At 56.1% G+C, this 53767-nt stretch overlaps 1 protein-coding gene and 1 pseudogene across 3 annotated transcripts; one reads left to right on the top strand and one right to left on the bottom strand.

Annotated features, from left to right (window-relative positions):
* Positions 1–16750: 16750 nt before the first annotated feature.
* NOTCH3 (notch receptor 3) lies at positions 16751–53557 on the top strand. 2 transcript variants are annotated; one of them, XM_084885791.1, is made up of 33 exons: positions 16751–16962; positions 19530–19608; positions 25522–25664; positions 25750–26088; positions 26184–26306; positions 26405–26638; positions 27483–27638; positions 27726–27911; positions 28482–28595; positions 29069–29182; positions 29694–29927; positions 30041–30151; positions 30838–31030; positions 31136–31287; positions 31499–31612; positions 32507–32662; positions 34081–34240; positions 35009–35210; positions 35438–35591; positions 36023–36207; positions 37314–37446; positions 37533–37790; positions 37883–38001; positions 38445–39001; positions 40107–40439; positions 41971–42125; positions 42255–42477; positions 44192–44276; positions 45595–45757; positions 47288–47592; positions 47872–48019; positions 50556–50653; positions 51452–53557. In XM_084885791.1, the coding sequence occupies exons 1-33, from the start codon at positions 16860–16862 to the stop codon at positions 52499–52501; spliced, it is 6879 nt and encodes a 2292-aa protein (XP_084741917.1). In that variant the 5' UTR covers positions 16751–16859; the 3' UTR covers positions 52502–53557. The 2 variants fall into 2 exon arrangements, with proteins under 2 accessions (XP_084741917.1, XP_084741916.1); XM_084885790.1 differs by having other exon boundaries at positions 34015–34240.
* On the bottom strand, positions 24219–24953 carry LOC311623682 (U1 small nuclear ribonucleoprotein C-like; annotated as a pseudogene). The gene has a single exon. The product of its transcript is annotated as a U1 small nuclear ribonucleoprotein C-like (transcript).
* Positions 53558–53767: the final 210 nt, after the last annotated feature.

Genomic DNA, 53767 nt, shown 5'->3' with positions numbered 1-53767 from the left:
CTTCAGAAAGCTGACAGTGACCTAGGAAAGAAGGCCTATGTGCTAGGAAGGGGCCATGAGACCCTATCTCAAGGCCTGGCCTGGTGTCAGCATTGACAACTCTATCTGGGGCATAAGCATGCTCAAAAATTCCCACTCTCTAATACATAGAAGTTGGAAATAAAGGTGATTAGAAGAGTGTAGAGGAGGTGAGGGTGGTCTCACACCCCAGCTTCAGGGACCCTATGGAGTACACAGAGTTGTGTTTTTTTTGTTTTTTTAAATTTTTTTAATTGATTTTTTACAGAGAGGAAGAGAGAGGGATAGAGAGTTAGAAACATCGATGAGAGAGAATCATCAATCAGCTGTCTTCTGCATACCCCCCACCGGGGACGTGCCTGCAACCAAGGCACATGCCCTTGACTGGAATCGAACCCGGGACCCTTCAGTCCACAGGCCGACGCTCTATCCACTGAGCCAAACCGGTTTCGGCCAGAGTTGTGTTTTTAAAAGTAGGAGACCCCCAAGGAATCAGAGAAGATTCCTGGGGATCTCTCTTGGTTAGCTGGGCCTGTTGACCCTCTCTAGGAAGATTGGAAGCTCTGTGTGTCCCTTATTGAGTGATTTTAGGCTCTCCTTTATCCAGCAAAAGGTTTTGTCAGACCTCCAGAAAGCAATTCCTGTTGTAGAGTTGAAAGGCATCCACCCATTTTTTTCTCTTCTTTTGATGCTTATCTATAGCCTAGGGTCTCTCAACTCTTAACCCTTCGCTCAAAACCCGAGTCTTTCTAAGTGAAACAGCTCAAAGGAAGCCAGCCTCTTATCTTAAAACAGAGTTCCCAAATTCCAAGGAACTCACCCAAGTCCACCTGATGCAAAGTAAGGAGCTGCTGGGGCCCCACGGTTCCCTGCTCGTACCCAGCACTGGTCCAGGTCTGCAAGGTGGTCCTGGGTGAGCGTCTCTGGAACCCTGCCACACAGTGCGAGTCGTGGGACCATCATGTGGCTGGCGGGAGCCACACCGGGTGTCACACCAATGGCCTCAGATGGAACCTGGGTGCAGAAACCTCGGTACTTGGGTTCTGTCTGCCTAGAAGAGAGTTCAGAGAAAAGACTCAAACTATAAGAGAACATTTATATATAAAATAACAGTGGTGGGAGAAGCAATTTGTAGAAGAAATGGGCCTAGGAAACAAGTTACCCTATTTTCCGGCGTATAAGACGACTTTTGAAACAAAAAAAAGTCAACCGAAAATCGGGGGCAAAGACCAAAATTGCACAAAAATTACCTGCAGATCTTGACGGCAAAGTAAGTCTTTTCTTTGAAGTGGGGGGTAGTCTTATACAGCGAATATAGGCCTAAACCTATGTTTTAACTGTAAAATTAGAGGGTTGTCTTATACGCCGGAAAATACAGTACAGAGGCAAAGGAAGTGCAACAGCAGAAAATTGTATCCGACCCCTCTACTCTTTTGACATTGCTTCTGTAAGTGCTGGCTCTAACATGTGACTTGCAATTAAACAGCATATTTGTATAAGAATCCTAGGAATGAACTTCAGAAGATACAGACTCCAACCTTCAGTCATCCCAATTCCAGGAGATTTGCTGACCGTCAAACATAGAACCAGGATGAAAAAGAACCGGGATGACCAAGACCAGGGTGACACACACTAGAGTCTAGTGACTAGACCATCATTTGACCAGTTTTGAGGTTTTTCTTAGAATGGACTGTACTTGCCTGCACATAGAAATCTTTTCAACCCCCTTCCTTTGATTCCTTTGTTCTGCTTTGCCTCTCCCTTCTCATAAAAACCTCTGTCTGCACTGAGACGTTGAGATGGGCTTTGTGACAACAGTCCCCCATCCCCTCGGGTGAATGGCACTTGAATAAACCCCTTTCCTTTTCACCAGCATCTGCCTAATGAGTCTGGGTTTTGTGGTGGCAGACACTGAACTTGGGTTCCAGTTACAATGTTGGTGAGCCAGCCAGGAGGTAGTGGGAGCCCCCTCAGTAAGTCCCTGGACTTTGGAGGCGGTTCCTCGGGCTGCCTGTGGCTGATTGACCTGGTGAGAGAACGTGGGAGAACGTGGGAGTCCCTAACAGCTGCCGAGTGATTGTACTTGGGGACTGTCCACTCTTCCTCAGTTCTGGTCACATGCCACCCATGCCCAGCTGGTGAAAGAAGCAGGCCTTTGGGGAGCTGTTGGACTCCAAAACTGGGCAGTGTTTGGTGTGCATGACCAGAAGCCCTTTCCCTCCATTTGGCGTTTTTGTTGTTGTTGTTGTTGAACAATTTGGGATTCCACAGGAATTAATAGGGGCTGCATGGCAGCCGGCATGGCTCAGTGACTAAGAGAAATTCCAGTTCCCAGGTGTGGGATTTGGTTGGAGGGCTTTTTCGACTTTGGTATTTGGGTTTGGGGGTATTGTTCTGCTTTTCTTATTGCCTATATCTGTAGATTGTCTTAACAGATTCCATCGGCTACAGTGGATTGAGCTCACAACCTGGGCATGTGTCCTGGCTGGGAATTGAACCGTGACCTCCTGGTTCATAGGCTGTTGCTCAAACACTGAGCCATGCCAGCTGGGCTTAACGGATGTTTTTAATTTGGAATATTGCTGATCAGCGGAATTTGCATAGGAATCACATTGCTATCTCGTTGCTTGCTCCTTTCTGTTTATCTAATTGTTATTACTATTTTGCAATGGGAGCTGTTTTGCCAAAGGTCTGGTAAATAGGATAAGATCTCTTACGTGCAAGCTTTCCTGTTGCTACATCAAGCTTTCCTGTTGCTACATCGTAAGATTCCTACTCAGATAGAAATTGACGACTCAGCCTGGCCGGCGTGGCTCAGTGGTTGAGCATCGACCTATGAACCAGGAGGTCATGGTTTGATTCCTGGCCAGGGCATAGGCCCAGGTTGTGGACTCCATCCCCAGTGTGAGGCATGCAGGAGGCAGCCGATCAATGATTCTCTCTCATTGTTGATGTTTCTATCTCTCTCTCCCTCTCCCTGCCTCTCAAAAAACAATAAAAATATATTTTAAAGAATAAATAAAGTGACAATGCAAATGGGGGGGGGGAGGGGGCCACGGAGATCTCAATGCTCTCCCAGAGAATAAAAGAAAAAATGTGAAGCCAGTCAATGAAAGAGAAACACTATATGACCTCACTCATTTATGGATAATAAAGAACATTATAAATTGATGAACCAAAAGATAGATATAGAGACAGTAAAGCAACAAGCAGACTGTCAAATTACAGTGGGGAGGGGAGGGAGATCTGGGGGAGATCAACCGAAGGACTTGTATACATGCATATAAGTACAACGAATGGACATAAAACTCTGGGGAGGGAGGGTATGTATGGGAGGGAGGGAGGGGGGCAAAAAAAAATCAATAAAATATATTAAAAAAGAAAAAAAAAAAAAAAGAAAAAATGTGATCAAAACCAGTTTGGCTAAGTGGATAGAGCGTCGGCCTGCGGACTGGAAGGTCCCAGGTTCGATTCCAGTCAAGGGCATGTACATTGATTGCGGGCACACCCCAGGTGAGGGGTGTGCAGGAGGCAGCTGGTCGATATTTCTCTCTCATCGACATTTCTAGCTCTTTATCTTTCTCCCTTCCTCTCTGTGGAAAATCAATAAAATATTTTTTTTTTAAAGAAAAAGAAAAAAAATGTGATGAAATAAAATTTTAAACATTCTAAATACTTCTCCTGGAGGCCCAGGAGCTACAGTGGTGCTGGGAATAATTAATATCACCCCCAAACCCTGTGCAGGCTTTGGAAGCAGCAGGGGCCAGTGCCCCACCTCAATATAAAGGGGAAACATAGTTCTTTTAAATTCATCTCCGGAAGCCCTGGAGCTGCTGCAGCCCAGGAACAAGCCAGCAAGCTGCAGGCCTGGCTACCTCTCCCAACCCCTGCTTTTCTCCAGCCTCCGAACAGCGGTCCATGCTATGTTATCTCTGTTATGCCTCTTAAAAATGTAAGTATATTTTCCAGCGGGAGGGGGGGGGGAGGGGGAGAGCCTGCTTCTGAAAGTCACGAAATGTGTTCATAAATTTGTTAATCTTAAGAAGAATATTAATTGCTTGCTTTTAGTTGTCCCTAAAAATTAAGGTCTCTAAGATTTGAGAATTCTAATTAAGTCAAAAGGAAATGGCACGGTTCCGATAATATAGGATTGAAAGTAGACTGTTCTAAAATTGGTTATCTCTGAATAATTTAAGAAAGAATAAACAGAGGGATTAGGAAAGTCACCAAGGGTTCATGTGAGTGGCAGAAGGTCTGTGCACGTTGCACAGGGTCTGTGTAAGTTGAAGAAGAATGGTCTAGAAGGAAGAAGCAACAGGAGAAAGAATGAAGGAAGTGAAAAAGGCGAGAAAGATAAAAGAAAGGGACATACAGATGATAGGGGGAAAGACATTGGAGGAGAAATACGCAAGAAGGAAATGGAAGTGGAAAAAAAGAAAAAAGAAAGAAGCCCTAGCCGGTTTGGCTCAATGAATAGTGCGGACTGAAGGGTCCTGTGTTTGATTCTAGTCAAGGACATGCATGCCAGTTGCAGGCTCGATCCCCAGCCCTGGTGGGGTGAGTGAGGGAGGCAACCAATCGATGTCTCTCTGTTTCTTAAAATCAATGAAAAAATATCGCCAAATGAGGATTAAAAGAAAGAAAGAAAGAAAGAAAGAAAGAAAGAAAGAAAGAAAGAAAGAAAGAAAGGCCAGGATGACACACACTAGACCAGCCATCGCCAACCTTTCAGACCGCAGACCACCAATTGGCAACTGCTACACTCTACCATCATTGACCACTTTTCGAGGTCCTTATTGGAATGGACTGTACTTGCCTGCACTTAGAGATCTTTTCAACCCCCTTCCTCTGATTCCTTTGTTCTGCTTTGCCTCTCCCTCCTCATAAAAACCTCTGTCTGCACTGAGACGTTGAGATGGGCTTTGTGACAAGAGTACCCCATCTCCTCAGGTGAATGGCACTTGAATAAACCCCTTTCCCTTTACACCAGCATCTGCCTAATGAGTCTGGGTTTTGTGGTGGCAGACACTGAACTTGGGTTCCAGTTACAGAAGGGCCCTTGGACCTTAGAAGCGAGGAAGATAAAGGTGGCCCTGCGAGGGGAGGGAAAGCGAGAAGGGAAAGGGGGTGATACAGGCGTGGTCCTGGGAGTGAGAGCACGTTGGGGTCTCCATCCTAAGGGTGTTAAGGATGAAGATTTCCAGAGAGGTCCCAGGGGGAAGAACTCAGTAGAATATTCAGCAGCTCGCCGAAACCGGTTTGGCTCAGTGGATAGAGTCGGCCTGCACAACTGAAGGGTCCTGGGTTCGATTCCAGTCAGGGGCATGTACCCTGGTTGTGAGCACGTCCCTAGTGGGGGGTGGTCGATGTTTCTCTCTCATCTATGTTTCGAAATCTTCCTCTCTGTAAAAAAGCAATAAAATATATTAAAATAATAATAAAAAAGAATATTCAGCAGCTTTCCAGGTGTGTCCTTTCAGGGCCCGGGTCTCCAGGGCAGGGGTCATCCTTCGATGCAGCTGGTCCTGAGGTCAGAGGTGGTGTCACTTGTCTGGTTTTGCTGCTTTTCTGAGCCTGGAGCTGAAATACAACTGAGGCCTGTAGGGAGGAAAGGCCAGGGGATCCAAACCCAAAGCGCAGGAGCAGCAATACGCTAGGCGAGGGGGAGAAAGGTCACCCTGGGGAGGAGGTCTCACCGACAATCGTCCTTTGCTGGGCACCCAGGGCCTCCTGCCCTAGTGACCTTCTGTGTCGGGCCCATCGTCCTTGCTCTGCTCAGGTCTGTCTAGCTGCCTGTCACACTTTCATTCATACCGTGTTCGGCACTGTTCTCCAGGGGGAATAGCGTGAACAACAACAACAACGCCTCATTCTGGAGTCCACAGAGAAGGATCAGAGCGACTGAGCGTGAGACGGGGTTCAGAAAAGGCTTCCCTCGCCGTGGGGCGCGCTTTTCTCGGAGCGCGGGGAGCAGTAAATCCCGCCATGGGAGGCTGGCCTAAGCTCCGGCTACTGGAGTACCCAGGACCAGACGAGTCCCTGCTGGGGCAGAGCGAGGGGGGAGCCAGGCCCATGAGTTTGGACTTGATTCTCAAGGAGCGTGAGGTTGGGGGCTGCAGCAGGGGAGGAGGGACATGGCCTGCATTTTGAAAAGCTGGGCAGTCCGTTCCACGTAAGAGTGCGCGCAGGGCTCGCAGCCTCTGCCCGAGGCAGAGACCCGAACTGGGACACACACACACACACACACACACACACACACACACACACACACACACCCCGCCCCAGGGTGGGAGCAGTGCCCCCTAGGGGCCCAGAGATGAACGGAGGAACCTGGGGAGGGGGTGTCTGGGAGGGGAGGCTTGCAGCAGGAGCGGGACCGTGTCAAAGGGGCGGCGGGTCTGGCGACAGTTGCCGGAGTGACGGGGGAAGGGCTGATGGTTGAGCAGAGCGGGTAGCAGTTGCCGGGGAGACCGGAGGGGCCCCAGCGGAGGCTGACTGGAGGCCTCCGACAGTTGCCGGAGCAACAGTGTCCGCTGACGGTTGCCAGGGTAACGAGAAGGCGCCGCCCGCCGCCTCGGCGGCTGCAGGAGGGAAAGGACCGCGGGGATTGGGCAGAGTCCTGGACCGCCAGCCAATAGCGGCGTGCGGCTCGGCCGGACCCGCCCCCTCCAGCCTCAGCCAGTCCTGGCGCGTCCTCTGGCCGGGGGCTCGGTGGGAGCCGGGATGTGGGGGGCTTGCGGGGCCTGGGGCCCTCCCACGCTCGGCCTCTCAGTCTCCCAGCTCGGAGCTCTGCCTGCAGACCCCCTTCCGTCTTGCACTCATTCATCTGTTTCCTCCACCCGTTCTAAGCCGCTGGCCCCGCGACAGGGGCGGGCGGGGTGGGGACGGAGCCAGGCTCCCAGCCCGGGGTGGTCCGGCCCCAGCGGTTGAAGAACTGGGGAGGGGCATTACCTAGGAGGAGGAGGAGTAAAGGGAGGGCTTCCTGGAGGAGGTGGCTTTGCAAGGCTGACCCCGCAAGGATGTGCTCCCTGCACTGATGCTTTAGCGCTTCCGTGAGACCACGAGGGAAGTTTGGGGTGGGAAGACATGCAGTTGGTCCCCAGCGCGATGGGGGCACGCAGGAAAGGGTCCCGGGACAGATCTGTGTGTCTAAAACATGAATTGGGGGGCTGGACCCCTGGGGCAGGCACCTGGACACATCTAGTGGGTTAAAGACAAAGAGAGCCCAGCGCAACGGAAGGCACTGGCACCGGGAGAGAGGGTGCTCTTCCCAGAACAGAGTGGACAGCAAGACTGCAGTCAGAGCCCGGGCGCCCTGACACCTGAGGGGCAGGCAGAGGAGAGAGGCCGCAGAGGAAGGGGGAAGCAGGCGCTGGGTGTCACTGCAAGGGATGAGGGCGGAGGGAGGAGAGACGAAGGGAAGAGGGGAGGAAGGGCAGGCTCCTGGTTTCTGAAGGCATTGAAGACCCAGTGGCCTGAGCCCTGTAAATCTGAGGGAGGAAACCCTGAGTGGGGGCTGAGGACGGAGGGCAGGGATGCTCCGAGCGCAGAGAACCTGGAGGAACAGGGAGAGAGCGTGGGGACCCCATGGGGAGCCTGGAGGGAACCACTGGCACATTCAAAGAGGGTGCTTTGAGTAGGGGGTGCTTCAGGGACCATTATATACCCAGCAGGGCCTGGGAAAACCAATGGGGCGAGCGCCAAAGCCGCCTCCAGGTCTCCCTGACTGGGCGAGAGGAAGAAAGGAGGTTAACAGAACCCAGCGAGGGAGACGTGTGGACAGGGCCTTTGGTCAAAGGCCTCAGTCAACAGAGGCGACCTTACAAAGAGGGGTGCAGGAGAACTTGTGTCCCGTGCTTCCTTCTGGCTGCTTCTTCTGCCGGGACCTCCCGCTGGCCAAACCTGGGAGCCAGAGAACAAGGCTGGAGAGGTCAGCCCCTCGGGGCGGAGGGCAAAGGGGAAGAATGAAGCCCGCGGGGACAGAGACGGGAGCCTGGAGGCTGGGTGAGGGGTGTGAGACGCGTATTTGCTGTGAATTTTACTTTTTCACAGAAGAAGCCTCAACCTATGGCCAAGGGAAGAGGGAATGAAAAGTCCTGAGAGTGGAGGGGGTGTGGGGAGGCGCCCCTCTCTTCTGAAGCAAGAGGGAAGGTGGGGGGGACAGACGACACACTCTCACACCCGCCGGAAGGAGCCAGGGAGGCGAGGGCAGAAAGGTAGAGGACATCAGGTCCTCTTGGTTCAAGGAGGGGCAGGAGGAGATGAGGTCCGAGTGAGGTCATGGCCATGGCAGGTTGGGTGGTCTGAGCTCAGGGCCCAGGAGGCAAGACATCACTGGGCAGGGTTTCCAGGGTCCCACCCAATGGAGGGCCCTCAGGCAAGAAAGCCACAGCCCCCAGAAGGAGCCCCCCCAAAAAGACAGATGCCCGCAGCTCTCAGACTCCTGGCAGAATCACATGGCAGGGTGGGAGCTGAGGTGGGAGCTATGGGTGATCTTTTCCAACCCTCAGAACAACTTCGCTTTGCTAAACCCTCCAGTGGCATCCCCTGCCCTCTCATCCTGCCCAGAGCTACGGAGCCAGTCCCTGCTCCAAAGGCAGTGAGTGAATTCCCTTCTCCTAACTCTCCTTTCTCCCACAGGCGGCTCCCACAGCCCCTCCGCCTCCAGGAAGCCCTCAGGCCTCCCGCCTTCCCCCTGACGTGGTCCTGATCTAACGGGGACTGGAGGTGTCTGCGTCCAGACAGGACCTGTCTAAACTGGCACTGGGCGTGTTCGGGTTCCAGCCCCCCGGGTCCTGCTTTGCTCCAGGACATGCGGAGCACATTCCTGTGACAACTGACACGTTTTCTCACCGTGGTGTCCCCGGCTCTGTGCTAGACTTTGGAAAAAATTCGTCCGTGAGCAAGGCAGATGCCCACACGCCGAAACCGGTTTGGCTCAGTGGATAGAGCATCAGCCTGGGGACTGAAAGATCCAGGGTTCGATTCCGGTCAAGGGCATGTACCTTGGTTGCAGGCATATCCCCCAGTGGAGGGTGTGCAGGAGGCAGCTGATCGATGTATTTCTCATTGATGTTTCTAACTCTCTCTCTCCCTTCATCTCTGTAAAAAAAAAACAACAACAACAATAAAATATATTATAAAAAAAAAAAAGACAGATGCCCGCAGCTCTCAGACTCCTGGCAGAATCACATGGCAGGGTGGGAGCTGAGGTGGGAGCTATGGGTGATCTTTTCCAACCCTCAGAACAACTTCGCTTTGCTAAACCCTCCAGTGGCATCCCCTGCGCTTGGGACAGGATCCCTCTCAGCCCCTTGGGACTTGACCCCCCGTCCTGGGCCTCCTCCCCCTGGCTCTCTCTGTATCCAGCAGCCTGGCCTCCTCGATGTTCCTCTCATCCTCCTGGCCGTCCCCTCTGGCCTTGGCAATGCCGTTCTCTCTGCCCAGAACACCCTTCCTTTCGCCGTTTGCCTCGCTGGCTTTTTCTCCTCAGGTCTCAGTTCTCATATTCACTCATCAGCAGGGACAGACCTCTCCGCCCCAACACCGAAACCTCTTCCTCCCTCATGGTTTTTATTTGTTTGCAGTCTTGCTTTTTTAAACGTTTTTATTGATTTCAGAGAGAGGGATGGAGAAGGAGAGAGGCATAGATATATCAATGATGGAAGAGAATCATTGATTGGCTGCCTCCTGCATGCCCCCCACAGAGGATTGAGCCCGCAATCCCCTACAATCAGAGCATGTGCCCTGACCCTGACCTCCTGACCTCCTGGTTCATAGGTCACTGCTCCACCACTGAGCACCACCAGCCCTGCTGTTGGCAGTCTTGTTTCTTGTAGAAGCTTGCTCCGTGTTGGTCCTCTCCACCTATATGTTATAGGGCTTCCCACCAAGCAGGGACTCAGTCAATATTTGCTGAGTAACTGAAGGAGGGAGAGCTGGAGGGTCAGAGTGAGCTGTCAGGTGAAAGGAGTCTTCTGGGTTTGAGAAGGGAGCGTGTGCAGTGGGCACAGCCTGTGCAAAGATGAGAAAGCCTACCGAAACCGGTTTGGCTCAGTGGATAGAACGTTGGCCTGTGGACCAAAGGGTCCCGGGTTCGATTCCAGTCAAGGGCATGTACCTTGGTTTCGGGCACATCCCCAGTAGGGGGTGTGCAGGAGGCAGTTGATTGATGTTTCTCTTGTATCGATGTTTCGAACTATCCCTCTCTCTTCCTCTCTGTAAAAAATCAATAAAATATATTAAAAAAAAAAAAAAAAAAAAAAGATGAGAAAGTCTGGGAGACAGGAAGTGAAGCTGGGGAGGGTGTTGCTCTGGGCGGCGGGGAGCCTTGGAGAGTTTGAGTCTGAGAGGAAGGCAGCGGCCAGGAGGCCTGGCTGGGTCTGCAGCCCACGGCCCCTGGGGTGCAGCCACCCCACTCTTGCTAAGGACCCACCCTCACTACTGCTGGGTCTGGCACGGCTCACTGCCTGGGCAGCCCGGCCTGGCCCCAGCTCAGCTTCCATGCAGAGGGCGGGGCTGTGGTCCCAGCAGAGAGGCCAAGGGCATGGTCTAGGGTTCCTGGTCAGCAGGCCTGAGCCCAGCAGCTGTGTGTATCGGTCTGGCCCCAGGTCCCCGATCCCTGGGGACTGACTCATGGAGGAGAAATGCAGTCCCCAGCCAGGGCGGCCAGCAGGGCCAGGGGGCGGGTTCACGCATCCCCTACCCCCACAGTTTGGGAACTGTGTGGCTACCCCCACCGGCAAGGCCGTGGGAATGGTCTCTTCAACCGTCCTGCCCCAGGGACCAGGACACCTTGGGCTGGTCCTGTCGTGTGGCTGGAGGGCAGCGGAAGGACCAGGAAGCCAGGACCCCACCTCTCCTGGCTGAGTGGGTTCCTTTGAAGACACGGGGTCTTCAGAAAGGGATTGGCACAGAGCAGGAGCTCCGTAAATGTGTCTTCCTTTTGTCCCCACGCTCCGCATGCCACCCTGAGCCTGTGTCCTCATCATTACTGCTCCATCTCCTCTCTGTCTGCCGCTGTATCAGCAGAGGAGTAGACTCTGGACTTCCTGCCTAGCAAAATGTGTGTCCAGTCCCGTGGTAGGCAAACTGCGGCTCTCGAGCCACATGCGGCTCTTTGGGCCCTTGAGTGTGGCTCTTCCACAAAATACCACAGCCTGGGCGAGTCTGTTTTGAAGAAGTGGCATTAGAAGAAGTTTAAGTTTAAAAAATTTGGCTCTCAGCTGAAACCGGTTTGGCTCAGTGGATAGAGCGTCGGCCTGCGGACTGAAAGGTCCCAGGTTTGATTCCGGTCAAGGGCATGTACCCTGGTTGCGGGCACATCCCCAGTGGGGGGTGTGCAGGAGGCAGCTGATCGATGTTTCTCTCTCATCGATGTTTCTAACTCTCTACCCCTCTCCCTTCCTCTCTGTAAAAAAAATCAATAAAATATATTTAAAAAATAATTTGGCTCTCAAAAGAAATTTCAGTCGTTGTACTGTTGATATTTGGCTCTGTTGACGAATGAGTTTGCCGACCACTGGTCTAGTCCGTGGGTTGATCCTTGAGATGGGGAGCTCAGCATCTCATAGAATATTCATTCCAGCGGAAAACCCTTTCCCAGATGGGTCAGGGGAGGAGTTCTACCCCCCTCCCTCCTTAAAGCCCCTACCTTTGCCCCAGGTTCTTTTCTGAACCCCAGATCCCAAAACTGGTCCTGAAGAGAGTGGTCTAGGCCCCTGTGGTGGCCCTTCTGGGCTGGCATCTCAACTGCTTCCTCCATGTCCTAAGTCAACAAAACCTCCAGGTCACCCCTCTGTGCCCGCCCCGTGCTGGACGATGCCTGGCCCCTGGGGAGCTCCCGGTCTGGGGAGGGGACTGAGCAGGACACAGATGCCTGCCGCCATCCCCTTTTGGGCAGACTGAGCTGGAGGGCAGGAGGGCCCCGGGAAAGCCCGGGTGGCAGAGGAGCTGGGTCTGAGGGAGGGCAGGGGCGGAGGGGTGGGGAGCAGGGGTTCCTAGAGCTGCAAAGAATAAACAGGAGCTCACCAGGCACATGAACGAGGGGAGGGGGATTCACGCTAGAAAGGGGGATCAGAATAGGCTCAGGGGCCCTAACTGGTTTGGCTCAGTGGTTAGAGCATCAACCTGCGGACTGAAGGGTCCCGGGTTCGATTCCGGTCAAGGGCATGTACCTTGGTTGCAGGCACATCCCCAATAGGAGGTGTGCAGGAGGCAGCTGGTCGATGTTCCTCTCTCCCTTCGATGTTCCTAACTCTTCATCCCTCTCCCTTCCTCTCTGTAGAAAATCAATAAAACACATTAAAAAAAGAAAAAGAAAAAAAGGAATAGGCTAATAGTAGAGCATGCTTTACATAAGCAGAAGAAAACGCATTTTCAAAAAGAACCCATTTCCTGTGAGTTCCTGGAAGGAAGCAGAAGGATCCCAGGCAGAGGGCAGAGGCCAGGAGGGTGGGGGGAAGGCCTGCTGGGTGGGGGTGAAGTTTGGCTCAGTCTGATGATAAGGGGGGCAGGGCCGGCCAGAGAAGGTCAGGCCCCCTTCCACAGGGTGCGAGACGTGGGCTTTCTCCTGGGGTGACAGGCACGGGGAGGACTCAAGCTGGGCCTGGCCCACGGGCCCGCTGACTCAGCACACTCCGCGTGAGTCACACTAAGCCCTTCGTGTGTTAACCGTAGTCTTTTCCTCTTCCCAGGCCCTCACTTCCCACGTGGCCCGGAGTCACTCAGACCTGGGTTCCACTCTCAGCTCTTCCTTCAGAAGCCTCCAGCATGTCACCGTAAGACGGCATATACCCCCTCGTACAATGGGGTTGTGGGTCACCTCGGATGCCAGGCTCTGGTCAGTCATTCAACTTTCACCCTTGGCTTCCCATGCTTCTCCTTTCTGTCTAATGGTACTTCTCTGCCTTCTTCACATCTTCCTCTTCCAGTATTTAAAAACCACCCAAGTTGCCAAAACCGGTTTGGCTCAGTGGATAGAGCGTTGGCCTGCGGACTGAACGAATCCCAGGTTCGATTCCGGTCAAGGGCATGTGCCTTGGTTGCAGGCACATCCCCATTAGGGGGTGTGCAAGAGGCAGCTGATCGATGATTCTCTTTCATCGATGTTTTTAACTCTCTATCCCTCTCTCTTCCTCTTTGTAAAAAAAAAAATCAATAAAATGTATTTTTTTAAAAAACACATCCATGTTGTTAGTGGGTGAGTGAATAAGCAGTACTTGGTGCTGCCATTCAGTGTAATGTCATTCAGCTGTTAAAGGGACGGAAGCACTGACACACACCACAATGTGAGGGAACCTTGAGAGCATCGTGCCAAGCGAAAGAAGCCAGACACAAAGGCCACATGGTATATGATTCCATTACATGAAGTGTCCAGAACAGGCGACTTCACAGGGACAGAAGGCAGATGAGTACATGCCAGGGGCTGGGGGAGGAGGAATGAGGAGCAACTGCCAATAGATACGGGGTCTCCTTTAGGGGAGATGAAGATGTTTTGGAACAAGATAGAGGTGATGGTTGCACTGAATGCCAGCGAACTCTACACTTTAAAAAGGAAACTGGTGTTGACTGGCCTGGTTCATCAGCTGGTCACGGTTCAATTCCCAGTCAGGGCACATGCCCAGGTTGTGGGCATCATCCTCAGTGGGGGGCGTGCAGGAGGCAGCCAATCAATGATTCTCTCATCATTAATGTTTCTCTCTCTCTCTCTCTTCTTCTCTGAAATTAATAAAGATGCCAAAATTGGTTTAGCTCAGTGGTAGAGCATCGGTCTGCGGACTGAAAGGTCCCAGGTTTGATTCTGGTCAGGGGCATGTGCATTGGTTGCGGGCGCATCCCCGGTAAGGGGTGTGCAAGAGGCAGCTGGTCGATGTTTCTCTCTCATTGACGATTCTAGCTCTCTATCCCTCTCTCCTCCTCTCTGTAAAAAAATCAATAAAATATATATATATTTTAAAATTAATAAAGATATATTTGAAAAAATTAATAAAGAGATAAGGGGTTAATTTTATATTATACACATTTTGCTTCAATTCAAAAAAAATCACCAGAGGAAATTATTAACAACTGCCAAAAACAGTGAATGAAAGTTTGGTGGGCACCAGGATATTCACACAGTCTCGGGGTATCTATCTCCCCATCTGATATTGACTTTTATTTATTATGGGGAGGGGATAGGAAGAAAATGGTACATTACGATAGGAAAAAATTGGCTAACTTCATTCACTCAAGTGATCGAAGTTGAACACCAGCCACGCTGGGAACTCATGTCCGGTGCCTCCTGATATGATGCACCCATGCACCGGGGAGGGGCAGCCATGCTGCCGGACACACAGCCTGAACCTGGTCAAGGGGAGCCAGAAGGCCTAGTGAGTCTGTGAAACCACTGACCTCGACTCTCCAGAAATGTCAACGTTGTGCAAGACACAGAGAGGCTGAGGAACCAACTCGGATTAAAGGACAACAAGAAACGACCCGGCTGGCGTGGCTATGGCTGAATGTGGACCTATGAACCGGGTGGTCACTGTTGGATTTCCGGTCAGGACACATGCCTGGGTTGCGGGCTGGATCCCCAGTAGGAGGTGTGCAGGGGGCAGCTGATCAGTGGTTCTCTCATCATTGACGTTTCTATCTCTTTTCCTCTCCCTTCCTCTTTAAAATCAATACAAAGAAAAAGAAAAGAAACGTAACAATTAAATGCGACACATCATCAGAGATTAGATCCTGGACCAGCAAAGAAACATGCTACAGAGATATTGTGGGGGCAACGGAAAGCTTTGGGTAGGGGCTGAGGGGAAACTGTGCTGTGTTTAGAGAAGAGAGTGTGTGCCCTTGTCCTTAGGGAGTATATATGTAATTACAAAGCAAATGTGGCAACCTGTGGGTAAGTATGGACCAAGGGCGTGTGGAAATTGTATTATTGTGCATTTAAAAGTACTTTAAAAGAAAGTTTTAGTCCTGGCTCAATTGGTTAAATATGGCCCCATATGCACCAAGTGGTCACCGGTTTGACTCAGGATACATGCCCAGGTGGTGGGCTTGATCCCCAGTAGGGGATATGCAGGAGGTGGCCGGTGAATGTTTCTCTCTCATCTCTCTCTCTCTCTCTCTCTCTCTCTCTCTCTCTCTCTCTCTCTTCCTTTCTTTCTCTCTCAAATTAATTTTTTAAAAAAAGAAAAGAGCAGAAACCAGTTTGGCTCAGTGGATAGAGCGTCGGTCTGTGGACTGAAAGGTCACGGGTTCGATTCCGGTCAGGGGCATGTACATTGGTTGCGGGCGCATCCCCAGTGGGGGTGTGCAGGAGGCAGCTGGTCGATGTTTCTCTCTTATCGAAGTTTCTGGCTCTCTATCCCTCTCCTCTCCTTTCCTCTCTGTGGAAAAATCAATAAAATATATTTTAAAAAAATAAAAAAGGAAAAGAAAGTCTTAAAATTGCCCAAAGACCTCAGGGGTGCCATGTCAGGACTCCTGTACGCTCAACCCCAATGTTCAGCTGCCTTCTGGGTGGTCCTCAAACTCCTCAGCTTGAGCACCTCACCCTCAACCCATCCCTCCTCCCTGCAGCCTCATCACCAAGCCAGAGAGCAGGGGCCCGCCTGATCTTTCTCCTGCTCATGGCCAGCCCCACCCCTGGCCTGCCCATTCTCCTTCAGGACTCTGCCCCTTCTCTGGAGGTAGGGCTCTCCCTCTGCCAGGATGTCCTTCCTTCAGGTCACGCAGGCTGAGCCCCAGTGGATCCTTCTCTGGGAGGGAAGTCCTCTCTGGAGGTAAAAGCCAAGACAGAGAGCTGGGCTTTATACCTATCTGCTGAATGAATAAATGAATGAACTAACGAATGAATGAATAAGGAGCCCAGCCTCCAGGCAGAACCCTCACCAGCCCTTCTTTGCGCCCTCCCCAGACCCCACGCCTTCCTCTGACCAGCCCGGAGTCCCCAGTGCTGGGTGCATCCAGCACTTTCTGGCTCTTTCTTCCGCAGAATGACAGCTCCTCCGGGGCTGGGCGGGTGGGGTGGGCCGTCAGGGGCCCCCTTTCTCACCATGGAGACATTTGGGAAAAGCCAGCGGATCGGATTGAGTGGCAGAGCTGTGCGGAGTACGGGGTGGGACTGGAGTCACCTCTGGGGTTCCCACGGGGCTGTGAAGAGGAAGGACTGTTAGGAGTGTGTGTGTGTGTGTGTGTGTGTGTGTGTGTGTGTGCGCGCGCGCATCTTTGCCGTTATTCATGAGGCTCCTCTTAGCCTGTGTCAGAGGTCGGAGGCTGCAAAGAGCCCCAGGCTCCAGGCTGGGCTGGGCCTGAGTTTCAGGTTTTCCACTGTTTCAGATTTCAAGTCCCCGTGAAGTTTGGTGCATGTGTCTTGTCTGCATTTGTGCATGGTGGCTGTGTGCTCCTGAGCCTCTCAGACCTGCTTGATCTCCTTTTGGGGGTGTCTGGGGTGGGGGTGGGGAGAGAGTCTGTGTGTGTGTCGGGGTGCCCTGTGTGTCTCTGGCTGCGGGTGTGCTGGGAGCAGAGGTAATCACAGGCTGGGTGTGTCTGCCCCTGCGAGTGGGTTGGCCCCGCATCTCCCCGCGTGGCCGGCCTGAGGTCCGGAGGGCCCGCGGGTCCCACGCTGTGTGGGTGGGTGGAGGGTGGGTGGAGGGTGGGCAGGGACCCCGGGAGGCCGGCGAGGGGCGGGAGCGCGGGGCCGGCCCGGGGCGGAGCGAGCCGCCGGGCGGGGGGCGGGGCGGCCGGCGGCCTCACTTCGGCGGCGAAGTTGGCGGCGCTGAGGCTGGCCCGGGACGCGCCGCCCGGAGCCCGGGGCCGGAGGGCGGAGGGAGGAGGGAGGGTCGCGGCGGGCCGCCATGGGGCCGGGGACCCGGGTCCGCCGCCGCGGCCAGATGTCTCCGCTGCCGTCCGTGCGAGCGCCGCTGCTCCTGCTGCTGCTGGCGGGACCCGGGGCTGCAGGTGAGGGGCCGGGACCTGCGGGCGGAACGGATTTGGGGGGAGGAAGGGAGGGGAACGGGGTGCAAGGACCCCCAAGTCTGGGGCTGGTGGTGGTGGGGACCCTGGAAGCCAAGGACCGGAGCAGGGGCGCGCGGGCGGGAGCAGGGGCAGGGGCGCTGGAGCCCGGACTGCGTGCGTGCCAGCCCCGGGGGACAGGGACTCAGAATTTGGGGGAGGGGGAGCGAGGAACACAGCGGCCCAGGAGCGATCAGGGCTGGGGGATGCGGAGACCCAGAAGTCCGGGAGTGGGAGCTCGAGGTGCGGGGACCGGGGACTCAAAATTGCGGGGGGCGGGGGGAGGTACCCAGAATCTGGGGCTCCCTCTCCTCCACCCACGCCCATCCGGAGTCCTGGGAAGGTCACGACTGGAGTTCCAGTGCCCCCAGGGCGGGGACCCCCCGTACAAAAGCCCCACCCCACCCCCAGCGCTCAGGCCCGCGGGGCGGGGGTCGGAGGGCGGGGAGGGGGCGCCAAGTTCCCGCAGCTCCGAACTCGGAGGAAACTTCCCAGGCCGGCGCGCGGCAAAACCCGGCGCCGGAGCCGGAGCCGGAGCCGGAGCCGGAGCCGCTGCGGCCCCGCGCCCCTTCCCCGGCCCCGGCCCGCTCCCTCCCCCACCCGCCGGATCCGGCGGCCCGGCCCGGTCCCCGCCCTGGGAACGGGGGGCGGCGTGGGAAGGGGGCGAGCCCACGTGCTCCTCGTTCATTTCGGCGCCCGGACCTTGCAGCCCGAGCCCCTCCGCAGCGGCCCGGGCCCCCGCCCTTCCCCCTCCCCTCCCCCTCCACATTTTCCCCTCCCTCTCTCGGGACAATGGCCGCGGCGTCTAGACACCCCCTCCCCCCGGCCGGCCTCGCGCTTTATTTGCCAGACAAAGCGGGGCGGGCGGCGGGGCCGAGCGGGGGCTGTGGGGGCGCACCCCCCCCCCCCCCGCCCAGGGAGGCCTGGCGGGCGGAGGGGGGCGCGGGCCCAGCGGCCCTGGCTGAGGGTCCCGGGCACCTCTGTGGGGCTGGGATCCGGGAGGGGTGGGAGTGCAGGAGCCCAGACACCACCCCTCACCCCCCATCGTGCCCCCGCCCGCCCGCACCGGGCAGGACCGGGCAGGAGCTGCCGCCCCCGCGAGGCCAGCGGGCACCCACATGGTCCGTCACACACACTCGCAGGCACTCACAGCCCTGGGTCACACAGATCAGAGGTGGATGTGCACACACAGAGTACACCCCCAGACACCCCCATCTCACCCCCCAGCTCACACAAGACATACCCAGGCACACACAGCTCACACACTGATGTGCGCATGTAACCACACGTGTTCATACAAGTGCGCACACCGGCCCGAGGCCTTGCACATGCGGTCTTCACACACTCGGGCACACACAGACACAGATCCAAGGGCATGCCCGGCTCCCACGTGCAGATGGGCACATGCAACCTATCCACAGCCACATGCACACACACAGACACCCAACTACACAACAGATCCAGCCTGCACCCATGTGGCACACGCATCTGTAGCCCATGCACGTCACGGACGCATGCGTGGCTCACAGATCCCCCGGCGGAGAGTGGTCCCAGGCTGGGTCTCGTGGCCCCCGGGGTGAGTTCACAAACATGCACTGGCCCCCGTGGGGGGATAGTGTCGTGTGCCTGCTGGTCCCCTCCTTGGGAGACAGATGCCATGCTGGCCCATGCTCATGTCCCGCGTGACTCCTGTCTCTCTACTTCTCTGTCTCCTCTCTCTGTGCTGCCTGCTCATAGTTTCCTTTTCTATAGCCGTCTCTGTCTTTCTCTGTCTCCCTCCATCTTTCTATCTCTCGGTGACACGCACATGAGCACATTGGCCCCACACCTGCCAGCACAATTCTCCACTAGCTCACACCCAGCCATGCCCCAGACCCGTCTGGCAGGACAGTTAGACAGTGCCACACCCCAGAGGGACAGCCCTCAGGGTTGGGGATGCTGGACAGGGCAGTACATGTCTGGGGCCACTGCCCCTCCCTTCGTCACACACCCTGCAACACCCACTGCTGGCTGCGCCTGGGGTACATGCCCCGGCTTCTCTCCCCGGAGCCTCTGCACAGGGCGGCACGGCTGGAGGAGGCGCCAGGCATCCCTGGAAGAGAGAGAGCCACGGCCCAGGACGCCCTGCCGCTGCCCCCTCCATTACCCCGGGATCTGGGCACACAGCCTCAGACCTCCCTTTAGCACACCGCACCCTCACTTCCTGCCTCCGCACCCCCCGTTTTGGCCACTTCCCGAGCCCCCACATCTGGCACAAGTCAGCACCTCCTCTTGTCCGCCCCGGACTTGTGGTTCCCAGGGCTCAAGCTGGCAGGGACAGCTGCGGCCCCAACAGCTGGGGCCAGGGTGGGGAGCGTGGGAACCTTCGCTGGAGGGGCTCCCTGCACCCGCACAGACACCCCCAGCTCCGTGCAGCTGTTGCCTGGGAGAGGGAAGGAGGCGGGGGGCTGTCACTCTGAGCCGGGGTTCCTGGGCACCTGTCTGACCTGCCCACCTCTGTTCACCCCACACAGCTCCCCCTTGCCTGGATGGAAGCCCGTGTTCAAATGGAGGTCGCTGCACCCAGCTGTCCTCCCGGGAGGCTGCCTGCCTGTGAGTGCCTGGCTCGGAGCCATCAGTGGGCCCTGTGTGGGGAGGCGGTCTGTCTGGCCCCCCTGCTTCTGTGTCCACCGTGCATGCCTCTGCTGCTTCCTACATGCGTGGCTGGGGCAACTCCTTGATTCCTGGAATCAGCAGGGTTAAAAGCAGGAGCTCTGGCATCTGCTTGGCCTGGCTTCAAATCCCACATCGTGTTGCAGACTGGCTCGGACTTCAACTCTCTCTCTCTTTCTTTTTTTAAATATGTTTATTGATTTTAGAGAGAAAGGGAGAGAGAGGAGAGAGAGAAACGTTGACGTGAGACAGAAACATGGATTGGGTGCCTCCCACATGCACCTGGACCGGGAATCAAACCTGCAACCTGGGCATGTGCCCTGACCAGGAATTGTACTGGCAACCTTACGCCTTTCGGTGCAAGGATGGTACTCAACCAACTGAGCCACCCTGGCCAGGGCTGGGATGTAACTGAGTCTCTGTGTCCTCTTCTGGAAAATGAACCCAGGAACCCCCAACCTCACAGAATTCTCAGGTGTCTGAGGTCATACGTAAAGCCCCTAATGGAGGTAGTTATAATTTAGTCAACAAATCTCCAGGGACCAACAGCAGTGGCTTAGGAGGGCACACCATCTCCACCCTTCCCTATCTCAAGATTTCAAGGTGGGGGCATTGGCGGCCTGTAATACAGCCCAGCTCTGCCACTTCATTGCTGTGTGACCTTTGGATTAGTCATTTCCCCTCTCCGAACCTCACTGCATCTGTGAAATAGGGGGTTCTCACCGGGACTTTGGGAAAGGCAGTGGGCGGGGGGGAGGGGGAGTAGGGAAGAGGCTGGGAGAGAGCTGAGCAGAGGCAAACAGCTCGGTTTAAATTCTGGGCTCCGGGTTACCTTGTGCAAGATCTTTGAGCTTTCGGAGCCTCAGTTGTTGCATCTGCAAATTGGGGCCATAACAGTTCCTTATTTGAGTTGATTGTACAGATTTAAATGAATCCTTCATACAATGAACTCATCATACTGCTTGGCATACAGCAAGTGCTCAGTAAATAGGGCTTATTTTAATAGTTTAAGAGCTTTATTAACAGGAGCTTGCAGTTTGTTGACTTTTTTTTAAAAGTTGTAAACTTTAAAAAATATATATATTTTATTAATTTTTTTACGGAGAGAAAGGGAGAAGGATAGAGAGGTAGAAACATCGATGGGAGAGAAACATGGATCAGCTGCCTCTTGCACACTCCCTACTGGAGACGTGCCTGCAACCAAGGTACATGCCCTTGACCAGAATCGAACCTGGGACCCTTGGGTCTGCAGGCTGAGGCTGTATCCACTGAGCCAAACCGGTTAGGGCAAAAGTTGTAAAGTTTTATTTATAAATTAAAAACGAGGATCTTAAAAAGCACAACTTGAACAGGTATGTATCATAATAATTAAAAAAAAAAAACTTTTATAGGCACTTTAAACTTTTTTGCCCAACGAACCTAAAAACACACACCCATGTTTGTCATTACCAAAAAGAGACATCTTTAGGTAAAAAATGTATATCTGGTAGTTGGGCAAAAAGCCAGCACTGAAGGTCTTCAGCTCCAATATATGTTCATGTCTTCGTAATGCTGGCATTTCATATTCACTTCTTGTTGGGTGACTAAACCAGATGGTGATAGAGATGGGAAGCGGGTATTACTCAACCCCGCCTGTTCAGCCTCTGGAGCCACGAATTCTCAGCCTCTCAGCCGGTAGATCCGCTGCTCTTGTCTCTTTGCCATCTTGTGGGTTAGGTTTTCTGGGCATCGGCACCGGTAATTAATTGAAGCTGCAGCGTTGCAGCGGTATGAGTTACTATCGTTGCTGTGACTGTTGACCTTGGGTCTCATCTCCTTGAATTCCTTGTCTTCACTGCTGTCCTCTCTAGGCTGTCTTTAGTGAGGAGGGCCAATAGGGGTTATTATCCTATTTAATAAAGAGCTAACATGCTAATTAGACCAAATAGCAGAACCACCTTCATCCTGACCGCCTTCCAGATGAAGCCGGGGCTGCGAGGGGCTTCGAGGGCCGAGCCCCTTGCACGAATTTCGAGCTCCGGGCCTCCAGTTATAAATAATAACAGCAGAGACACAGGAAGTAGGTGCCATAAGGGGGAACCTCTCAAGACTATGGGGAAATGCTTGGTTCCTTTTGTAATATTGTCCTTAGTAAGAGCAGTTCATCCAGTGGCCATTAGCCGACTGACTTATTCATTTATTCAACAACATGTGACTTTAGACCCAAACACACACTTTGCAGTTACACACACACTTTGAATGGGGACCACGCGAGCTCCTCGGGGTGGGATGCTTAGCCTGGCTGAGAGGGCTTTTCGGGTTGGGAGTCCCCAAAACTGAAAATAGGGAAAAGTGCCCCCCCCCATCCGAAGCCACTGGAGGTGGAGATGGAGCCGCAGGGCCGGCCGCGCGCCTGCGCAGTAGAGCCCCGCGCCTGGAATCCTGCCGACAGGTGAATGCGCCCGCGGCCGCCCCGCCCCCCGACAGGTGAATCACCGGCGCGCGTGGCCGCCCGGAGCCCGGACTCCCCGGAGCGGAGCGGACTCGGTCCCCAGAGCAGGGCTGCGGGAACCACCCCCCACGCACCCCCCCCATCTCCTTACACACCCCAACTACTCGTGTGCCTTCAGGGATGCCCCCTCCCCCCAATTGATCTCAAGTCTTGCCCCCCAAATAGGCTTCTAAGCCCTTGTCTCTGTCTCCCAGTGCTCGCCTCCCCTGCCCCCCCAAGTCAGCTCTCCCCTCCGTCTCCCCCGAAACCCAGGCCATGGGGCGGGGCGCGGGCGGAGGCTGGAACCGGCCCGACCGGTCGGCAGGGGCGCGGGGCACAGATCGTGGGAACCCGCCGGGGGCGCCGGGAGAGGGCCGCTGGCCGCGCCCTGCCTGGCTCTGGGACCCCGCAAGTCGGGGCGCCCCGGGCAGCGCGCCCCCTCCTGGCGCGGAGTGGCGGTGGCTGTGCTGGCCCTGCGGGCCTTTGCGGAGGGCGCTGGGCGCTGGCTTCTCCCCGCAAGGCACCACCTGCGCCCCTGTCCGGCCATGCCCCGACCTGTTTCGCTGGGGGCCTGGGTGGGGGGACCTTGTGGGTGACGCTGAGGACTGAGTCAGCTGCTTGCGTGTAGCCCTAAGGGCCCGGAACAAGCCCGAGGGAGGGACCAGCGGCAGAATGGGCAGCGTCGGGGGTGTGGTCTGGGTCCTGGAGCCTCTCCAGGGCCCTCCCTCTGACTACGAAGGAGAGTTCCAGCCTTAAGACCACCCCTTTTCCAGGTCTCCTATTTCTCTCACACTCCATCCAGCTTCCTTTGGTGGGTTTGGGGAGGAGACTGCGGGCTAAAGGACACCCCCTTTCTGTCCCCCCCTCCCCGCACGAAAGAGGTATCAATATTTTTTAAATATATTTTATTGTTTTTTTACAGAGAGGAAGGAAGAGGGATAGAGAGCTAGAAACTTCGATGAGAGAGAAACATTAATCAGCTGCCTCCTGCACCCCCCCCACTGGGAATGTGCCCTTGACCAGAATTGAACCCCTGGTCCCCTCAGTCCGCAGGCCAATGCTCTATCCACTGAGCCAAACTGGTCCTGGCGAGGCATCAATATTAGTGTCGACCTCGCTCCCACCAGTGGAAAGAAGGGATGTATGTGTTCCCAGAAAAGGAGCAGATGTTTTGTGGGGTCCTCTGTCTATCCATGTGAAAGTTGCCCCTCTCTGTGGCCCGGCCTGTGGGTTGGTGTCTGAGTATTGCCAGCCAAGACGTGGAGTTGGTATGTTTGTGTATGTTCCTGGATCTGCCTGTGTGTGCCGGGAGCTTGTCTTCCGGAGTCTGAGGCTAGTTCTCTCTGCCTGGAGCATGCTTCTCCATACATCCCGTGGCCTCATCCCTTCCTTCAGTCCACGGAAAGATATTTGCCTCCCGACCCCCTCCTCTGTGCCCCCTATTTAGTGTCTTAGTTTCCGTTTCCTGTAGTTGCGGTGACAAATGACCCAAAACGGAGGGATTTAAAACAACAGAAATGTACTCAGCACGGTTCTGGAGGCCAGAAGTCTGAAACCAAGGCGGTGGCAGCCACGGTCTCCAACGGCCTGAGGGGAGCGGAGCGGCCTTCCTGTCTGCCTCTGCCACCTTCTGGCGGCTCCAGGCTTTCCTTGGCTTGTGGGTGCCACACTCCACACCACTCTCTGACTCTGCAGGCCCTTCTTCTCTTTTCCCCAAATCTCCCTCTGCTTTGCTCTTAAAAGAACATTATCATTGGATTTAGGGCCCACCTGGAAAATCCAGGATGATCTCATCTCTTAAAAAAAACCAAAACTATTAAAAAATATATTTTTGTTAACAAAAAGAGTTGACATTTAAAAAAATATATATTTTATTGATTTTTTACAGAGAGGAGGAGAGAGCGATAGAGAGCTAGAAACGTCGATGAGAGAGAAACATTGACCAGCTGCCTCTTGTGCACCCCCTACCGGGGATGTGCCCGCAACCAAGGTACATGCCCTTGACCGGAATCGAACCTGGGACTTTTCAGTCCGCAGACCGACGCTCTATCCACTGAACCAAACCGGTTTCGGCAAGAGTTGACATTTTTATTTTCACATTTTACTACACAAATGAAAATTGCTTTTTTTTTGTCCCACTCCTCCCCTCAAACACTGTTCTCTCTGAGATAGGAAGAGGAAGTGAGTCTTCCTTGCCTGCTGTTAGAAAACACCAGAGTCACAGCTCCTTGACCTCCTGCGAAGGAGCAGGATAGAAAGGGGCTGCCCTTTCTCCCTATCTGTCTGGACGAGTCATTCCGGGCCGAGTGGGCACCCTCATGGGCCGGGCCGCAGGGCTCATCATTGGGGGCCCAGGCATCATTGGCATGTGCCCTCCCATAGGCGGCCTCATTCCGGGAGCAGGTCCCACTGGCATCATCCCCGGAGGAGGAGGACCCACCATTGGCATCCTGGGAGGGAGGGCCCCTCCATGTGGGGTGCTGGCATCACACCGGGGCGAGGTGGACCCGGAAGACTGGGGGGAGGTGGGGCTGAGAATGGAGTAGGAGGTATTTTTCCTTGCTGAAGTGCTGCAGTCGTTTTGTCAATCATGCTCTGGGCCTGCTCTTCCATCCACTTCTGATAGTAGTCTTTCACATTCTCTGTGCTTCCTACCACGGCAGTGTGTCTTTCTCACAGATGGAGAGTCATGGGTGAGGTGTGTATCGCGGCAGTCACAATAAAACTTCGGCATGTTGTTCTGCAGGCCGTTGGCACTCCGTTGGCCGCGCCGCCAAAAATATATATATATTTTTAATTTCAGAGAGGAAAGGAGAGGGAGAGATAGAAACATCCATGATGAGAGAAAAACCACTGATCAGTTGCCTCCTGCATGCTCCCCACTGGGAATCGAGCCTTCAACCCGGAATTGAACCGAGACCTCCTGGTTCACAGGTCGAAGCTCAACCACTGAGCCACACCAGCTGGGCGAATGATCTCATCTTGATATGTTCCTTAGTTACATCTGCAAAGACTTTCCAAATGCTGTCAGCCACAGGTTCTGGGACGTGGATATTTCTTTTCTAAAGCCACCACTCTATACTATACCATGCCCTTCATGACCATGTGCACCCCCCCCCCCCCCCCCCCCGGCTGGCATGCTGAATACTAACTTGTGATTTGTGTATCTTCTTTTCCCCAAGCTAGCTGTGAGCATCAGGAGGGTAGGACCACTTTTATTGTGTTTGCTGCTGTATTCCAATTGCTAAGAACGTAGTAGGTACTTACTGAATGTGGATGAATGAGTATGTGTATTTATTGATCGGTTTGCCCATGTGTTTCTTGCCTGTCTTGAGTGTATGTCTGTGTATCTCCTGCCCCTACTGAGCTGTCTCTGCCTACAGGTGCCCACCAGGCTGGGTGGGTGAACGGTGCCAGCTGGAAGACCCCTGCCATTCGGGCCCCTGTGCTGGTCGTGGCGTCTGCCAGAGCTCGGTGGTAGCAGGCACTGCCCGGTTCTCCTGCCGCTGTCCCCGTGGGTTCAGAGGTAAGGGGTGATCTGGAAGGAAGGGACCCCGAGGTAGTAAGGGTTTGGTCCACCAAACTCACCCATCCTCTTCTGGTCCCTCTAGGCCCTGACTGCTCCCTGCCAGACCCCTGCCTCAGCAGCCCCTGTGCCCATGGGGCCCGCTGCTCAGTGGGGCCGGACGGCCGCTACCTCTGTGCCTGCCCGCCTGGCTACCAGGGCCGCAGCTGTCGGAGCGACGTGGATGAGTGCCGGGGGGGAGGTCCCTGCCATCATGGTGGCACGTGCCTCAACACGCCAGGCTCTTTCCGCTGCCAGTGCCCAGCCGGCTACCTGGGGCCGCTGTGTGAGACCCCGGCAGTGCCCTGTGCACCTTCCCCGTGCCGTAACGGGGGCACCTGCCGACAGAATGGCGATCTCTCCTATGACTGCGCCTGCCTCCCCGGTGAGGAAGCTGCCCTTGGGGGAGGCAGCAGAGGTGGGAACACCGCAGGCCGGCCTGCCGTCAATACTCGCCTCCTCCTCCTCCTCCCGTGCTAGGGTTCGAGGGCCAGAACTGCGAAGTGAATGTGGATGACTGTCCAGGGAACCGGTGCCTGAATGGTGGGACGTGTGTCGATGGCGTCAACACCTACAATTGCCAGTGCCCTCCGGAGTGGACAGGTAGGTGGGCGCACTGGGGCTGAAGGGAGCTGGGTGGCAGACCTCGGGTGGGGATGCACCAGTCCAGGGGACCGGACCGGTGCCTCTGTGTGCCACAGGCCAGTTCTGCACAGAGGATGTGGATGAGTGCCAGCTGCAGCCCAATGCCTGCCACAACGGGGGAACCTGCTCCAACACGCTGGGTGGCCACAGCTGCGTGTGCGTCAACGGCTGGACCGGAGAGAGCTGTAGTCAGAATATTGACGACTGTGCCACCACCGTGTGCTTCCATGGGGCCACCTGCCACGACCGTGTGGCCTCCTTCTACTGCGCCTGCCCCATGGGCAAGACGGGTGAGTGGTTGTTTCCCTTGAAGGCGGCGAGGGAGCCGTGGATGGTTCCTGAACGGGGGCAAGGATGGCATCTGACGTGAGTGTCAGAATGATTACGCTGGAGGCCGGATATGGGGAGGAGGGGTAAGCCTGGGGGAGGCCTGGGAGGAGGGGCTGTGCATCGTACAGGACAGACGCCATGGACATAGAGAGATATACTGTAAGCAAGAGAGAGAGGTGACCTTTGCAAGTATCAACGACCGGAGAAGGTGTTTGGAAGGGGGATTTAAAAGTGGAGGGAAGCTGAAACCGGTTTGGCTCAGTGGACAGAGCCTCGGCCTGCGGACTGAAAGGTCCCAGGTTCGATTCCGGTCAAGGGCATGTACCTTGGTTGCGGGCACATCCCCAGTAGGGGGTGTGCAGGAGGCAGATGATCGATGTTTCTAACTCTCTATCCCTCTCTCTTCATCTCTGTAAGAAATATATATTTAAAAAAATAAAAATAAATAAAAGTGGAGGGAAGGGCAGGTCAGGCAGAGGGTGCCACAGAAGCAAAGACATGAGGCAGTACCCCTTTATGTTTCCAACTCCTTTTCAAATGATTCAGAACAAAGGACAGATAAGTTTGACAATAGCTGAATCTAGGTGCATGGGTGTATAAATCTATCTCTCTGTATGCTTAACATTTTTCATAATAAACAATTAGGAAAACATAGCTACTAAACACGCTGCAGATTAGTAAGCACAAAACATAAGACATTATGTGATCTGTGGAACCTTTGGACAGAGCCGGGGTGTGTGTGTGTGTGTGTGTGTGTGTGTGTGTGTGTGTGTCTGCCCTTGACCTCTGCCCGTCCCTTCCCAGGGCTTCTGTGTCACCTGGATGACGCCTGTGTCAGCAATCCCTGCCACGAGGATGCGATCTGTGACACCAACCCGGTGAACGGCCGGGCCATCTGCACCTGTCCGCCGGGCTTCACCGGCGGCGCCTGTGACCAGGATGTGGACGAGTGCTCCATTGGTGAGGGGGCCGCTGTCTGAGCTGGAAGGAGGGGACAGCTCGCGCCTCCGCGGGCCATACCCACCCTGGCTGTGCCTGTCTCTGCAGGCGCCAACCCGTGCGAGCACCTGGGCAAGTGTGTGAACACCCAGGGCTCGTTCCTGTGCCAGTGTGGCCGCGGCTACACGGGCCCGCGCTGCGAGACGGACGTCAACGAGTGCCTGTCCGGGCCCTGCCGCAACCAGGCCACGTGCCTGGACCGCATCGGCCAGTTCACCTGCATCTGCATGGCAGGTGCGTGGTGGACGGGGCGGAGGCCAGGCCTGAGGCTGGGGGCGGGCGAGAGAAGAGAAGCCTGCAGGAAGGGACGTGGCGGAGCTGGGTTCCCAATGGGCCCTTGAGAGTGAAGCCTGGGGTGAGGGGGAGGTGGGGCCAGAGCAGAACCTCTTGAGAAGCTGGGGGCGTGGCCAAATGGAACGGATAGAATCTCCTTCTGTGAGTGGAGTCTGGACCTCCTAAGGACCGGCTGTGGGGCTGGGGTGAGGTTTAGGTGGAGCCTGCAGACTGTCTTGCTGGGGTGAGCACAAGGCGATGTTGGGGACAGGGCATGTCTGTGGACTGGAGAGGGAAGAGGGTGGTCTAAAGGCAAGGTCCATACGGAGTCTCATAGGCCTTGGACTAGTTGGGACCTCAGCCTGGTGAGGGTCCAGTCTCAGGACAAAAATTGAACATTGGGGGGAAGGCCAATGCTTAGGGGAACTGATTGGGAAGGGGGTGTACCTACCCTATTGCCCTCTCTTCAGACCAGAGGGAAACCCCCATGATCCTAATATCCCTCCCTCCCCCCCATACCCCTTCCCCCAGGCTTCACAGGCACCTACTGCGAGGTGGATATGGACGAGTGTCAGAGCAGCCCGTGTGTCAACGGCGGGGTCTGCAAGGACAGAGTCAATGGCTTCAGCTGCACCTGTCCCTCTGGTGAGGACCTTGGGGCCAGGGAGTCTGGAAAAGCAGGTCCCTGCAGGGGCAAAGGCTCCAGGCTGGGAGCCTGTGAGAGCCACGTCAGCAGAAACCGAGGCATGAAAAAAATGGAAATGAATTTAAAACTAAGTGAACGGGCCCTAACCAGTTTGGCTCAGTGGATAGAGCCTCGGCCTGCGAACTGAAGGGTCCCGGGTTCGATTCCAGTCAAGGGCATGTACCTTGGTTGCGGGCGCATCCCCAGTGTGGGATGTGCAGGAAGCAGCTGATCGATATTTCTCTCTCATTGATGTTTCTGTCTATCCCTCTCCCTTCCTCTCTGTAAAAAAAAAAAAAAAAAATCAATGAAATATATATTTTTAAAAAACCACAAAAAACTAAGTTAAGGGGCTTCCCACCCACACAAGGCAGAACTGGCGAGGGGTGACTGCTCTGACCCTGTCTGGGCCTCTGCTCACTCCCCCCCTCAGGCTTCAGCGGGGCCCTGTGCCAGCTGGACGTGGACGAGTGCGCGAGCACGCCCTGCAGGAACGGAGCCAAGTGCGTGGACCAGCCCGACGGCTACGAGTGCCGCTGCGCCGAGGGTGAGGGCGGGCCAAAGCCAGGCCCGCGGGGGTTTGGAGGCGGGGCTAGCTAGGGGCGAGGGCCAATCACAGCCTTGGAAAGGGCTTTGGGCGGGGCTGCATCAAGCCGGAGCCAATGACAGCCAGGGGCGGAGCCAAAGGCTTCAGGTGGGATACAGGGCGCAGATAACTAACGGTGTAAGGCTTGACCCACAGCATCCCTGGGCACCTCCCACGTGTCCCCATTTGCAGTTGAGGGGGAGGCAGGACGGGGCTGATAGTGCAAGGACTGATTGAAAACAGGGTCACAAGGGGGGTGGGATTTAACCCTGGAAGGGTCTTGGTCGGGGGTGAGCTTTGTAGGTTGTAGCTGGATGCCGAGGAGGCCAGCTAGGGATGGACGGGGTGGGAATGGCTCCCGCTTTCTGCTGTCGCGGTGGGCCGGAGGCAGGGCTGAGCCAGGGCGGATTGGGGGCACGGCAGTGAGCAGGACCTTGGCAAGGGGGCGTTGCCTGACCCTCCGGCCCTGCAGGCTTTGAGGGCACCCTGTGTGAGCTCAACGTGGACGACTGCTCCCCGGACCCGTGCCACCACGGGCGCTGCGTGGACGGCATCGCCAGCTTCTCCTGCGCCTGCGCCCCCGGCTACACCGGCACGCGCTGCGAGAGCCAGGTGAACGAGTGCCGCAGCCAGCCCTGCCGCCACGGGGGCAAGTGCCTGGACCTGGTGGACAAGTACCTCTGCCGCTGCCCTCCCGGCACCACAGGTGGGACCGAGGGCCGGGCTGGGGCAGCAACAGCCCATCCCATCCGGAGGGTCTGCAGAGCTCGGGGATGGTGGTGTTCCTGGCGCCACCCCGGCCTGGTTCCCCCTCTGCAGGTGTCAACTGCGAGGTGAACATCGACGACTGCGCCAGCAACCCCTGCACCTTTGGCATCTGCCGGGACGGCATCAACCGCTACGACTGCGTCTGCCAGCCTGGCTTCACAGGTGGGCCAGCGGCTGCTGCGGGAAGGGGGTCCTAGAGGGGGAGGGTAAAATCACCCATCTTTCCTGGCAGGGGGGGGGGGGGGGGTTGCCCCTTCTCTCTGCACGGGCTTGTCCAGTGAGATTGTCCACACCTTAGGGTCTCTCTGTCTGTCACAAAGTTGTCCCCATATTGGCTTGAGTTTACCCTGGAACATAGATAAGGGTGTTCTGATGGAGGAGGGGAGGTGTTTCTGAGCCGGCCGGATGCAATTTGCAGTGAATGTGAAACTGACGTCATGTAGGTTTGGGGGTGAGGGTGATCTGGGGCTGGGCCGCTCTGGGCTGAGGAGGTGGCTGCTCTGGTTGGCGGAGGAGCGGATGTGTGAGGGGGCTGCGTATGCCCCCGCTGCAGGGTGTGGCTGTGCCCAGGGGGGCCGGGCCGGCCCTCTGTGCTGGCCGGGTTGTCCTTGTCTCTCTCTCTTTTTAAAAAAATATATTTTATTGATTTTTCACAGAGAGGAAGGGTGAGGGATAGAGAGCTAGAAACATCGACCAGCTGCCTCCTGCACACCCCCCACCGGGGATGTGCCCGCAACCAATGTACATGGCCTTGACTGGAATCGAACCCGGGACCTTTCAGTCCGCAGACCGACGCTCTATCCACTGAGCTGTCCTTGTCTCTGGATGAGGTTGCCTGTGCTCCCCAGGGCCCCTGTGCAACATGGAGATCAACGAGTGTGCGTCCAACCCCTGCGGGGAGGGCGGCTCCTGTGTGGACGCGGAAGACGGCTTCCACTGCCTCTGCCCGCCGGGCTCCCTGCCGCCGCTGTGCCTCCCCCCCAGCCACCCCTGTGCCCAGGAGCCCTGCAGCCACGGCGTCTGCCATGACGCACCCGGAGGGTGAGGCCTTGTCCTGGCTCGTGACCCGACCAGACACCCCCTCCCGCCCCCCGCCCCTTGTCTCTCCACCCACCTGCCGGCCCTGACTGCCCCCACCCCCTTCAGGTTCCGCTGCGTGTGCGATCCTGGCTGGAGCGGCCCCCAGTGCAGCCACAGTCTCACGCGAGACGCCTGTGAGTCTCAGCCCTGTGGGGCTGGTGGCACCTGCACCAGCAACGGGGCGGACTTCCACTGCACCTGTCCCCCTGGCGTGCAGGGTACGTGCCCCCCATGCCCCGCCCAGGCTCTCCTGGCCCCGTCTTCCTCCTTCCTTTCCTCTGCCCCACTCTCTTCCTCCTGGATGTTGGCCCGTCTTTCTTTTTCTTTTCCCCCCTTGCAGCATGGGCGGTGGGGATCAAGGTGGGGACGCTGGGGGAGATGGGGACAAGGACCCTCTTAAGACTGTTTCACTCTGCCTGCCCACCACAGGCCGTCAGTGTGAGCTGCCGTCCCCCTGTGCCCCGAACCCCTGTGAGCACGGGGGCCACTGCGAGCCTGGTCCTGGCCATCTGGCTGTCTGCTCCTGCCCGCCTGGCTGGCAAGGTACATGTGCTTCCCCCTCCTCCTCCTCCTCCTCCTCTTCCTCTCCCTCCTCCTCCTCCTCCTCCTCTCCCTCCTCCCCCTCCCCCTCCTCCTCCCCCTCTCCCTCCTTCTCCTCCTCCTCCCCCTCCTCCTCTCTCTCCTTCTCCCCCTCCTCCTCCCCCTCCCCCTCCTCCTCCCCCTCCCCCTCCTTCTCCTCCTCCTCCTCTCCCCCTCCTCCTCCTCCTCCTCTCCCTCATCCTCTTCCCCTTCCTCTTCCTCTTCCTCTTTCTCCTCCTCCTTCTCTTTCTCCTCCCCCCTCCCTCCTTCTCTTCCTCCTCCCCCCCTCCTCCTCCTCCTCCCCCCTTCCCCTCCCCCCCTCCTCTTCCCCTTCCTCTTCCTCTTCCTCTTTCTCCTTCTCCTCCTCCTCCTCCTCTTCTTTCCCTCCTCCGCCCCCTCCCTTTCCCCCTCCCCCCTCTTCCTCCTTATCCCCCCTCCTCCTCTTCCTCCTCTCCCTTCTCTCCTTCTCCTCTCCTCCCTGGGGACCCAGTGGGGGACTCACCCTTGACCCTCTCTCTCCGGGAAGCTTCCTTTTGGAAAGGGACAGAGCTGGACACAGACACTGGCGGCCCCTGTGGTCATCGCTAGAGCAGAAGAAGGGACAGGTGGCTGGGGAAGCTCGGTTTCAGGCTGGGATGTGGGGACAGCTTCCGGGAGGAGTAAAGCTCAGAGCATGCAGTCAGCACCCGCTGCAGCAGGAAGGCAGTCCTAGGACAGTCTTACAAAGTGCCCAGGGCTGGTGAGGAGAGCTTGTTCTCGCACTCACCTCGCAGCCTTCAGGTTCCTCCTGTGTGACAGGTACCCTCGGACCCGGCCCGTAGCCTCTGACCCTAGATGTCACCTTGTTTCCCACCCCAGGCCCTCGATGTCAGCAGGACGTAGACGAGTGTGCCGGCCCCTCGCCCTGCGGCCCCCACGGCACCTGCACCAACCTGGCGGGCAGCTTTAGCTGCACCTGCCATGGGGGGTACAGTGGCTCTTCCTGTGACCAGGACATCGATGACTGCAACCCCAGTGAGTTCAGGGGAGCTTGTGGGGGTGCTGTCCTAGGAAACACGTTCATGAAGCCTGTACTGTGTGCTGGGCATTGCGCTTTAATCTCACCTTCATAGTTCTCTTATTTTTTTCCATTTTGCTCCTGGAACTGAGACCTAAAGAGGTCATGTGACTTGCCTAAGGTCACGGAGCAGGTAAGGGATACGTTGGGATCGGAGCTCACGATTGTTAGGATTGTGGGTAAAGTATGAGATCATAGGCCCCTGGTGAGTTCTCCAGGAGTGCTGTCCTGCAGACAACGCAAGCCGCACAAGCAATTACAATTTTTCGAGGACTCACACTTAAAAAGTTAAAAACGCAAGAAAGGTGATATTATATTTAATAGTATGTCATTGAGCCTAATCCATAAAATATCATTTCAACATATAATCAATAGAAAATTACTGATATATTTTACATTCTTCTTTTTAAAAAAATCCTCACTCGCCAAAACCAGTTTGGCTCAGTGGATAGAGCGTCGGCTTGCAGACTGAAAGGTCCCGGGTTAGATTCCGGTCAAGGGCATGTACCTTGGTTGCAGGCACATCCCCAGTGTGGGGTGTGCAGGAGGCAGCTGATTGATGTTTCTCTATCATCGATGTTTCACTCTGTCCCTCTCTCTTCCTCTCCATAAAAAAATCAGTAAAATATATTAAAAATAAATCCTCACTTGAGGATATATATACTTTTTTCCATTGAGGGGAGGGAGGAGGAGGGAAGGGAGGGAGAGAGAGAAACAGCAATTGGCTGCCTCCCACACTTGCCCTGGTCTGGGGCCAGACATCAAACCTGTGATTGATTGGTCCAAGGGCCGAATCTCTAACCACTGAGCAACACAGCCAGGGCTCCATTCTTCTTTTATTAAAAAAAAAAATATATATATATATATATATATATCTTAAGTCTTCAGAATCCGAAAATCTGGTGTTTATTTTACACTTACAACATATCTCAATTCAGGCCAGCCACATGCCAAGGTCTTAAGAACCACAAGTGGCCAGTGGTTAAGAACCACTCTACTGGCCAGGCCAAGTCTGGAGGAAGCCCCCTGTGCCGAGTCAAGGGATTCAGCAGACACAACGGACAGCCTGCGCTTAAGAGCTCAAAAGGCCCTTTAGTCCTGCCAAGCTCTTCCTCTTCCACATGGGGGAGGCTTCCAGAGGAGGGAGGGGACGCGGCAGCACAGGGGGGTTTAACCCTCTGAGCAAACGTGCCCTTTCCCGATAAGCCTGGTCCACTCCCAAGTCCCCACTGTGCGAGGCCCGGCCGGGTCAGCGGCGGCGGCTGGGGGCCCGGGTGAGTGACCAGCCCTCGTTCCCTTCTGACCACAGACCCCTGCCTGAATGGCGGCTCCTGCCAGGACCGTGTGGGCTCCTTCTCCTGCTCCTGCCTCCCAGGCTTCGCCGGGCCCCGCTGCGCCCAGGACGTGGACGAGTGTCTGAGCAGCCCCTGTGGCCCGGGCACCTGCACCGACTACGTGGCCTCCTTCGCCTGCACCTGCCCCCCGGGCTACGGAGGCTTCCGCTGTGAGCGGAACCTGCCCGACTGCAGCCCCAGGTGGGGGGGGGGGCCCTCTCCTGAGCTCAGGGACCCGGGCATCGCGTGGGGCGTGGGACCTGAGCAAGGAGTGGGGCTAAGAAGGGTGGGACCGCGGGCTGGCACCCAACTCAGGACTCTGGCGCCCGATGGGGCAGTGCGGGAAGGGGCAGACCAGAGTGGGGCCTCCACGTGGCTCCCACCTCGGCGCTGAAGTACCTGGTAAATCGGGGCTAAGGGACAGGACAGGCCTGCAGACTCTCCTGGCGGGTGGTAGGGGGATAGGGGGTCTAAGTAGATTAAGGTGACCAGACGTTCGGGCAGGACCGTCCCGATTTTTAACAATTTGTCCCGCGTCCCTCGGCGTTTTAAAAAAGTCCCGATTGTTGCCAAAACCGGACTGGCTCAGTGGACAGAGCCTCGGCCTGCGGACTGAAAGGTCCCAGGTTCGATTCCAGTCAAGGGCATGTACCTTGGTGGCCGGCATATCCCCAAGTAGGGGGTGTGCAAGAGGCAGCTGATCGATGATTCTCTCTCATCGATGTTTCTAACTCTCTATCCCTCTCCCTTCCTCTCTGTAAAAAAATCAATAAAATATATTAAAAAAAAAAAAAAGCCCCGATTGTTAAAAATCGGGACTGTCTCACCAAAAGCCAGACGTCTGGTCACCTTAAGGTAGATGCGTTCAAAGCGAGGCTGGGCCCAGGGTGGAGGGCGGGGCCTCCCTGGGGGCGGGGCCTGACCCCCCCCCCCCCCCCCCCCCCCCCCCCCCCCCCGCTTTCCCTCCAGCTCCTGCTTCAACGGCGGCACCTGCTTGGACGGAGTGAACTCCTTCACCTGTCTGTGCCGCCCTGGCTACACCGGCGCGCACTGCCAGCAGGAGGCCGACCCCTGCCTGTCCCGGCCCTGTCTGCACGGGGGCGTCTGCACCGCCACCTACCCTGGCTTCCTCTGCGCCTGTCCGGAGGGCTTCACGGGCGCCCAGTGTCAGGTGGGCGGGGTCCCTGGGAGGTGGGTTTTGGGGGGAGGTGTCTGGAGGGGTGTCCTGGGGGAGGGGCCTGTGTGGGATCCCTGGCAGGGGCACCCGGGGGGAGAAGCCTCCTCGCTCCTGGGGAAGGACTGTCAGGGAGGTTGTGGCGAGGGGCCTGGCAGGGGGAGAACCTGGGGAGTGATTTTGGGGGGGTCGCTGCGCGCTGACCCTGTGGGCTCCCCCCGCAGACCCTGGTGGACTGGTGCAGCCTTGAGCCTTGTCAGAACGGGGGTCGCTGTGCCCAGACAGGGGCCTCTTTCTACTGCCTCTGCCCTCCCCGGTGGAGCGGCAGCCTCTGCGACATCCAGAGCCTGCCCTGCAGGGCGGCTGCGGCCCAGATGGGTGAGCGGGAGCGCTGGCCGGTGTGTGCGCGGCCGGAGAGGGCGTGTGTGCATGGACTTCCTGCCGGAGTGTGAGCCCGGGGGGCTGTGACAGGACACACGGGCGGGGTGGGGTGTGGGCTGCGTGTGACTGTGTGGCATGACTACATGGTGAATGTGTGTCCGTCCCCATAAGCCCACTGGAATGTGTGTGCAGCGGGCGGCCGAGCTGGTGTGGGCATCGCGCGCGCGCGCGCGCGCGCGTGTGTGTGTGTGTGTGTGTGTGTGTGTGTGTGTGTGTCCGTGATGAGAGCTATGCCGTGTAGAGGGGTCTGTGACAACCTAAGGGAGGAGGTGGGACCCTGGTGACGGGTGGCAGCAGGGATGGGAGGGGGCGGGGGATAGGGCGGGGGTGGGGAGGGGAGTGTGTGCCTGACGCCCCTCTCTGTGCAGGGGTGCGGCCGGAGCAGCTGTGCCAGGCTGGTGGGCAGTGTGTGGACAAGGACAGCGCCCACTACTGCGTGTGCCCGGAGGGCCGCACGGGCAGCCACTGTGAGCAGGAGGTGGACCCCTGCCTGGCCCAGCCCTGCCAGCATGGGGGCACGTGCCAAGGCTACCTGGGGGGCTATGTGTGCGAGGTAAGGGGCGCCCGGGGAGGGGGGAGGGGAACTGTCACATGTGGGTGTGTCTGGGCACACAGGCCTGTGTGTCTGTAGCCTGGGGTGGCTGTGTCTCTCTAGGCCAGTCTGGTTTTGTTTGTTCCTTTCTTTTGTTTTCTGTTAAATCTCACCCAAGGAAAAATTTTCCCATTGAATTTTAGAGAAAGTGGGAGGGGGGAGAAAAAGAGGGGGAGAGAGAGGGAGAAAGAGATAATCAACGTTCAAGAGGCACATCGATTGGTTGCCTCCCACATGCACCCCTCCTCTCCCTCCTCCCCCCCGCCCCCCCCCCCCCGAGGCCGGGGATTGAACCTGCAACCCAAGTACGTCCCCTTCGGGGATTGAACTTGCAACCAACCTGCAACCCAAGTACGTGCCCTTAACTAGAATTGAACCCGAGACCCTCTGGTGGATGGGTCAATGCTCTAACCACTGGGCACACCAGCCAGGGCATCATGTATGGGCTTTTACTTAAAAAAAAAAAAAAGTATATACTTAAAAAAAATTTTTTTTTAATTGATTTAAGAGAGGAAGGGAGAGGGAGAAAGAGATAGAAACATCCATGATGAGAGAGAATCATTGGTTGGCTGCCTCCTGCACGCCCCCTACTGGGGATAGAGCCCACAACCCAGGCGTGTGCCCTTGGCTTTAATCAAACCTAGGACCCTTCAGTCCGCAGGCCGATGCTCTATCCACTGAGCCACACCGGCTAGGGCCGGGCTTTTCCTTGAGTGACCGAGTATGCCTTTGTGGGTGTCACCCTGGGTATCTCTGGGGGTGTTCCCGTCTGGGGGTGTGTCTGTTCCCAGGCATTCCTGTGTCTCTGTGCATGGTGTCTCTGAGCAGGAAGGCACCGCCGGTGTCTGAGTGTGCGTCTCTGCTTGTGTGTCTCGGGTGTCTCTGGGTATCTGGGTGTTTCTGCTGTGTGTCTGTAGGAGTGTGTCCGTCTGCATGGGCTCCTCTGTGTCTGGGAGGGTGTTATTTGCACACGGCGCATGCCTGTGTCTCGGCCTACCGTGTGTGTCTTTTTGTGTCTGTCTGTGTCCCTCGGGGCTGAGCGGGTCCCTCTCTCGCCCTCACCACAGTGTCCCGCTGGCTACAACGGTGACAACTGCGAGGCGGACGTGGATGAGTGTGCCTCTGAGCCCTGCCAGCACGGGGGCTTCTGCATCGACCTCGTGGCCCGGTTCCTCTGCTCCTGTCCTCCTGGGACCCTCGGTACGCCGGGGCTGGGGCCGGGGCCGGGCTGGGGGGCTGGGTCTCTGTCCGCCCCTGACCCCTCCCCTCGTCTTCCCCCCCCCCAGGGGTTCTCTGCGAGATGAACGAGGACGACTGTGGCCCAGGCCCCCCCCAGGACCCGGGCCCCCGGTGCTTGCACAATGGCACCTGTGTGGACCTGGTGGGCGGCTTCCGCTGCACCTGCCCGCCAGGCTACACCGGCCGGCGCTGTGAGGCCGACATCAACGAGTGTCGCCCGGGCGCCTGCCACGCCGCTCACACCCGGGACTGCCTGCAGGAGCCAGGGGGCGGCTTCCGCTGCCTCTGCCGAGCCGGCTTCACAGGTAAGGGCGGGCAGGGGGGCTGACTTGGGCTCCGGCCTGTCTCTCCCCCCCACCCCCCACTGTGGCTGATCCACGGGCTCCTGGTTGCCCAGGTCCCCGCTGTCAGACTGTCCTGTCTCCCTGCGAGTCCCAGCCGTGCCAGCATGGGGGCCAGTGCCGGCCTGGCCCCGGCTCTGGGGGTGCCATGACCTTCACCTGCCATTGTGTCCCGGTAAGTGGGGGTGGCTGGTCACACCAGGGTCTCTGTGGCCTGGCGGGAGGGCGGGCCTTTAGGGGGGAAGAGGCGCCAGTGAAGGGCACATGCCTGGGTTGTGGGCTCGATCTCCAGTAGGGGGCATGCCGGAGGCAGCCGATCAATGATTCTCATCACCGATGTTTCTATGGGGTTCTGGCAAATGTTGACATTACCTAGAAGTCATGGGAAGGAAGGGGCGAGGCTGGGGCTTGCAGACGTGGCTTCTTGGGGAAGGCCAGGCGTGTGTGCATAGCGGGGATGGGATTCCAGCGGAAGGGGGAGGAGAGGTTTGGTAAGACCTGCGGAGACTGGAGGCTCAAGTGTTCCCAAGTCCTGACCCTCCCCATCCTTCCCTCTCTCTCCCTTTCTCCATCCCCGGCCCCGCGGGGGCTTCCTTGTTTCTCTCCCCAAACCCGCAGCCGTTCTGGGGCCCGCGGTGTGAGCGGGTGGCGCGATCCTGCCGGGAGCTGCAGTGCCCCGCGGGCATCCCGTGCCAGCAGACGGCGCGTGGGCCGCGCTGCGCCTGCCCCGCGGGGCTGGCAGGGCCCGCCTGCCCGGGGGCCGCCAACGCCAGCTGCCTGCTCTCCCCCTGCCTGCACGGGGGCGCGTGCACCCCGGAGCCTTCCGCGCCCTTCTTCCGCTGCGCGTGCGCCCCCGGCTGGGCCGGGCCCCGCTGCGAGGTGCCGGCGGCGGCGGCGGCGGCGCCCGAGGCCCCCGAGGAGGAGCCGCTGTGCCCGAGCGCCGCCTGCGAGGCCAAGAGCGGGGACCGGCGCTGCGACCGGGAGTGCAACAGCCCGGCCTGCGGCTGGGACGGCGGCGACTGCTCGCTGAGCGTGGGCGACCCCTGGCGGCAGTGCGCGGCGCTGCAGTGCTGGCGCCTCTTCAACAACAGCCGCTGCGACCCGGCCTGCAGCTCCCCCGCCTGCCTCTACGACAACTTTGACTGCCGGACTGGAGGCCGGGAGCGCACCTGCAAGTGAGCCCCCTCCCTCTCTGTCTGTCTGTGCCTGGGCCCCGCCTCTGGGCATCTCTCCATCCTTCCATGCACCCCAGTCTGTGCCTTGTCTGTCCATGGGCCCTGCCTCTCTATCTGTCCATTCATTTGCCTTGGTCTGTCGGTCCATCCTGAGACTGTTCTCCTCATTCATTTGCCCTGCCTGTCCTGCCCAGCTGAGTGCCACTTCTGTCTGTTGGTCCATCCTCCTCCGTGTGCCCTCTCTGTCCATCCTTGTGCCCTGCCCGTCCCAGTGTTCCCATCTGTCTGTCCATCCATGGACCCGCCTCTCCCTTTTTCTGTGTATGCCTGCACTCCGTCTTTACCTCCCTGTGCACTGTGTGTCCGTCTCGCTGCCCATTCCTGAGTTCCTCCCGCCCCTCTGTGCGCCAGGCTGCATGTGGTCCATCTCACCTGGGCATCTGTCTGTCTGTATGCCAGTCTGTCTGTCCACGTGCCCCATGTATTGGTCCGTCCATCGGACCGTCTTTGTGCCCCGCCTGTTCATCTAGGTCTCCTTGTCTGTCCTCCTGCCCTTCCACGAGCCCCTTTGCCCCTTTCTATGCCCACACAGCTGTCCTTGCCCTCGCCTGCCTGTCCTGCCCCTCCCTGTGTCTGCTCATGCCCCCGTCTGTCTGTCCCATGCATTCCATCTGTCCATCCTAGGCTCTGTCCCTTTGTCCCACTGCTTCACTTTCCTCCTAAGCATGCAATCTACATAGCATTCTGTGTGTGATGTGTGTTTACATTTAGCGTTCACTGCCGTGTAAGTGAAATGCTGTTATCGTCGCTCATTTGTCTCCTTTACCATCTGTCTCCACCCCCCTTTCGCCCCCCCGAATGCAGCTCCACGCGTTCACGGGTACGCCCGGGCCTTTCCTGGGTGCCCGGCGGGCTCAGCGCCTTCCAGGTGTTCTCCGTAGTGACGTATCCATAGTTACCGAGAGAGTGGATGGATTCGGATACATTCCAGTCCTCTGTGCTTGCTGTCTGACCCCCCTCTGTCTCCGGGGAGCTGGGGTGCTCTGTGCGTGCGGGGTGGGGGTGGGCTGGAGGCCCCCTGACGGTGCCCCCTCCCTGCCCCCAGCCCGGTCTATGAGAAGTACTGCGCCGACCACTTCGCCGACGGCCGCTGCGACCAGGGCTGCAACACGGAGGAGTGCGGCTGGGACGGGCTGGACTGCGCCGGGGAGGTGCCCGCGCTGCTGGCCCGCGGCGTGCTGGTGCTCACCGTGCTGCTGCCGCCCGCCGAGGTGCTGCACGCGGGCACCGACTTCCTGCAGCGGCTCAGCGCCATCCTGCGCACCTCCCTGCGCTTCCGCCTGGACGAGCGCGGCCAGGCCATGGTCTTCCCGTACCACCGGCGGGACCCCGGCCCCGGAGCCCCGCACTGGCGCGAGCTGGGCCCCGAGGCGATCGGGTGAGTGGCTGCACCCCGGGAGCTGTGGGGGACGGGAGAGGGCACCCCGAGGGAGGTCTGGTGTGTTTCGCTTCCCTGAACATCTTGGGGAGCCTTCTTGCTGACAGTAAGTCCAGCAGGTCTCAGCCTTGTCCGCGGGAACATGGGGGGCGGGGTCATTCTTTGTGGCGGGGCGTCCTGTGCGTGAAGTCTGTTGAGCAGCATCCCTGGCTTCCACCCACTAGATGCAAGTAGCTGCCCACCCCCAAGATACGGGCAAGGGGCATTTGGGGAGCAGAATTGCCCCCTGGATAGAGGCCTCCCTCCTCCTGGAGAGGCAGGGGGGTAGCAGAGTCATTAAAAACGTGTGTAGTTTTTTTTTTCTTTCTTGGAAATGGAAAGCATAGGACGCTGCGGTTGGTGGCCTGGTCTACTGGGCCGGACAGTGCCAGGGAGTGGCGTGGTCTCTGAGCAGGGTGGGCCCTAACACGGAGATGGGGCGTGGCTTATGTGACTGACCCCGGCTGGGGTGAGCAAGTGGCTGGAGGGCGTGTCACCAAATTGAGGAGGGGGGGTAAAGGGGGGGGGAGAATAGGGTTGCTTTGGGGCTTGTAACATCTGACAAGTCTGGCGATCCCCAGAAGGCAACCAGGGGCTAAAGACAGAGACAAGAAAGACAGAGGGTGTGGGCAATCATGGAAGCCATGAGGGGACTCAAACAAATGGGGAGAGAGGTGGGGACAGAAGAATGATCTGAGGCCAAGCCGTGTGGCTCAGTGGTTGAGTGCTGACGTCTGACCTGGAAGTCATGGTTTGACTCCCGGTCAGAGCACGTGCATGAGATGTGGGTTCCATTCCCATTGGGGGACATGCAGGAGGCAGCTGATCAACGATTCTCTCTCATCATTGATGTTTCTCTCTCACCCTCTCTGAAATCAATCAATCAATCAATAAATCACTCACTCACTCTATCTATCTATCTATCATCTACTTTTATATATTTTATTGATTTTTTTACAGAGAGGGATAGAGAGTTAGAAACATTGATGAGAGAGAGTCATCGATCAGCTGCCTCTTGCACACCCCCTACTGGGGATGTGCCCACAACCAAGGTACATGCCCTTGACTGGAATCGAACTTGGGACCCTTCAGTCCGAAGGCCGATGCTCCATCCATTGAGCCAAACTGATTAGAGCTGAGAGTCAAATTTTTTTAAACTTAAACTTCTTCTAATGCCACTTCTTCAAAATAGACTCGCCCAAGCCGTGGTATTTTGTGGACGAGCCACACTCAAGGGGCCAAAGAGCCGCGTGTGTGGCTCACGAGCTGCAGTTTGCTGACCACTGGTCTGGGGGACTCTGGAGGACTCAGCAAAGCTGGTTTGGGGAGTGTGGTGGGGTTGGATGCCAGAAGGTGGCAGGTGGGCCACGGTGACATGGTGAGCGGACACAGCTCTTTGGAGCCTGGCGCTGGGGTGGGAGACGGGGCTTGGTGCCAGCCTGGCAGCCAGTGCCCGACTAAGCCAGCCGGTGCCTCCTCTGCGTCCCCATAGCTCGGTGGTGATGCTGGAGATCGACAACCGACTGTGCCTGCAGTTGCCCGAGAATGACCACTGCTTCTCCGACGCCCAGAGCGCGGCCGACTACCTGGGAGCGCTGTCCGCGGTGGAGCGCCTGGACTTCCCGTACCCGCTGTGGGCTGCGCGGGGTGAGCCCCGCGGGAGGGCGGCCGGGGCGGGGGGGGGGGGGGAGGGAGGGGGTGAATGGTGTGTGTGGGGGCGGGGCTCCCCTGCTGGGGTCCCGGCCGGGGCTGAAGTCCTGCGTCTCCCGCCTGCAGGGGAGCCGCTGGAGCCGCCGGAGCCCGGCGTGCCGCTGCTGCCCCTGCTGGCCGCCAGCGCCGTCTTCCTGCTGGTCATCCTCGTCCTGGTGGTCATGGTGGCCCGGCGCAAGCGTGAGCACAGCACCCTGTGGTTCCCCGAGGGCTTCGCGCTGCACAAGGACGTGGCCGCCGGCCACAAGGGCCGGAGGGAGCCCGTGGGCCAGGACGCGCTGGGCATGAAGTGAGGACCCTGCCCTTGCCCCGCCCCAGACTGTAGGGGCCTTGTGAGCCCCTGCGTCCCCCTTGACCTGACTCTGGCCCCAACTGGACCCTAACTTTTTTATTTTTATTTTTATTTTTTTTAAATGTATTTATTTTATTGATTATGGTCTCACATAATTGTCCTTATCCCCCCATTCCCATCCCAAACCCCTCCCTACATACGCCCCCACCCCCGTTGACCCCACCCCCGTTGACCATGGCCACCGGCTAGGCCCATATGCATACACACAAGACCTTTGGTTGATCTCTTCCCCTTACCCCCACCCTCCCCTACTTTCCCTCTGAGCTTTGAGAGTCTGATCGCTGCTTCTCTTTCTCTGGGTCTGGTTTTTTTTTTTTTTTTTTTTAAATATATTTTATTGATTTTTTTACAGAGAGGAAGGGAGAGAGATAGAGAGCTAGAAACGTCGATGAGGGAGAAACATCGACCAGCTGCCTCCTGCACACCCCCTACTGGGGATGTGCCCGCAACCTGGGTACATGCCCTTGACCGGAATCGAACCCGGGACCCTTCAGTCCGCAGACCGACGCTCTACCACTGAGCCAAACCGGTTTCGGCTCTCTGGGCCTGTTTTTGTTCACCAGTTTATGTTGTTCATTATTTCCTCAAGATGTGTGAGATCATGTGCAGAAATACCCTTGTAAGAACCTAAACTGAGGCAAGCCATAATGGTTATGCCGAGAGGCAAATGAATCAGTCTGTAGTGAGTTCCTTTCTGGGCCAACAGTTCTTTTGAATCCCAATTTCAATTGGACCCTAACTTTAGACTGTATCCTGGACCTCAGTACTTATCCCCTTGATCACTCACTGACTTTGTGATCCCTTGGGGATCACCCCTGGTTTGTGACCCCTGATTCCATTTTCTATGTCCCAGTTCTCTAATTCAAACTCTATCCTGACCCCACTCGGACTAGACCCCAATCCTTGCCTCTAAAATCTCATGCTAATACTCAGCATTCATTCCCACATGACTGCTGGCTCCATGACCCCTATTGGGTACCCCAACTCCTTCCTGACCCCTGGGCCTTTCCTCTGTGACCTCCGATATCACCTCAGGCTCTAATCCACCCTGACCTTTGACTGCCTCTCTGATCCCCTTTCCACCCCAACTCAATGTCCATTCCCCACCACCTCCAATCCTGGCCTTGATCCTAGACTCCACCTCCGACTCCCTGATCTGTCCCCTCAAGACCCAAACCCCACCCTGGCCTGACCCCTAAATTTACCCCTCCCCCGTGACCTCCTGACTCCCTGACCCCTCTCCACAACCTCCTTATCTTGGCTATGACTCTTACCTGTTGTGAGGTTAACTCTATTCTGTTACGGCATCATCTTCTCTAACCCCGGATGTATGCCCGTGACCCTCACCTATCCCGCAGCTCACTACTCTGACTCCTGACCCCACTCCTGTCTCCTCCCACAGTCCACCTTTAGACCCTGGCTGTCACTCATCATAACTTCTGACTGCACTCCCTGTGACCTTGACCCCATTCTGCACTCCCTCATTGGACCCTGTATCTCGACCCTGCTCCCTGTGCCTACTGACCTATCCCAACTCCAGACCCTGACCCCACTTCTGGGACCTCTGCTGTGACCCCCACCCCTAATCTTCTTCCGGGTCACATGTCTCAATTGCCCCCTCTGCCCTTCCCCCTATCCATTGTCTCCACAGGAATATGGCCAAGGGGGAGAGTCTGATGGGGGAGGTGGCAACAGACTGGATGGACACAGAGTGCCCGGAGGCCAAGCGACTGAAGGTTGTGACCCCGCTTCCTTTTTTTTTTTTTTTTACTTTTTATATTAAGTATTTTATTCGAATGCTGCTGCCAGCGTCTATAAAATAATCATTCTTGTGAAATAGAAATTCACGAAAATTCAGAGGATGGCACATGGTATAGGGTAAGCTTTTTGTACAGGCTGCAGACTTAGCTGTCTTTGAATATTCACCGGTTCAGAACAGTGGTGTAGAACACCTTCAAAATTCATTTTACTACAGAAAGACACAAGCTTTCTGGGGTCTGAAGGGATTGGTCCTTGAAATACCCCAGTCGTCAGGGGGTCACGTTGAGCATCCTGCAGACAGAATTGTTTCCCATCTGCAGCCGCCTGGGAAACCTTCGTGAGGTTGAGCCGGCCTCCGGCCAGAGCTGCTGAAACACTCTCTGCACAGCGGTGACGCTGGAGGGACCAGGCAGGGTGCACGCGAGAGCCGGGCAGATTGGTTGGTAGCGGGTCTCAGGTCGTGGATCCACGGGGGCCAGATGGCAGGGCCTGTGCCCCCTCTTCTGAACCCTGCTTTCAGGGTCTTGGGTGGGGCCCCGAAGGTCAGGGGGAGAGCTCAGAGGCCGTCACCTGGACCCGTAAGCTCAGGGCTGGCTGGATGAGGCTCTGGGTTTGGTGCCCAAAGGCTCTCCAGTGAGCTGGCAGACTGGTTCAGAATATTCTGTCCTGATTCTGCAACATCACTCAGGCCTTTCAGACCATGGGTCTGAAATGTATCGAGCTCCTGCGAGGGCCCAGTTGCTGTGCTCATGAAGGTGCATCGATACATTTGTGTGTGACTATTTGGTCCCTGTACCTCACGATCATATTCATGTGCCCAGATTAATACTGACCCTTGAAGGATTCCCTTGCCCCGACATTTCTTTCCCAATGATTTTTAGTTTCCAGAGTATAAGTTTTGCGTTTTTCCCCCTTGGGAAATATAATTCTAAATATTTTATTCTTCTTGATGCTGTTGTCGGTAGAATTGTCAACTTAATCTTGTTTCGATGTGTTTGTGTCTAGCGTATGGACAGGTGTGTGCTGACCGTGACGATGCTGTGTCTCTTCCTTGATCACTCACCTTGGGTCCCAAGTCCTTCCCCCCTTCCAATTTGGATTAAAATTCCAGTTTTGCCTCTGTTGAGTTTTCTGACCTCCTATATGTCAGTTTCCTGTTTCCCGATCTAGAAAACAATCGTGTTTTTTTTTGGGGGGGGGGAGGGGCTATGTGTGCATCTCCATGAGAGAAACCCAGACTGTCCCTCTGTCTTTCCAAACTCCCGGTGAGAACCTGGGTCCTTGTGCCTCCAGGTCGAGGAGCCTGGCGTGGGGGCTGAGGATGCTGTGGACTGCCGCCAGTGGACTCAACACCACCTGGTTGCTGCTGACATCCGAGTGGCCCCAGCCATGGCCTTGACGCCACCGCAGGGCGATGCGGATGCTGATGGCATGGATGTCAACGTGCGCGGCCCAGGTCCGTGAGGGCACCTTCCACTCCCCACGCTTGCTTGTGAGAGTCTGTGTCTGGGTCTGTGATATGGGGAGAGCTAGGTGTGTCTGGATGGTGGTTCATCAGGACTCTTGGTTGTAAGTGATACTAGCCCAGTTCATCCAAGTTTAAGCAAAACAAGGGATTTACTGGTTCTCGTAACCGGAAGCATCAGGTGCATTTGGGTCCAGGACTCACCACCCCTTGGCTCCGGCCCAGGAAGGCTTTTTCCTGGGGACACTATGGCCACAGGCAGGATCAGCCTTATAAAACCTTTTTTCCCATCTACACCAGAAAAAGTTCCAGAATGAGTTCTGATTGGACAGACCAGGGTCACATGCCCATCCCTGTAGTCTGGGGCCTGGAATGTGCAGACTGACCGAGCCTGGGCCATGTGCCTGTCTCTGGGGGAGGGGCTTTGGCCCTAACCAGAGCTTGAGGATGGAGAATGGGGTGCCAGTGTCTCCCTCAGGAAACCAGGCCAAATGCTTGCAGAGGGCTGCTGACCATGCTGTCTGGATCCAGTTGGATTCATCTTTGCCATATTTCAGGGGATTCTCCCCCTAGCGCTGTTTTGCTCCAATAGGCCTGTATCTTTTGAAGTCCCTAAGAACTTCAAAGTCAGCAAACTGCAGCTGGCGAGCCACATGCGGCTCTTTGGCCCCTTGAGTGTGGCTCCTCCACAAAATACCACCGCCTGGGCGAGTCTGTTTTGAAGAAGTGGCATTAGAAGAAGTTTAAGTTTAAAAAATTGGGCTCTCCGAATAAATTTCAATCGTTGTCCTGTTGCTATTTGGATCTGTTGACGAATGAGTTTGCCGACCACAGGTTTAAGGGATTTTATGTCCCTGGCGGAGGGGGGGGGTGCTCACAACTGGTGGGTGTGGGCATTTGACAGGCACAGCTCCTTTGCCTCGAGCTGGATTGTAACTGTGGGCATAACTCAGCCTCCAGCCTTCCCCTTCGGATCAGGCTGAAATCACCCACTGGGAATTTGTCCGAGGGGCAGGTTGTTTCTCTTCTTCCCTCCCGTGTCCTTTATCCTTTTCTTTTTTCTTTTAAAAAAATATATTTTATTGATTTTTTTACAGAGAGGAAGAGAGAGGGATAGAGAGTTAGAAACATCGATGAGAGAGAATCATCGATCAGCTGCCTCTTGCACACCCCCTACTGGGGATGTGCCCGCAACCAAGGTACATGCCCTTGACTGGAATTGAACCCGGAACCCCTCAGTCTGCAGGTCGACACTCTATCCATTGAGCCAAACCGGTTTTGGCCCTTTAACCTTTTCTGCCTTGGAGCCCTGCTAGGGCAAGTCACATGCCCACGAATCTTTGTTCTGGGTTGGCTTCTGGGGCCCCGGACACGTATGTGTGTGTGTGTGTGTGTGTGTGTGTGTGTGCATGCAGATGTACTTCCGTTTGTCCCACTTCTTCCTAATGCAGTGCCTTCCACAGGATCCCCTGGAAAGGCCCCTGTGCCCACCTTCCCGTGATATGTCCCTGTTCCCTGCAGATGGCTTTACCCCGCTGATGCTGGCCTCCTTCTGTGGGGGGGCCTTGGAGCCGGTGCCAGCCGAGGAGGACGAGGCGGAAGACACGTCCGCCAGCATCATCTCGGACCTGATTTGCCAGGGGGCCCAGCTCGGGGCGCGGACTGACCGCACGGGCGAGACGGCCTTGCACCTGGCCGCCCGCTATGCCCGGGCCGATGCGGCCAAGCGGCTGCTGGATGCCGGAGCAGACACCAATGCCCAGGACCACTCGGGGCGCACGCCCCTGCACACGGCTGTCACCGCCGATGCCCAGGGTGTCTTCCAGGTGAGACGGGCCTGCCTCTTTGGACATCAGAGGCGGGACAGGCACCGAACTGATCTGGGCTGGAGCCCCAGTTCTGCCTTTCAGGGCCTTTTTTGTTTTGTTGTTTTGTTTTTTTGTAAAATGGGGATGTATGGGAGTACAGTTTCTGGCAAGTCGCTGCTCCCTGAATCTCATTGATCCCAGGAGGTGTGGGGATTGGGTCCTCAGATGGCTTAGAGGTGCTCCTGGTCCTCCCCTGTTTCTGCCGTGACTCCCCCTGCTGCATCCTCCCTCCCCTAGATTCTCATCCGGAACCGCTCCACAGACCTGGACGCCCGCATGGCCGATGGGTCGACCGCACTGATCCTGGCGGCCCGCCTGGCGGTGGAGGGCATGGTGGAAGAGCTCATTGCCAGCCACGCTGATGTCAATGCTGTGGATGAACTCGGTAGGCTGGTGGGCGGTGGGGGCCGAGGGGATGTCACAGGGACCCTGACTGTCTTTTCTGTGTGAACTCTCACCCGCTGTGGACACTGCGACCCAATCACCGAGGCTCCTGTACACGTGACAGGGCTGCAGCGTGGACTTACACTGTCATGCATGTTCTTACGGCGTGTGTTAGGGCATCGACACATCAGCGACTTAGGAAATGGTGCCCTTCCCCAAGACACTTCGTTTCCACCTCCTTTGTTAGAAGTAGTCCCTGCTGCCCTAACCGGTTTGGCTCAGTGGATAGAGCGTCGGCCTGGGGACTCAAGGGTCCCAGGTTCAATTCCGATCAAGGGTATGTACTTTGGTTACGGGCACATCCCCAGTAGGGAGTGTGCAGGAGGCATCTGGTTTCTCTCTCATTGATGTTTCTATCCCTCTCCTTTCCTCTCAGTAAAAAAAATCAATAAAATATATATATATTTAAAAAAAAAAAAATATATATATATATATATATATATATATATATATATATATATATTTTTTTTTTTTTTTTTTTAAAAGAAAAGAAAGAGGAAGTACTCCCTGCTGCCATCTGCTAGCAGCTGTTATAATACATTTGCTAACCCACCCATTTCTATGCCGTGGCCTCGCCCTCCCGGTGGCTTGCTAGCAGATCCCTGGAGGTGGCTTCTTGCATGGAGTGTGGAGATTCACAACCTGCCTTATGTCCCGAGGACCTCACCCCGAGGCACACACTCAGGTGCTCACAGACACCCTTCGGAGTAGGTGTTCTTCACTTTTGCAGCAGGCGTTCTTGACCTACCAATGACATTTGGGATCGGAGCATCTTTGGTGGGTAGGAGGGGGCCATCCTTGTGTTGCAAGGTGTTCAGCAGAACCCCTGGACTTGAACTATTAGATGAGAGTAGCCCACCTCCCTGTTGTGGCAACCAAAAATATCTCCCAACATTGCCCAATGCCACTGGGGGGAAATCACCCCTGGTTGAGAAACTCGGCCTTAGAGGAGCACTATCCAATAGAACTTTCTGAGATGAGAGACTGATTTCCACAGTGGCTGCCCCATTTTTCACTCCCACCAACAGTGTACGAAGGTTCCAATATCTTCACATCTTGCCAATACTTTTTATTATCTGTTGTTTTTTGTTTGTAGTGGGTGTGAATTGGTATCTCAAGGTGGTTTGTGATTTTCATTTTTCTGATGGCTCATGATTTTGAGCATCTTTCTATATGCTTATTGGCCATTTGTATGTGTCTTCTTTTGCAAAATGTCCATGCAGATGTTTTGCCCATTTTTAATTGGGTTATTTGTCTTTCTATATTTTTAAAACCTATTTTTATTGATTTCAAAGAGGAGGGGAAAAGAAAAGAGAGAGATAAACATCAATGATAAGAGCGAATCACTGGTAGACTGCCTCCTGCACTCCCCACATTGGGGATTGAGCCCGCAACCTGGACATATGCCCTGTCTGGGAATCGAACCATGACCTTCTGGTTCATAGGTCAATGCTCAACCACTGGGCCAAGCTGGCCAGGCTGTCTTTCTATTATTGAGTTACAAAGATTATGTATTCTAGGTATGTTTCTTATCAGATATATTTCTCCCAATTTGTAGGAGGGAGGGAGGCAAAAAGGGAGGGAGGGAGAAAGGGAGGAAGGGAAGGAGGGAAGGAGGGGAGAGAGAGAGAGAGAGAGAGAGAGAGAGAGAGAGAGAGAGAGAGAGAGACATTGATTTGTTGTTCCACTTACTTATGCATTCATTGGTTGATTCTTATATGTATCCTGACTGGGCATAGAACTTGCAACCTTGGCATATCAGGATGACATTCTAAACAACTGAGTGAGGGCCTCACTTTCTTTATGTTGTCCTTCAAAGCACAAACGTTTTAATTTTGATAATGTCTAGTTTATGTATTTTTGTTGTATTGTTGCTTCTGTTTTTGGTGTCATATCTAAGAATCCTTGTCTAATTCAAGATCATAAATATTTACTCCTATATTTTCTTCTAAATATTTTATAGTTTCAGCTTTTACATTTAGGTCTTTGAGTTGTTATTTTTTAATATGGTGTGATGTAGGTGGTCCAATTTAGTTTTTTTTGCATGTGGAGATCTAGTTGTCCCAGCACCATTTGTTGAGAAAGCTATTCTTTCCTCATTGCATGGTTTTGACACCTATTTTATTTAATTTTAGTTAATTTAAATCTAAAGAGGCACATGGGATTGATGGCCCTTGCATCAGATAGCACACCTCTACGAATAAACAAGTGAGGGCTGCATAGTTCCCTCTGTATACAGAGAGTCACATGTACAGGAGCCCCAGGCCATGGAAGGCACATGTACGGTGTCTCCCTTGGACAGAGAGAGTCATTCCATAGATCTGCACACCTACACAGAGCCACACACAGGTGCTCAGATACTCATGGCAGGTCCACTCCTGCTCACCAGGCCGTATTCTGGGCATTTCCTGCTTCTCTGCCGTGGAGGGCCAAGACAGGAGCTTGATTCTGACCTTGACCTCTCTCCACTCCCCCAGGGAAATCAGCCTTACACTGGGCTGCAGCTGTCAACAACGTGGAGGCCACCTTGGCCCTGCTCAAAAATGGAGCCAACAAGGACATGCAAGACAGCAAGGTGAGCTCACCGGGGGGTCATCCCTAGCACAGACCTCCCCCTACCAGGTAGCAGAGAGTGGGGTGGGGTAGGCAAGTGGGAGCGTTCTCCCGGCCTGCAGCCAGCTTTCAGGGGTGGGCATTGGGCTCAAGAGGCTCCCACAGTGGATCAGAGGAGGAAATGTGTGGCAGTTGCTATGTGACCTCGGTAAAGTTGCTTAACTCCTCTGGACCTCAGTGTTCTCATCTGTGAAATGGAGAAGCAACAGTGCCCACCTCATTGCCTCTTCCAAGGATTCAGTTAGCTCAATAAAAGGTGACTTTTTGATTATGTTTAAAAAGCCTTGGAAGGTGGTGTTATTCTACTCAGATAAGCAGAGTGAGGCTCAGAGGGGTGCAGGATGGATTCTGTCCTAAGCTAAAATTTCCATATTTTACTTATTATGGAATTTTTTGCATTAATTAAATTTTTTTTTTCTTTTAAAGAAACCATTGCATTAAAACATTTATTTTGATGACTGAAAGTTTTGGTGCCCCTTTAAAATTTGTGTCTAAGGCGAGTGCCTTAGTCTTCTCACCCTATTCCTGGCGCTGGGGCCCTGCCCTTAGTAGGTGCGCCGCGGATGTGGTTTAAGTAAAAGAACTTGCCTCGGCTTCCCCATCAGAGCGGGGAGTTGCACCCAGGTCTCCTAAGGCTGGAGAGGATGAACTCTTAGCTCTCAGGTTCCGTCAGAGGACGGAGGAGGCCCTGGTGTTGCTGCCAGGAGTTTGTCCTGGCCCTTGTGACCCTGACACCTTGCTGGCTCTCGGCTCCCCCCAGGAGGAGACACCGCTGTTCCTGGCTGCCCGGGAGGGGAGCTACGAGGCTGCCAAGCTCCTGCTGGACCACTTTGCCAACCGGGAGATCACTGACCACCTGGACAGGCTGCCCCGAGACGTGGCCCAGGAGAGGCTGCACCAGGACATCGTGCGCTTGCTGGACCAGCCCAGCGGGCCGCGCAGCCCCCCGGGCTCCCACGGCCTGGGGCCCCTGCTCTGCCCGCCCGGCGCCTTCCTCCCGGGCCTCAAGGCGGCGCAGTCGGGGGGCAAGAAGAGCCGAAGGCCGCCAGGGAAAGCAGGGCTGGGACCGCAGGGCACCCGGGGCAGGGGCAAGAAGCTGACGCTGGCCTGCCCGGGTCCCCTGGCTGAGAGCTCAGTCACCCTGTCGCCTGTAGACTCTCTGGACTCCCCACGGCCCTTTGGGGGCCCCCCTGCATCCCCTGGAGGTTTCCCCCTCGAGGGGCCCTACATGAGTGCCACCACCACGGCCGTGTCCCTGGCACAACTTGGTGGTGCAGGCAGGGCAGGGCTAGGGCGCCAGCCCCCTGGGGGCTGTGTCCTCAGCCTGGGCTTGCTGAAACCTGTGGCCGTTCCCCTCGACTGGGCCCGGCTGCCCCCACCTGCCCCACCGGGCCCCTCGTTCCTGCTGCCGCTGGCCCCGGGACCCCAGCTGCTGAACCCTGGGACCCCCCTGTCTCCTCAGGAGCGGCCCCCGCCATACCTGGCTGTCCCGGGACATGGCGAGGAGTATCCAGTACCCGGGGCCCATGGCAGCCCCCCCAAGGCTCGCTTCCTCCGGGTCCCGAGTGAGCACCCCTACCTGACCCCGTCCCCGGAGTCCCCCGAGCACTGGGCCAGCCCCTCGCCGCCCTCCCTCTCGGACTGGTCCGATTCCACACCCAGCCCAGCCACTGCCACCAGGGCAGCCACCGCTGCTGGGACACTCCCGGCCCAGCCACTCTCCCTGTCTGTCCCTGGCCCCCTAGTGCAGGCCCAGACCCAGCTGGGGCCCCAGCCTGAGGTCACTCCCAAGAGGCAGGTGTTGGCTTGAGGGGCTCCTCAGTTTCTTGGAGTTTGGGCAACTGAAGAGACACCCTATCTTGATTCTGTTCTCTCCCCCATTTTCCTTTAATCCCTTTCATTCTCTTTCCCAACCCCCCTGCACCTCCTACCCCTGCAGAGTGACTGACATAGTTTACCAGCCTAGGGCTTCAATCGTCCCTTATTTGTAAGGCGTTCAGGCTGACCCCCCACCCATGGGTCTTGTGATGAGCCTGGGACCTTCTCCTGTCCTCCCTTCTTCCTGCTCCCCAACTCACCCTTCCTTCCTTTCTTGCCTCCTCTGGCCTCTTTGAATCCTCACACTCTGACACGAGTGGATTTTTTTTTTTTTTTTTTTTTTTTTTACATTTTGTATAGAAACAAAATTCATTTAAACAAACTTATTATTATTATTATTATTTTTTACAAAATATATATATGGAGCTGCTCCCTGCCCCCTGCAAACCCCCCAGTGCCCCCATGGGGCTGAGTCTGTGGGCCCATTTGGCCAAGCTGGATTCTGTGTACCGAGTACACAGGTGTGACTGGGATCCTGTGTACCGAGTACATGACCCTGGTGTGTACCAAGTAGTCACCCTTGGGCACACCCTCCGGGGCTAGGGGTTGGCAAGATGTGGGAGCTTCCTTCCCACCCCACGTCCCTCACTTCACTGCATTCCAGATGGAACTTGTCCTATAGCTTTGCTGGGGGAAGGGCCCTTCTGCCTCAGAGAGCCCACTCCCAGATAGTCTCCCCTCCCTAGAGCCTGGGCCACCTCCCTTGGGGAACTTGGGGGTGGGTGGTGGGAACATGAGGATTAGGGGAGATACGTGCATTTCACTTTGTCTCCCTGTACACGTGGGACTGCAAGATGGGAAGGAGCTGCCTGAGTGGCACCTCTCCTGGTCCTCCCCTCGCCCAGTCCCATGGCAGAATATAAGTATTTTTAGGCTATTTTTGTAATATGGCTTCTGATCACAATTTCTATGTAGCTAAGCTCCCAGGCCTTGCATTGTACAGCCCCCCATTCCCCTCACCACCTAATAAAGGAATAGTTAACACTCAGTATCATTGATCTGTGTCTAGATAAGGTGGGGAGTGATAGTGATGATCTTCTTGGATCTCTCCAAGGCTAACAAGCTGCCATCCACTTGTGTTTCTTCTTCTTCTTCTTCTTCTTCTTCTTCTTCTTCTTCTTTTTTAAAATATATTTTATTGATTTTTTACAGAGAGGAAGGGAGAGAGATAGAGAGCTAGAAATGTCGATGAGAGAGA

The sequence above is a fragment of the Pipistrellus hanaki genome, assembly GCF_964339955.1.
Source record: "Pipistrellus hanaki genome assembly, chromosome: 5".
NCBI lineage: Eukaryota > Metazoa > Chordata > Mammalia > Chiroptera > Vespertilionidae > Pipistrellus > Pipistrellus hanaki.
The sequence above is the reverse complement of the archived record's forward strand: the minus strand, read 5'-3'. Positions and strand labels throughout refer to the sequence as shown.

Coding starts and splice junctions, on each gene's coding strand:
- NOTCH3 (XM_084885790.1), top strand. CDS start 16,860: ATGGGGCCGGGGACCCGGGTCCGCCGCCGCGGCCAGATGTCTCCGCTG. Junction 26,639..27,482: donor CTGCCCCATGGGCAAGACGG/GTGAGTGGTTGT, acceptor GTCCCTTCCCAG/GGCTTCTGTGTCACCTGGAT. Junction 40,440..41,970: donor CTGGGCCCCGAGGCGATCGG/GTGAGTGGCTGC, acceptor GCGTCCCCATAG/CTCGGTGGTGATGCTGGAGA.